Genomic DNA, 70,651 nt, shown 5'->3' with positions numbered 1-70,651 from the left:
TGGTGACCATGTGAATGTGTCGAGGTTACCCTATAGGATAGCAAGAAGCTGGGCTTCTTGCTCGAAGGTGAGGTTTGCCCCTATTTGGAAGCCCCAGTCAGATTGGTCTGTATGCATGGGGACACGCTTTGTCTCCCTCTGGTTGTGGCCTCGGAGGGTCATGGTGCTCGGGATATGCTGATAGAGGGTCCTTGGAGCCCTCCTGGGTTACTGCATGGATGTGGCGACTAGGGAGTGGAGCAAGGTGCCCGTACTCAATGCGCCTAGCCAGGTCTTTGTCGCCATGGATGGCTATTAGTCCCTAGGGTCCAGGCATTTTCAAGCAGAGGTAATTGTGATGGGGGTACGCCTCCGAATTTATTCAGGGTTCCTTGTCCCAGAATGGCATTGTAGGCGTAAGGCACGTCGACAACGTCGAAGGTGATTACTTATGTCCATGCTACGGGGCCTTCACCGAAGATGATTGGGAGTTCTATCTGTCCTAGGGTGTCGAGGGAGGGCCATTGAACCCCTGGAGGGGTCTGTGGCTTGGTGAGAGTCGGCTCCGCAGGATTTGGAGCTGGTCAAAGGCATGTATGAATAGGAGGTTCGCCGAGCTGCCTTTGTTGACCAGTATTCTCCGGATATCGACTTCGGTGATGTTGGCTGAGATGACCAGGGCATCGGAGTGGGGAAATATCACCCCCTCAGAATCGTCGATGGTGAATGTCACGGGGGTGTCGATCCATTCGGGGGCCTATCAATGGATGTTGGTTGCTCCGATGTGGTGCACCCTGCGTGCGTAGTCTCGCCACTGCCGTTTCGAAGCGCAGCCGAAGCTCCCTCTGCCGGTTATAGCGAGGATGATCTGTTTGGCCGGTGCCCCCTTGTCGTTGTATGGCTTTGCGGATGACTGGGGTGGAGAAGGTAGAGACAGATGCGGAGGGTTCTGTAATGCCAAATGATCAACCCATCGGCTAGCCTATAGCCTGCGATCTTCGGACCACTCCTTAGTGGCCCCCTCAGTTGAGGCGAAGGCTGCCTGCCTCCTGAGGTATTCTTCTCAGAAGGTAGTGAGGGTCCGGTAGTTGTCGGTGTTGTGTCCTCGTCCCGCACTGTGTAGAGTGCACCAGGATTCCTCCTCGGAACACCGGTTCGGAGCGCGGCCTCGCTTCGAGATGCCTCCGAGGAGTCCTTAGCCGCATCCCCTGGGGTGGTTTTGGTTTGGAGCCCCGCGCCTGGGGCTGATGTTGTTGATGTTTCGGCATTGTCGCTGCCCCCCCTGCTTTGGGACCCGGAGGTATGAGCCTTCTCGAAGCCCCTCTTCGCTGGGGGAGAGGGGGCGTGTGACAGTCCCGCGTGCGAGTGTGACTTCTCAGAGTTGACACGGGAAGTCTCGGTAGCTCACGAGCGCCTACGACAGAGTTTTTCCTTCTCTGCGTGCGCATATTCCTCGAATTTGCTCATGAGGACTTCCACCGTGCGTATGGGATGTCGGTTCAGCTGATCATATAGGGCGCCTTCGGCCAGGCCTTGGGTCACGGCATCGATGACCGAAGAGTCCGATATGCCTCTAATCTGGGCCTTGGTTTGGGAGAACCTTCGGAAGTAATCCTGGAGGGTTTCATCCGACTTCTGTCTTATAGTGAACAGGCTTCCGGAGGTTACTGGCTCAACGAAGGTGCCCTGAAAGTTGTTGTGGAATAGGTCTCGGAGTTGGGACCAGGTGTGAATAGCGCTAGGGTCCAGTGCCTAGAACCAGCGTATGACCCCCTTCCAAGGTGAGAGGAAATCATTTAGCCATGGCAGTCAGTCCGCCCCCGATAGCTTCTATGGTGTGGGTGTAAGACCGGACGAACTCATCAGGGTCTGAATCGCCCTTGAACTTAGGTAGCTTTGGGGTCCAAAAGCCCTCCGAGAAGGGCGTCCTCTGCAGGTTGGCTAGAAGGGGAGAGTCGTAGTCTTGCAGGGGATCCTCGCAGCGTCATCTCCGGGGCTCCAGAGGCTGAACATGCGGTGCCCTAGCATCGAAGAGTTCATCGGCCCGTAGAGCTTGGATCGGAACAGCACTGGTGTCACAGGGGCAGCGGTGGTCATGTGGGTAGCCTGCTACTCAACCTGTAGGGCCGTTTGTAGTTCCTCCATACGGGTCAAGAGTGCCGCCAAGTGTGATTGACACTCGGGTGGAATGGTGTTTTCTGCAGTGGCGTCGGTCGCGGCCCTAAGGGGTGCAGCGGGGACCCCGCCCTGCTGCTGCTGTTGCTACTGGGTCTCTAGGGTAGGGAGCCCCTCGGTGCCGGCCGTAGCTATGGTCATGGCTGGTTCGGTGGTGGTCATAAGGCCCTCATTCCCCCCAGTTGGGGGTCATCGTCGACCGGCCTGCGCCTGGTCACCTGGACAGGTCACACAGGCGTGACTGGGGGGTCGGTTGCCGTCACCGCGGCCTTGGTGGTCTTTTTCTTGGGTGGCATCCTACCTCTCTTAGAACTTATGTGTTTGAGTCCCCATGGACAACGCGCTGTTGGAGCAAGAGATCGTCTTGCCCCAACAAGTATGGCGAGAGTTTCTTCTAAGGAGGAGACTCAAGCTTGGAGACAAAGCTTGAGAGGAAGGAACATCACAAATGTGTTGATAGTAAAAAAATGGACCGGGCTAAGGGGAATTTCACATGAAGACTTTGTGATTATGCTCCTCCGTGCTGTGTTGAGCATACTCTCTTTCTTAGATGACCACAGCCCCTTATTTATAGGATTGTGCGTAGCTTAACGTAGAAGTTACCGCTATGTGCAAAATATCCAGGATCTGGCCGAGTTACATGGTCTTATCCTGGATAACTACTACATAGAATATAAGTATCTACTATGGTAAATATTGTGGTGCCTATGCCCAATTGCGGCCTAGCGCCGCGCTGTCAGGGGTGTCAGGATAACCTCCATTGTACTGGGGTGTCAGGATAGCGCCACTAGCCTAGGTACTTAATATCGGTCACTTCCTTTCAGGCAAAGGATGGCCGGCGTTACTCTTCTGGCAGATCTTTCTTGAGGCTTGATGGCTTACCCCGTAGCCTTTGGGAAGCCTGCCCGAGCCCTGAAGACAGGGGCTCCGGGGGGAGGCATGGCTTTGAGAGATGGAGGTTTTGGGAGGCATAGCTCCGGGAGATGAAGCCTTCGGGAGTCATAGCTCTGGGAGATGGAGGCTTCGAGAGGCATGGCTCTGTGAGATGGAGGCTTCGGGAGGCATGGCTTCATAAGATGGAGGCTTCGGGAGGCATGGCTCCGGGAGATGGAGGCTTCGGGAGGTATGGCTTCGGGAGATGGAGGCTTCGGGAGTCATGGCTCTGGGAGGTGGTTACTCCAAAGCCTAGAAGTTAGAAAGCGGCCTTCGAGAGGCGTGGGCCCATGGGCATAGGCTAGCTGAGCCAAGGGGGTTGTTGGGGTCCTTAACAACGACCCCCAACAATGTTCTTCTCTAACTTTGAGAAGAGCTTGGTCACCTTAGTATCAATTTCTTCATCACTTGATGTTCTTTGATCATCCTCTTTATAGCTCTCTTCATCTTGATCACCATCATTTTTGCTTGAGCTTGACTCTTGTTCTTGTCTCCTCATCCTTGCCTTTATGTATTAGTATTGATCTTGCTTGCTTATGAGAGCAAGATTTTTATGTCGGATGAGGAAGAAGCTTTCACCCCCATATTCATTGTCATCTCATGGATGGTGATTTTACCGAGTAGTTGACTTGGAGTCATCTTCTTGATATCATTATTTTTGTAGATGATTGAGACTATCAACTTGTACTTCAGAAGAAGAGTTTGAAGTATTCTTCTCACCACTTGATTATCTTCAATTGGCGTCAAACCTAACCCATTGATCTCATTGACAAGAATATTCAAATGTAAGTATATGTCATTAGCACTGACATGGGGTAATTGCTTGATGTCATTGAGCTTAGTAACAAGCACATGATATTTCTCATTGCGCACATATTTTGTGCCATCATGTATTTCAATGAGACTAGTCCAAACATCATGTGCAATGGTGAGAGAATAAATATGATTAAATTCATCAATACATATAGATGATAAAAGAATACTCTTGGCCAATGCATCTAATTGCCTCTCCTTGTTGGTGATGCGAGATCTCATCCTATCCTCGGTGACTCTCCAAACGTCCAACCCTCGGGCTTGTAAATAATAAGTCATTAGAATTTTTCACCGGGGGAAGTTTGTGCCATCGAAAAGTGGAGCACTATAGGAATCCATCCCAATCTCGAACGTCACAACTCACTAAGCGGTGAAGCCTAACCGATCACAATGAGACTAAGGCTCAAATACTAATTGAATTGGTGAAACCTTGTGAAAGGTGTGAAGCTCTAACACAAATTATAGAGCTAGATGTAAGCCCTAGCTGTGATACCAATTGAAGGGATCAGTGACATCCTAAAAGAGGGGTGAATTAGGATACTTAGAACTATTTCGACTCCAGAAACAACACAAAATAAATCTATATTAATTTTTATCTAAATATGCTCTAGGTTTATCTAGTGTGTCTACTCTACCGATCAAAACACTTGCAACCTATCTAAGAAGGTAAATTGCAAAAATGTAAATACGGAAACGTAAATAAGGTCAAGAGAGCAAACTCGACATAATGATTTTTTTCCCGTGGTATCAATGGCATAAATGCCACCTCTAGTCCACGTTAGATCTCCACAAAAGATATACTCCCGATCGGCATCTAGTCACGGCTCTTGAGCCACCAAGTCACAAAGACAAGGGCTCCACCTGGTTGAGCTATCAAGCCACCAAGGTAAGGTCTCACCACTAGCTCTTTTTCCGGTTCCTTGCTGTCGTTATCACTTCAGAGCTTGAGCCATCAAGGCAAGGGTCTCCGCATCCCCGCACAATCTCCTTGCCGTCGCTCCACACCTAGTCGGAGGGTCAACAAGCTTGCCGGCGACTCACCAAGACTCCAAGATACCGGCGTACCACTTGGTACAAGGTTGGATTACTCCTTGATCCACTCTCTATGTAGCAATCACCTAGCAACACTCTCTCTAGGTCTATAAGCATTAAACACTCTCTAATCTTATGCTTAATTGTATTGGATGATCACTTAAGCACTTTGGTGGCTTGGATGTCTTCTCAGATGTATATGAACTTCTCTAGACTCTAGCAGCACGTCGTACCTTCAAATGGTTGAGTGGAGGGGTATTTATAGCCTCAAATCTACGCACTAGCCGTTAACCTAACAGCTCTAAAAATTTGTTAACACCGGATGATCCGATGAGAACAGTAGTATTAACACCAGATCATCCGATGAGTACACTCTAACAAACTAGCCGTTGGAACCTCACTCAAGCCTTTGTGAACATCAGACATTCTGGTGTATACTTCATGTCCATCACTGGATTATCTGGTAAGTTATCATGAGCCATCCGAGCATTTCCTTCTTCTCTGTGTAAATTGCTCTAGTGTATTCATCCGGTGCACATCACTCCATCACCAGACTATCCGGTGAGTTGACTTCAGCCAACCGAGTCAATGCAACCCTCTCTAAAACTAATGCTCCGGTGTGCACAACCTTCATCACCGGACCATCAATTGCATTGAACTTCGTTCTACCTCTTTGTATTGTTCATTATCTGGTGTATTGTCCGGTGTTCATTCCATTCACACCAGACAATCTGATGGGTTGAACCTTCAATCTTTAGCGGTTGCATCCTTCTTTGGTAATAATGCTCTAGTGCATTCATACTTCTGATCACCGGACTATCCGGTGAGGCATATTCTTCAGCACAACACCTTCTCTGGAAAAATTACTCTGGTGAGCACTCTACTCAAACACCAGACCTTTCGGTGATGTCCTCAGGCCTCTCTCCTATTTGACAAATATACTCTGGTGAGTTGAAACACTCAGAACACTAGACCATTCGGTGAGGCAAATCTTCCTAGGACTTCTTCAATTAAGTTCAACTTTATCCCGGTTATGGTAACTTCTTCATATTTTGTATCCATAAGAGCTACTAACATATATTCTTGACAAACATATTAGTCTAATTAAGTATGTTTTTATTAATCACTATCATAATTATGGTTTAATGGGACTATTTTCGCTACAATATACCCTAATTAAGCTAAAGCTCTAGATGAATATGGTTATGATTCATTAATCTGCATAGCCAAGATTTACCGTTGTCTATGCTAACGGTCTGGTAACTTGTGTAAAGGAATAATACTCTTGGAGGTAAACTAAAGGGATTAGATATGCTTTTTTTTCAATTTTACGCTGAAGTGGTAATCGAGCGAAATTGTGTTCAAACTGTAGCAGGCGCATCGATACATTTAATTCTGTGGTGTGAATTGCCAACTATGTACTTGATAGACTGCAAAGATTGTAACATCAAGAGCACGGTTCACCCACAAACTATGGAGTTCATTATCATGCAGTTCATTATCGTTCACCCAAGTTAAGGAGCAAGGATGCGACCACTACTCTTAAACCTTAGCAAGTTCTCTCTTTAGTAGTTCATCATTCTTGTATTGGTGGGAGGCACTCAAGTGTTCATGCTTTCAACTATTTTGAACTTCTTCAACACTCAATACAGTGTAAGTAATAGACATCCACATGTATATCCAGGTGGCGCAATCATCTCTTGATCTGGGCTATATATACACGCATCATGTTCATTTGAAACCACTGTCCAGCCCAGAGCCAGGACACCGTGTGCACCACCACCAGCAGAAGGAGCACGTAGACCGACCCGCATTCCACGACCACCCTCAGACAACGTGCTCTGTCAACCATGGCAGCCGCGTTAGCGACAATTCTGTAATTATATTTTCCGCTAAACCCACTCCCCTCACTCACTTAACCAAATCCGTAGCCGTCACTCTCTGCCTGTTTAGCGCTGTAATCCCCCAGCATTTTTTTTTTTACTCTCGAAGGTTGCGTCTCCTAGATGACTTGGAGGATTACATCGTTGATGACCTCCCCAAGAAGGTTTGAGCGGGAACAAGATAGTGAGCAACTGAGGTTGACACCGTTTGAATTTGAATTTGCACATATTGAAGGCCTCAAAAGAGTAAAATCTCATATATGACAATTGTGTTGCCTAGTTCTTTGAAAGATTCTAATTTATGATGTCACTCATTGTTCCCTAGAAAACTAGAGTCACGAATTTTTTTTATCAGTAGAGAAAAGAATTCTTAGATATTATTCACTCAGGTCATAAATACTTATCGTTTTTGACTTTTTACTGTCTTTGATTTACAACTTTGGCCATTATTTTTTATTAAAATATATTTATAATATATAACAAAAATATAATATTATGAAAAGTATTTTTAAGATAAATCTACACATGTGATTTTTATGTTTCCGAACTAAATATTTGGAAGCTATTGACGATCAAAATATTAAAAATTTGACCGAATCTTAATTAAAACGATAAGTATTTATGACCGAATGAAGTAATACTTATCGAAAATGAAACGGAAGCTTTAGACAAGTTTAGCATGGACGGCCTTCGACTCCACCACTATCAGTGAAATGCTTTTACTAGATTTAATTAGTCACCCCGCTCAGCAAATTAAATTCAGAGCAAGGGCCACGAGCACCAAACCAATAGAACGACACACAAGGCTGAACACTCATTGTTCCCCTATCCCTGTGTACCCTCCCTGGTACTATCTAGCAGCGCGCGCCCCTGCAACCACAAAGAATTCAAAGCCTATCATTAAACACTTGTCACATCTTCATGGATTCAGATCTTAAACTGCATCTAAGATCATTTTCAACAGACCCTAAACTGCATTTAAGATCATCTTCAATAGATTCTCTACGCGAGTTATATTCTCTTCACGAAGAGATTTTTGTTTTTCTCAGTGCTTCAATAATTTCTCTTTACAATTCTCTTCACGAAGAGATCTCTAAGGTCATTCCTTCGTCTCAAGATTCTCTTATTTCCCTTTATAAATCTTTTTTTAAAAAGAAACAATTAAAAATAAGAAAAAATGAGAATGAAGATAGAAATAAAAATGAAATAAAGGAAAAATGGTTAATGTCCCGGACTTGCGGGGACTTCGGGTAACGCCTTCCAAAACTAGCGCCACCCGCTCCGCTCTCCCGAATTATTTCTCACTCCTTCCCCCTATCTGTGCTTGCTCTCTCTAATCTCTCTCCACAGCACCAAGCCGGAGAATTCAAACGGTACAAGTAGAGGGAGAGCAGCGCGGCGCACCACCTGACCCAACCGACCCACCATAGCAAACGGCTGCTCCTCCGCCTCCGCCTCCTCCTCACGCGTGCGCACCGGCGGCGGCCGCGGCGGCGCGGCCTGCAGCTCTCGACCTCCACGCCGCCGGATCCCTCCCCTCCTCTTCCGGCGCTGGTGAGTGGCGTCTCCGCTCCGTCCTCCCCTCCCCTCTCGTCGAATCTCGCGTTCTCGCGTGCAGGTGGTTCCAGAGCTGCGCCTACTCCCCGCGTCGCGAGGCGGAGTCGCCGCGTCCGGCAGGGTGAGACCTAGCGGTGGCCGACAGCCGATCTGTTCCGGTGGCCACCGCGGCGGGTAGCGCCCTACCGGACGGAGAAGTTCCCGCCGGATTTCTGAGTGGCGGGTGCAGCGTATTAGGAAATTGGTTTGGTTCGTTTGGGTGGCTGTTCTGGAAAGGAAGGTAGTTTACCTGCGGCTGCTCGCTTGTGGGGTTTCTTATTTTTGATAATACTGGTTTTCCGATTCGGGTTTCTATATGCTAATCCACTTACTAGCATGCATACATCTCCCAGGGATTACTTGTTGACTAGTTTTCCCCCTTTTGAGGAGATTTCAGACATGATCTGGAATTTGAAATGCAGTTTCCTTGGGGGGGGGGGGGGGGATACCAGGTTTTGAAATGATAGAATGAGCGGCACTAAATGCTGCTTGTGACATGAGCAATTCAAACCGCTACTGATTTCTTATAAGGAAATTAGTTTGTTCGTTGTGGCAGCTCTGTAATTCCATTTCTCTTTGTTATTCTAAGGATAAGTGTTGCATATGCGCTTGCATTGATCAGCCTAAATCAGAGCTGCATTTTATTTTGTATAGTACTGCGTCTTCCAGAATTTTGCACCATTTGAAATTTTGAATGTTTTTTGGTGGCTAGATCGCTGTGTAATACTATAAGCTCTGAACTAACGTCTATACTTTATTTCCTCTGCAATATATATTTATTTATTTGAATAGCACATAACGGGCACATAAACGGGCTATCCTGCATTTGGATACAATATTTTTGCAGAGGACTTTGTTTAACAGCATTTGTGTTCATGATCGGTGATGTAACTCATTTTATATTCATATGATTGTATAATAATTTATACTTGACCATTGTTGCATTTTGGCAGATCCAGTGTCCATTTTCTGCAAGAATTTGTGAGAAGACTTGGTTCTTGCTGCATTCCCCAGCCTTCTGGTTGCAGTTCCTTTCCAATTCTAGGAATTTGTGGTTTAGATTAGACTGTGAAAAAATGGGTGCGTCAAGACCACCAACCACCCCTGCATCGAAGGCTGAGCGCACACCGATGTCGACCCCAACCCCTGGTGGCAGTTCAAGGGCCAAGGAGGAAAAGATCTTTGTTACAGTGCGGTTGCGGCCATTAAGCAAGAAGGAGCTGGCTGTGAAGGATGAAGTAGCATGGGAGTGCGCTGACAGCCAGACAATCTTGTACAAGGGCCCGCCACAAGACCGGGCTGCACCGACCTCTTACACTTTTGGTACAATGTTGAATGATCAATTCATGATTAATGTGGCTCAAGAAAATTTGTTTGTAACTAATTGATGTCTTTGTATCCCTTCCAGATAAGGTGTTTGGGCCAGCTTGCCAAGCAGATGTGGTTTATGAAGATGGAGCCAAGGATGTTGCAATGTCTGCATTGACAGGCATTAATGGTACATTAATGCTCACTTTGTATATTGGTGGTAGTCAAATGATGATCTGCAAGTGATCCCTTACCTTGTGTTTGTTTTGCAGCCACCATTTTTGCATATGGGCAAACAAGCAGTGGTAAAACATTCACGATGAGAGGCGTTACAGAGAGTGCTGTTAATGATCTTTATAGGCACATAGCTAACGTGAGTTTGATACATCTGAGGAAGTCACTGCTTTTCACTGTTATGGAACATTGCTTTCTAACATGTTAGTTATGGAACATTGCTTTCTAACATGTTACGTTGACACATAATTGTTTCTTGTTTAGACTCCTGAGAGGGAATTTGTTATCAAGATATCTGCTATGGAAATTTACAATGAGATTGTGAAGGATCTTCTACGACCTGACTCTGCCCCCCTTCGATTGTTAGATGATCCCGAGGTATGCTTACGGTCTCAGTTTGTACAATGCCACAACAATTTTTTTGAAGTGATAATGATCTAACTAAAAAAGATTATGATTTGATAGAAAGGAACCATTGTGGAGAAGTTGCAAGAAGAAATTGCTAAGGACAGCCAACATCTAAGGCATCTAATCAGCATCTGCGAAGGTAACTACTAAGTACTATAAACAAAAAAGAAATGAATAGTGCTAATTGCTTAATAATGTTTAAGGAGATTCCAATAATTGCAGAACAAAGACAGGTCGGGGAGACTGCGCTAAATGACACCAGTTCACGTTCCCACCAAATCATTAGGCTGGTATGTATCCTGTTAGCACTGAGTCATTCCAAGAAAAAACATGGTGAGGAAAGCATTAACCTTTTGTGGTCATATATTTCTATCCAGACACTCGATAGCAGGCTCCGTGAAGTGTCAGGATGTGTCAAATCTTTTGTTGCTAGCCTGGTAAGCATACTGTCCTACTTTTGGAATTGGTATGCTGAATTCCGTTATCTGAATAATTGCTTGCTTTGTTCACAGAATTTTGTTGACCTTGCTGGAAGTGAACGAGCTGCACAAACACATGCAATTGGTGCAAGGCTGAAAGAGGGCTGCCATATAAATCGCAGCTTGTTGACTTTGACTACTGTCATCAGAAAGCTAAGGTCTGAGCTATTCAAAACTCAAGTTCCATTTGTGCTAAGAAATCTGGATCAGAAGTATTTAGTGGGTCAACCATGTCTCTGCATTCATCTTGAAAGCCTAACGGTGAAGATATTTGCTCATGAAATGCATAAGATGAACTTTGCATTCACTGTGTTTGAGTTTATTGCTGCTTTAGTTGCCAAGACTCGACTCAAAACCTCTGACCCTGATACCATATTGAGCTACATGCACCAATCAGTTCACCCAAAAGCCTAAGCTGATGGGGAAAGTCGGCAATTCACTTATACTTCAATACTTAGTTCTAGTTATCATCTCTGTTGGATACTTGGATACGTAACTTCCTCAGAAAGTTAATGGGGTAACTTAGCTCCTAACAAATTCATAGAAAAGTACACATGGACAAAGTGCTAATGAAATGTATCAGATGAACTGCATTCTGCCAATTGCCATTTTTTGGCATGTGAAGGGACACAAAGTTTTGCCATGACTAATAAGTACTTGTGTATTGCTGGTCCATGAATTCATCTTGCTAAACAAAAAAAAAAATGCTTGATGACTATTGCATAATTAACTGATATGCTGCTACATTCATTTTTTGTTCTAGTTTGACCTTCAACAATCTATACATTTAGGTTTAGGGAAAGATAAACAACACACAAATATATTTCCATATTAGGATATCTCACACGTTAACAACATGTGCCATGCATTGCTAAAAAAGGATACGCTGTTCCATTTACTTCAGTTTGTTCCTTCATTGAACGTATCTGGTATCATTGAACCTGTCAACAATGCAGAAATAAGTTCGGACTTCTTTCGCAATGCATACATATGAGCTACAATGACATGTGTTGTTTATTGGTTTGAACAGGAAATTCTAGTGACAAAAACCCATCTTTATTCGGAACTGAAAATACTGATTATAAATTTCCATTGCAGCTCGGAGAAAAGAAGTGGACACATACCCTACCGAGATTCAAAGCTGACGCGCATTTTGCAGCTTTCTTTGGGTGGAAATGCAAGGACAGCAATCATCTGTACCATGAGCCCAGCCCTAACACATGTAGAACAATCTAGAAATACTCTATTCTTTGCAACCTGTGCAAAGGAGGTCACAAATACTGCAAAAGTTAACATGGTAATTGCTGTGACTGTGAGACAGCATTTTCTTTGTATCTTACCTTCAATTGTGCAACTCAACAATGCATGTTCCATACAGGTTGTATCAGATAAGCATTTGGTGAAGCACCTTCAGACGGAAGTTGCTAGACTAGAAGCAGAACTAAGGACCCCCGACCGCACCTCCTCTTCTGATGTCCTCATAATGGAAAAGGACAGGAAAATTAGGCAGGTAATTCTCTGATCAAGGTTGAATTGTTTACTTTTAACTTTCAAGAGTTCACTAAATACTCAAAATCATTATCATCTTTTACTTGATCTAATCAAGTAAATCTTGTAGCTGGAGTTTGAAATTGAGGAACTCAAGAAGCAACGAGATAATGCGCAGTCACAGGTTGAAGAACTACGAAAGAATACGGGCGATAACCAGCTGGTATAAATTTGCCCTCGTTCGTCCAGAACTTCTCTTTTTCACCGTTAACTAACGAGAAATTTCAATATTTACCACCCAATTCGCGTGCCTCTCTAGAATTGCCATCCAATTCGCGTGCCTTTCAGAATATAACACCAGGCACACGAATTTCTTCAGAATACGACATCCGCGCCAACACCTTTGGCGCGGAGGTGCTCTCTCCACCGGGCCGGACCATTATGTCCCTGTGTACTGTGCATTACCCGCGCCAATGGAGTTGGCGCAGACCCTCCCGCGCCAAACTGCTTGGCGCGGAACATTCTTTGTACGAACACATTCTTCACAGCATTCTCTAACACATAGAGGTTCCGTGCCAAACTGCTTAGCGCGGGAGGGTCCGCGCCAACTCCATTGGCACAGGTACTGAACCATACACAGGGGCATAATGGTCCGGTCCGGTGGAGAGAGCACCTCCGCGCGAAAAGTGTTGGCGCGGATGTCGCATTCTAAAGGAATTCGCGTGCCCGATGTTATATTCTGAAAGGCACGCGAATTGGGTGGCAATTCCAGAGAGGCACACGAATTGGATGGCAAATACTGAAATTTCTCGTTAACTAACACTTTTCCAATTCCGTGCTATTCTTTCAGGGGTGGAATCCCTTTGACTCACCACAAAAAGCCCGAAAGTGCCTCACATTTTCTGTATCACTAGAGCCAAGTAACAAAATTAAGCTGAGTAGCTCGATTAGGCAATCATCTACTGCTCCGTTCATGTTAAAGCATGAAATCCGCAAGCTGGAGCAGCTACAACAACAGCTTGAGGTTGAAGCGAACCGTGCCATTGAAGTACTTCACAAAGAAGTTGAGTGCCACAAGCATGGCAACCAGGATGCTGCAGAAACTATCGCGAAACTTCAGGCAGAAATCAGAGAGATGAAAGCTGTTAGATCTGAGAACAGAGACGTAGAAATGATCACGGATGAAGGGAATGGGTCTGATTTGAAAGATGAAATTTCTAGACTTTATATGCAAGACAATGATATTGCTAAACTTGAGGCAAAGCTAGAAAAAGTGCAAAGGTCTATTGACAGATTGGTGATGTCACTTCCAAATGTTAGCATGCCGTGTAATGAGACTACCCCGAAGTCCAACAGATCAAAAAAGAAGAGGATGCTTCTTCCGCTGGGTGTGAGCAACAACATAAACAGAGCAGATCTTCTTAGAGCACCTTGCTCTCCCCACTCTTCTAGTAGGCCTTCAGAATCAGAATTTGAGAATAGGGCTCCAGAGGGTGACACAGTGTCTCATGAGGGTTCAGAAAAGGCTATTCCCACCAAGAATGAAAACGGAGATATATCATCGCGTGATGAAACACCACGCTACAGGCGCTCCAGCTCAGTCAATATGAAAAAGATGCAGAGGATGTTTCAAAATGCTGCAGAGGAAAACGTGAGGAGCATCAGGGCTTACGTAACTGAACTGAAGGAGCGAGTTGCGAAACTTCAGTACCAAAAGCAGCTGCTAGTCTGCCAGGTTCTGACCTCACTTGATATCGAACACATATACAATTGTTATTATTCTTGAAAAATAGTTCTATTTTCCTGCTAAAGCATGTTCTCTTACAATATTTTACAGGTCTTGGAGTTGGAATCTAATGAAGGCAAACCGAATGATGGCTTGGAAGAGGAAAATGCTGGGCCTCTACAGGACAGCCCCGATTCATGGGACAGATTATTCAAGGAGCAGATGCAGCACATTATTCAACTGTGGGATCTCTGCCATGTATCGATCATACACAGGACCCAGTTCTACCTGTTATTCAGGGGTGATAGAGCTGATCGGATTTATATCGAAGTTGAAGTAAGAAGACTTGCATGGTTGCAACAACACTTTGCTGAGGTCGGTGATGCAAGTCCTGCAGCTGGTGATGACCCTGCAATTTCGCTCACCTCAAGGTAAATGTGATAATTAATTCCAGCAGTAAGAAAAAGTGTTGCAGAGTCTAAAACGAAAGAAAAAGAAAATAGTGCTGGAGTTTACTTCAATGACCTTTTAGCCATAGTGCAGAGTTGCTGTATTCATTAGTCATGAGTGAATGTGCAATCATCACATAGATACTTGTTATTTACTTTTCACGTGGGTCTAAGGCAGCTTTCATTCTTTTGTACGTTGCTCAGTATTAAGGTGTTGAGGAATGAGCGAGAATTTCTTGCAAGAAGGATGGGCTCAAGGCTGACGGACGAAGAGCGAGAGTGTCTCTTCATCAAATGGCAAGTCCCCCTCGACGCGAAGCAGCGCAAGCTGCAGCTCGCGAACAAGCTCTGGACAGACCCCAACGATCAAGTGCACGTTGAGGAGAGCGCAGATCTAGTGGCCCGGCTGGTTGGTTTCTGCGAGGGTGGTAACATCAGCAAGGAGATGTTCGAGCTCAACTTTGCCGTCCCTACAAGCAGGAAGCCATGGCTAGTGGGTTGGCAACCCATTTCAACCATGATCAGGGAGAAAACTCTACTTTGGTAAGCAGATGGTGTCTCTGCCCCCTCAATGTTCAAAGTCTGAACTGGTTGAACTTCTAGATTGGCCAAGGTCAGAAGTGATCTCTCATCCTTCCTTCCGATGGTGAATTCATGTAGTGGTGCCTACATTCTTCTGATCAGTGTAGAAAGAATTGGAATGTCAAGAGAAGCATACATATTCTTTTTTTTTAAGTTCTCCCCACCCCCCCAAAAGTTTTATTCATCCGTTTGTTTTATGACTTACACACGCAATCATGGACTCGTCAAAGGCGGTCTGTTGCAGCCGAAAATATAATAAAAATCGTTCCATGTTTTCATATACCAAAACTAGTTTAGAGAAGTTACAGAATAATTTTCTGTTCATTATTAGAGAGAATAATCTCAAATTTTGATAGAGACAACGCTGCTGTCAGCCTCCCACCTTCACGGCTCATTGTTCCATGGCTGCTGCGTGTGAGCGCTAAAGAATCAGGGAAATGTGTGAAGTCAGAATCCCATATAAAAACTTTCTATAAGATCATCTCCAACTATATTCTTTTTATTTTATTTCTTTTCTCGATTCCTTTCTTTGTTCTTATTTTCTTTATTTTCTCTTATCTCTAACAACTTTTCTTTGAGAGAATCACGAAAGGAAAAGAGAGAATCCCGTCTTGAAGAGAATGACACTAAGAATCCCGTTATGAAAGAACCCATAAAAGAAATAAAAATCACTTCACGATAAGATTTTCGTCCCCTAAGAGAAACCGTTAGATGTAGCCTAACAATATCCTTCAACTCCACTTTAGGTATATGAAAAACTTGCTATACTCCCACAAAAATATTCTTAAACATCTTTCATCGGCTACATGATAGCAAAACAACCTCATGAGACAAAATAGCTGCATAAACATACAAGCAACACAGTGCCATCCGACTACTCTTCCATAATATTATCTTTTGTCTGCTGCTTGATAACTTTGACCTTGATCTTTGTTTTCTCAGTTGAAGCCTCCTTAAGTAGTTTATTCGGAAGAATGCCAATATCCTGCTCCAACTCCTTAGCATCTGTCTTCAGCTCCTGGGTTTTACCAGGTTTTTGTCTGCCAAAATTTTTTATTGCGCATTAGACGAGAAAACCATTTCAATGTTGAATTGGAATAAAAGGACAAACCTGTCTGTAATATGCTTCCTCAGACGATCATGCCTAATCTTTGTAATAAGTGGGATGGCCTTCAGAGTTTGTTCCGTTATATTCCGGTCATAGCGCTCAGGCCTGTTCCTCTTCCTCTCAAACTCAAAGGTTGTATCCTGGTCAATTTCAAAGACTGATCAGTGGAACGTATGGCCAAAAACTATGCCCTTCACGGCTTTCCCTAATACAACATATTATAAAGAATAAACTTGCTGCTAACCTGGGTCATGTCCTTGCCATGCAAGCGCCTATACGCTTTTGTCCACTTAACCTTACGAGGATTCCTCTTCATTTTGAAATTTTTATGACACTTTGATCGGCAAAAGCGAAAGATCTGCCAAGGGGATAAAAGATCAAGTTACAGCACTACAGGGCACCAAGAAAATTCGAATACGTACAAAATTGAAGCTAAAATAAAATTATTTTCAAGGCAAGAAAAACATAAGCATTGCCCCATTTAGTACTAGTTATTCATTCTAGTGGTACAATTTTCACCAACCTTTTCATAAACACCAAAATGTTAACAGTTTAGAAGTGTAGAGATAAAGGATAAACTTGAACATTAGAAATAATAATTCATGGGGAATGTATCACATCAATCACAGAAAATTCCAAACAGCACAGCTGCTTTCATAATTCATTTTCAATACACAACAAAAATAAAATTCCTGAAGTTCTTAATAAGGATAATTAATCAAAACAAAAAATTAACACTGATGTAACATTGTTTTATAGGTCATATTTAAATACAGCTAATGAAGAATCTTTAAAATTTAAACAAAGCAGTACAGCCAAAAGATAAACAAATCCAACTTGGCATAATAATTAAATATTACATTTTGACCATTTTCTACAAAAAGGCAGTTTGTATGTAATTCCCAAAGGTGGCACTTATGAAACAAATAGATGTTTAGTAACTGAAGCATATTTCACCACTTGTCAGCCTTTTTGGTTGTTGTTTCATGTCAGTTATGTTGTGGACTGTGTTTAACAAAGGCATGTCTATGCACTAAGCAGTGCCTAGCCACCACAATTATAGTGTGGTTAGTTAGAATAATATAAACTAGTTTCAGTAATATTTTGCTACTAAAGCTCCACAAAAGATAGTTTCAACTGTTACATCAAAAATTAGAAACAAATAGATGACTTTTAAAATCCAGGCTGATGGCAAACAGATCCTAATTTATATTTGCATCTAATTTCCCCCATACAAATTTTTTCTTGCAATTAGAAATCAGAAGGGGAAACTTCAAGTATCATAAAAGTAAGACAGTATAAAATCTCAACGGGGTGCATGGCACCATTTGCCTTAACTTTTTGTTTGACTCATGCACGAAATTTTTCTTTTCAATAGAATGTTCCATCAGCTCAAGATAGACTAGTTTTATATCAAAGAAAATGCAAAAAGAAAAAGAGTAAAAGGTTGTCTGGTTTGCTTAGTTTATGAGCGGGGGACACACAACCGTCTATTCTTTTTTACACTGATACTGTCAAACTTCTAAATTCTCAATCCATTCTATGGGTCCACAATATGTGATTCGGCACCAGAAACTACCAACGCTCCCCAACTACAACACGGAAGAGAAATTGATTGAAAGTAAACATAAACAGCTATCATTTTTATCGTAATTATTTCTTGTTCACTTATATGATGTCCATGCCACCACGAAGCCAATTATATTCCAAGAAATTACTGAAACCTTTGGCACCGTTCCATACACCAAACAAACAAAAAAAGTGCTAGAAAACAAGAGAAGTGAATGAGGAGCGGGAGCGAACCTTGGCATCGTTGCGGACGAACTGGATGCCGTGGCCGGGGTAGATGGTGGAAGAGCAGAACCAGCACTTCTCCAACCTCATCGCGCCGCCTCCTTCTTTGGCACCGCTCCACCGGCCCCAACTCGGCAGCAACCGGGATCTGACGCACACGAAACCCCTGATCAGGAGCGAACTTGCGGGCCTAATCTGATCGGAATTGCAAGCGAAGAGGATGAGGAGGAGGTTGGTGCCAAACCCTAGTTGTGGTGGAGGCGCCGCAACGGGGTGCGGGCTGCTGCGGCTGGGAGAGGAAGGCAACACAGGGCCGCAGGGGTAGGGTTTTGCCTATGAAGGCTCCTCGGCTTTCGTCAGCCGCCTGTTTCCTCGAACTTAGATCCAACGGCTGAGGTAGCTAACCGAACGGGCGGTTTTTGTAATAACGATATTTATTAAATATTTGACTAGTTAAATGCTGTTGGAATGAGAATCGAAATTTTTTATGAGATGATATAGATGACTGAAATATATTCTAAAATAATATGACGATGTCCTTATTCTTTTTGTCTGAATTCATATGAATAAAAAAATAAGTTTAATAGTTAAATGCTCGTACATATGACTAAAACATATTCTAAAATAACATAACGATGTCCTTATTCTTTTTGCATGAATTCACATTAGTACAAAATGCACCATGAAATTTGACAAGAGCCTAGTCAAGGAAGCTGGAGGAAGGCAGTGAGGTCAACATCATGGCAACAGGGTTTTAAAGAGAAACACAGTGTCTAAATTGTAAGCAATCAGAAAATACTTTCTGCATGATGCATACCTATCAATTTTCATGAATAAAAGCAGTGCACTTGCATGACAAATTGTCAATGAAATCAAATGTTAAAACGTGAATGAATTGTACTAAACAAAGTGAACCAAACCAAACTCTTGCAATACCTAGTCACTTCAGTTGGAAATATTTCACAAGTGCTAACACCAGTTTCCCAGCAAACCTTTCACACCAAACATGTGGTAGCAGCTATACAACAAATATTTCATGCCAAACATGCATTCATTTCACAACATATTAGTGCTAACAATAGCCATGCAATATCAAACTCATAGCCTGCGTTCATGGACTTACAAAATTGTTCACTGGCTTACAAAATCAAACTGATGACCTGCATTCATGCTTAACATTGGCCTCTATTGCCCCAGGCTGAAGTTATTAGGGTACTTATGAGATGACAATTAGTAGTGTCAATTACCTATTTCCGATGCATTTCATAAGGTAGAGCAAACCTTCTTCGCAACATCAAAACTCAACTTGTCAACAATAGCCAACAGACAAAGATCAATTAAAATGCCAAATTATGACTTGAGTAACATACCACGCTTTAAATGTTCTTTTTAATACTACCAAATCAACTTCATTAAATCATCGCAATTCCATATGGCATATATCTCCCAATTCAACATGTATCTAGTCATAACAAGAGAAGGCCAAATTGCAACTTTTAGTCAACCGAGAATATGAAGTGGTGCTTAAGAATGTTCTCAGAGATGAAAAAAGGATTTCAATAATTAACCATCAGATCATCATATCACAACACCCAAAAAAAAAAATCAACAGCATCAGTAATCATGCATCTTCTGAATCATCACATCAACATCCTATGATTTACTATCAGATTTTATTTTTAGAAAGTCGACAGGAGGTCTGCCGTTTTATCAGACTAGGAGTAAAAAGGATTAAAAAAATGATAAGAGAATAGGAACATGGCCGGCGAAGAAAACAAAACACAACGATCTAAAAAAACCAGAACTGGAGCTCACCTAAGCTCCAGTTAAGCTACGACAACCGAAGGAAAGAGAAGAAGAAACGATTACAACCAAAATGGAAAGACTAAGAAACTACAGGCAACGCTACAAGGAGGTCGTCGATGTGCTCTTTGAGTAACAGTGCGACCTTGAGCGCCTCTTCTTTTTTGTTTTGAAACATTCTTTGATTTTGTTCCTTCCAAATATTCCACCAAAAAGTAATCACAATTCCATTGATGTCTCGCCAAAGTTCTTGATCAATCACTCTTGAAGAGGCTTTCCACCAACCAGAAATGGTTCGGAATTGGCTGAAAAGCGGCAAGTTTTCAAAATGCAACCAATGCGAAATATGCATCCAAACCTCCCTAGTGTAAATACAATCCTTGCACAAATGCCCAACAGTTTCATTTGCTTGATCATATAATTGGTAAAATTGGTTGTGTGCCTACTATCAGATTTTAGCACTCGCTTTAACCCCTAATAATGGGTTGAATTCAGTGTTTGGACCATGCTTATTCCTGTACAAAGTGATTATGCTAGTTACCTCGATCTTGAGGCTGTCAGCACAAGATGAGACAGTGGCTAGGATCGCAGGCGTAGTCAAGGAAGTTGTGGCAGGGAGTGGCGGCGACATCTAGTTCGTTGTTCGCCCACACAGCTCTGCATGTACATGGCATAGCTCCCTCATATGCACCCTATCATTACAAGAAATTTGTTAAACTATAATAAAATATTTATGATAATATAGTAAATTGTCATTAGTTATCTATCATTTGTGACGTTTTTTAATAAGAAATGTTCGTAAGAAGTAACTCATGGATTTTAGCCCTACATTTAGTGACATAAAATACTAAAATCGTCATAAACTATAGAAATAAAATCATAATAAACTACAAAGTTAAATCTTTGTGACAGTCTGATCTTGTCCCTAATAAAGAGTAACAATTATGCATTTTTAATACCACATATAAGGTATGACATAGCAGACATATTAACTATTTAGCCTATGTGGCATGATAGAAATATCCCACGTGTCAACATGTCCAAACTGTTGATGTCACCTTGCAGTGAATCTCACATGTAAGAACATTATTATTTTTCATTATTTTTTACCATAGGACCCATATGTAAGAGCTTTTTAACTTTTAGTTGAATCCATAAGGTTGTATTGTGAGACCTACATGTCTACACCTAAGCTAAACAAACCAAAATAAAACACTACCTAAAGCTAGATTGGTGGATTTGACCCTAAGAGCAACTCCAACAGCACATCCATATTTTACTATCCATATTCCTATATGGATTGCCATCTATAAAGATTCCTTCTCCATAATACTCCACCACTCCAACAGCACATCCATATTTCACCCTCTATATTCTCTCTCCTATTTTTTAATAGTATTCTATACTAACTAACAATATATTCGTAACGACTATGTTTTGTAACGGCTATATTTCTAACGGTTATTTCTCCAACAGCTATTTTTTCAACGGCTATTTTTTCAACGGTTATTTTTCCAACGGCTATTTTTTCAGATCTATATATGCAAGTCCATTTGCCATTCTTGAGCTGTGTCTCATCTCATAGTTCTCTCTGTGTCCTCTCCCACATATCTTTGTCTCCTCTCCAACATCGCAATGAGGCGTCGCAATATCGTCAAGCAAATTTTCATAGATTCGTCGTCGACCTCATCCGACGACGACGAACTCATTGTTGCTACAGCATTCCAAGTGCACAATGAAGATCAGCGTTTGAATGTTCGACACCATGGCGGTTCCATGCCAGGACATCGAGTAATTCATCGTGGTAGAGAAGCCGGACATGCGAGACTATACCAAGACTACTTTTCAGAGGATCCCACCTACGGCCCGGCTATCTTTCGGCACAGGTTTGTAATTAGTGAATATGTTTTTGTTCGCCCTTATTTTTTATCCTCTCGTCTCATTTTATTATTATTATTGCGCAGATTTAGAATGTCTCACAATGATACCGTTCCCCTCTATTTGCAAAGCTAGCCGAAGGACAAGTTCCAGAAGTGAATTACACCATCAATGATCACAACTATACAATGGGCTATTACTTGGCAGATGGCATATATCCACCATGGGTAACTTTCGTGAAGACAATAACATTTCCGCAAGGGAATAAGAAAAAAACTTTTCTCGCAAGCTCAAGAAGGTGCTAGGAAGGATGTTGAACGAGCATTTGGAGTTCTACAGGCTCGTTTTGCCATTGTTCGTGGACCAGCAAGGTTTTGGGATCAAGAGACACTCAGACAAATCATGACAGCTTGCGTCATCATGCATAATATGATAATTGAAGATGAGTGGGAAGACTTCGATTACGATCATGAGCCAGAAAACTTCCATTACAATCATGAGGGAGAAAGAGTGATAATTGAAGATGAGCACACCCCTAAGCTATCTCAATTTATGGAGTTTATTAAGAACAATCATGATATCAGGGACCGATAAGCTCACTCTCAGCTTCAAGATGATCTAGTCGAGCACCTATGGCAACTATATGCAGAGTCGTAGTTCTTATAGTGTAAGCATTTGCAATAATGTAGTCCAAACCTATCAAGTAGTATTTTCAGATTATATATGATGATTTATGTTGTTCTTTCTGAATTAATGTATCTTGTTCTTTTAACACAATTTATAGTTTGTACAATAAATAGTTTATACAACAAATAGTTCACACAATATTGCAATGTCCTGAGCACAGAGTTCACGAGCCGCAGGTCCCGAGCACAGAACATTGCAACGTTCTGTTCTATGGCCTAAACTGCAAGCTAAAAAAGTATCTCTGTTCTACACCCAGCAAGCACGAGAGCACAATGTCATCTCTATATGATCAGGCCAATCACTGCAACTGAATTTCTTCTGTACAGGATATGATTCCAGATTTTTGACCATCATCTGCAGATGAAAATAGCTACCATGAACATAACTGCATCCATGATGCCATGATCCGCACGAAGCTGGTTATATATCTGGACGTATGTCAGTGTATACTTGCATAAGGTCAGCAAGGTAACTGCTAAATCAATTACATATTAAAATATACAGCCACATCGGGATCTGAAAATTCAATTAGATAGAATCCTTCACAAATAGTTCACACAACTTATAGTTTGCATAACAAATAGTTCATACCACAATACAAATAGCGCAACTAAAAAACATAATAATCTCAATCTGATGTGTTGTATTGTCGAGCGATGATCTCACCCTGCAAGCTCATGTAGTATTGTTGTTGTGACCCAGTCATACCACTAATATCCATGCTCATAATCCTCTCTTCATCATGCTTTCTCTGTTGATCTAGCTTTCGTTGTTCTAGTGCTACCTTCTTTCTTTCTATTTACTGCTTACTTTCTTCAAGTGCAATCATCTTTTCTTCCATTGCAAGTGCTCGCTCATAGCGAGCATCTTTCTTGGCCTCTTTCTTGTCTTCCCTCTCAATCTTCTTTGACCACACTTTATCTAATGCTAACATGACAGCACTACCATCTGAAGAGGCATAACTTTTACCTTGTCGTAATCGTTCTTTCTCGGCCTTCTTACCAATTGGCCTTCTCAATGGATCATGTTCAGGAGTACAAGTCTCAACTTCATCATCGTTGGAGGTTGTACCTGGAGATGAAGTACCCGAACTTGAATTGGAGGCCATCTTTTGTTTTTCTGAGATAATCTAGAAGTCCACTTTGGATGGTGCTCTAAGATTCTCCAGCAATGCAATAATCCAAATGATCTCCCTTTAGTATCTTCCGCCTGGTACCAAGTACATGCCTGAACAATCTGCAAGTGAAGATGTCTTATTAAACTTGCACACAACATATGAAGCTATAATATATAAAGCTGCAAGAAAAATAAAAGGATAGGTGCATACCCTGTCTTGCGCTGTCATGCCGCTTTGTCTTCTATTCTGAATCTGGTCATAACATCCACAAAACTTGTTAACCTGTTCTTGAATAGTACCCCAACGGTTGGCAAGAGAATTTTTATTGCGCAAAGATTCAAATTGCTTGTTCTGCTGATAGTAATGATGAATCCTAGCCCAATAAGATTCATGACTTTGTTCATTCCCGATTGATGCATCCAAACTGGTATTTAGCCATGCTTGTACCAACAAGTCGTCTTCTTGCTCGGTGAAATTTTTGGATCTCTTGTTGGTGGGTCTCGAGGAGAGGATAGGTTCTTCAATTTGTGATTGTTGCTCTTCAATTGGACTAAAGTTTTGACTATCCTCCCAACTTGCGCCATCGATTCCACCACTCAACAAGTTACAATAAAATCCATCCGCCATTGAAGCACCCTGCTTTAACATTAGAGAGAAAGTATGCATATTTATTACATCACATTCTTTGCATGTGTGAAGTACTTAAGACAATCTTAGCATGTCAAAGGTGCTGAATAGAAATAGAAGAAGCTGATGCTGAATCGCAGCTGGGTCTGCTAAAAGAATTCAATAGCTAGCACATGCACTGCACCAGGAAATGCATCGCTAATTGCACACATATTAATCTGATTGATATGATTCATTTGGACAAGCTGAACAACAAAATTCAGTACATGAAGAGGCAAGAAAGAATTTGGGTGGCTTCAGTACATCATCCATGCAAAACAGATAGCAACAAAGTGTGGAAATTCCAAGAAAAAGCACATCCAGGAACAAGGAGGCATGAAAATTGGGCCTGTGCGAATTCAGTACTGAAAAATAGCGCAGAACTTGCATGTCTCTGATATCTGAAGTTGGACTTGCACATCCAGGAACAAGCACATGAAGTATAAGAAATCGGACTTTTGACCAAGATGACTAAATTCACTAAAATTGGGGCTTTTTGAGCAATGCATCATCTCAATTAACCTAGTAGCAACGAGAATATAGGTTTCTATAACTTTTGGTCAAATCAATTAATCAAGAAAAGTCCCCACGGCACAAATCAAGAAGCCTCCCACCCCCGAATCACCAACAAAGATCAAATCTTTCTCTTGCAACTATGAACCAGAGCATGTAGATGCCCCATAAGGATACGATTACACCATACGATCTCTACAATTGCTAGTACAATCACAAAAGATGGATCAAATTCGAACCATTCTAGGCCGAATCCTACCAGTTCCCCTAACCCCAATAAAGAATTCGAGAAAGGCACCAAAATATAGCAGGAAAGGGCTGATGGAACTTACCATATCAGAGAATTTCCAAAGGGCAGAGTAACTCTAATCGAAGGATTGAGAAAAGATTCGACCCCAATTTCAGTTGGCTCCCAGTCTCAGGGTTGCGGTGCGATTTGAAGGGGGTAGCATAAGAGTAGATGTGACGGAAGCTCCAATTTCGCACGAATCTAGGACTATGGCAGCCCAAATGAGCTCCAGATCAAGAAACCGAGGCAGGGAATGCAAGCAAGAAGAGAGCGCCGGGATGCATTACCTCCGACGAGTGCGAGGGAATGCAGCATCTGGGGCTCGGGGCGGAGCCGCAGAGGCCGAAGGGGAGCTGGGGTCGGGCGGCGGGGAGGAAGACGGACGAGGGGAGGGTGGCCACACGCTTGAGGATGCCGGATGGTGGTGGGAGCGCACGGGACGACCAGCTGTTGGAGGATGGCGTGGGGGGAGAGACACGCCAGGTTTGGCGTGCGGGAGGAGTCGGATGGCAAGGCTGGCAAAATGACGTGCGTGTTGGCTAGTCTGTTGGAGAGAAAAAATTGATCGTTTTAGTGTTTTAGTGGAATGGAGTGCGTGTTGGCGATGCTTTTGGAGTTGCTCTAAGACCTTAGATTTATTATCTACATTACTTACCAATAACCCACTACGTTACTTACGTGTATAAGAGTTTTGCATCGTGGGCCTCGGGCCGCACCTGACCGCAGCAGAGGGCACGGGCACGGCAAAAAGAAAAAGAACCTAAAACCGCAACGCGAGCGGGACAGCCAGCCCCAAAAATTCTAAAATTGCAGCGCGCGTGGAACGCCCGGCCATCCCACTTCCTGCTGTGACGATGTTACCCTTTCCCTATCTCGTTGCAAGCCTGCTAGATCCCCTTCCCTCTCCCTCTCCTACGCCCCCCATTAGCTGTAGCAGAACCTCTCCTCCCACCTCCCCACTGCCGCCGGCGAGCCCTCGCACCTAACCCGATCAAATCTCCACCGCCACCTCGCACTGCCCCCATCACCTCTCCGTGTCGTGCCTCCCTACCTCCTCAGCCACGCTGCTTCTCCCCTATCTAATCAGCCCTTCGCCCACGCCGTCCTGCGCTCACCCGCACTCTGGCCAGGGACCATCCTGTGCTGTACGAGCCATCCAAGATCTGGATGGTCTCTATCGGTGAATCAGGAACCAGGGGTCCCCGAGTCCTAAGGCCAGGAAAGCAGTTTGCCATGTGGCGCCCTCCCGCGGGGATCATCTCCGCGAGGTACGAGAAGACTAAGTCCCGGGAGAGGGTGCTCGGTGCCATGAACAGTGGTCCCCGAGTACCTGAGTTCCTCGATGATCCGCGAAGACCAAGTGCCGGGAAGAAAATGCTGGGGGCCATGAACAGTGGCCCCCGAGCACCCAAGTCCCCCGACAACCAGAAAAGCCGAGTACCGGGAAGGGAGTGCTCGGGGCTGCGAACAGCGGCCCCCGAGCACCCGAGTACCCCGAGGACCCAAGGGAGTTAGTTCTGGGAGAGAGTGCTCGAGGCCGTGAATAGTGGCCCCCGAGCACTCGGTTCCCCGAGGATCTGAACAGTCAATTCTGGGAGAGAGTGCTCAGGGCCGTGAACAGTGGCCCCCGAGCACTCGGTTCCCCAAGGACCAAGAAAGGGCATATCCGAAAGAGAGTGCTCGGGGATGTGAATAGTGACCCCGAGCACTCGGTTCCTCGACGGCCTAAGAAGTCCTTCGCTGGTGGTCCCCACAGACGTCCAGCGGTGAGGTGTCAACCAGTGAAAGGCCCGATGCTGTATTTAAGAGGGCACGTGGCTTGTCACTTTCTACTGCTCCTGCCACGCTCGGCGTCAGTCCCTGCCACATTCTGGCAGGAGGGTGTAAGGACATTTAATGCACGGGTCCCATCCCGCGTCATCCGGCGCGCTCGGGATAACATCGCGAGGCCCAAGGCACCCCGCCTGTCGCCCTGCTGTGTCAGGCGTACAAGACTGGGCGGGCACGTCGGGCTGCTCAGTGGCTGCCCGGTGGGCCCTCTTCGCGGCGCCTGTTGCAGAACGCCATCATGACGACCGAGATCGGGCGGAGGCACGTTTTCAACCCCCCATCACTTCGCACAGCAGCCCATGATGGTTGCTTTTCTATTTATGGTGCCTTGGAACTCGTGCCCTCCCTTTCGGGGCATGCTACCGCCGGTGAGTATTTAATAGGAGCCGGTGGACATGGAAAGGCTCTCGCCAGATTCGAACACTCAGACACAAGGAACAAGACAGAGGTTCAGTACAAGCACAAAAGCTGAGATCACCGAAGAACAAGGAGCTCGAAGCTCTAGGATAGACAAACATTCTTGTAACCAGCAATGTCCCTGAGAGACATTCTCAGCATATTTATAGCATCCGCACAGGAGTAGGGTATTACGCTCAGTGCGGCCCGAACCTGTCTAAAAACCTCCAGTGCATTTACTGCATTCTGCATCTGATCATTCCATTCCACCTGCCATCGCATTTACGTCCATTTATTTCTCCCGCAAAACAGATTCAGAACCATCCCCCCGGCCGAATCTCAAAGGGGGTCCCTCCGGATCCCTGCTTTAGGAGTTCACCCTCCGATAGCTGGCGCGCCAGGTAGGGGGGTTGCATCCGTGAATTTGTTTTGTTTTCCTGCAGAAAAAATGGCAGGTGGCCATCGTCTCCGACGCACCGGCTCCAGCTCCAATGAGGAAATGGAGCCCCTCACGCAGGAGGCCCCAGTCGCTGCTGCTCCTCAGCAGCAGCCACGGTCCGCCCGCACGGCTCTCCCCTCTCACGGGGGCCATGGCACCGGGCCCAGCAGGGCCGCCGCCGCCGTTTCGAGCGCATCGCCTAACCCTCAGCAAGCGGCAGAAACTCCTGCCGCGAGGTCCACGTGTGGACAGCGCCGGGCGTCGTTGCGGCGCAGGCTCGCCTTCGGCGATGCCAGTCCTGGGAGCGCGCTGCTTGCGGCGCAAGCTCTCCTCAGGCACCCGCCAGTCCAGGCGGCGGGGGAAACCCTAGAAGGTCGCTGGCTCCAAGAGGTGGCCGCTCTGGTGGGCACGGCTCACCGTCAGGTGCTGGTCGAGAGCTCCCGGGCTACCTCCCACCGCGGCACAACCAAGACCGGCCCATCATTAGGTGGCGGTCAAACCGGCCAGGGGGCCTCCAAGCGGAGTGCCGCCCCCTGGCCACTACCGGAGCTCAGGACCTCCGCTTGCACCTCAACTAGAGGAGGGCCGTCGAAGACGCGCGTGTTACCCTTGAGCGCCAACGGGAGTCTCGGCATGAGGCCAAAGCTGAGGACTAGGCCTCCTCCATGCCGACCCATGACTGCCGGGGCTCGCCGGCTCGTCGGCGTTCACCGCCCAAGGGCGCTGCCCGCGTAGCAGGGTACGGTACAGGCTACTGCACCTTCACCAGTGAGCTCCGCCGGGTCAAATGGCCCACCAAGTTCCGGCCAGAACTGCCGGAGAAGTACGACGGGTACATCGACCCCATCGAGTTCCTCCAAATCTACACCACCGCTATCCAAGCGGCTGGTGGCAGTGAAAAGGTGATGGCCAATTATTTCCATGTAGCCTTGAGGGGCTCTGCCCGTTCTTGTCTTATGAACTTATCCCCAGGATCCTTCCGCTTCTGGGATGACCTCTGCCACCAGTTTATGGCAAACTTTCAGGGCATGTTCACGCGCCCCGGCCTAGAGTGCGACCTCCACACCATCAAACAGCAGGAGGGGGAGACGTTGCGCGCTTCATACAGCACTTCAGCCATGCCCGCAACACCATCCCGCGGATAACCCCCCACGCCATCATTATCGCGTTCTGCAGGGTGTCCGCGACGAGCGGATGCTCGAGAAGTTGGGCACACACGAAGTCGAAACCACCGTGGAACTCTTCGTGTTGGCCGACATGTGTGCCAAGGCAGCGGAGGCTTGGGCGTGGCATGTTCCGCGCCCTGAGCATCCCGCCGCCGATCAACTAGGTCCTTCCCGCTCCGACAGGCGGGAAAAGAAAAAGAGAAGGAGGCGCGAGGCTGTCCCTGTTGTGCCAGCCTAGGGCCCTGCCCCTGGGCCAGCCCAGGAGCCTGACCGCCAGTCAGCTCATCGGGCGGCCGCCGACAGAAGGCCCGCGCCCGCAAGGGCTCCGGCCCGAGCCCCTCCAAGGGCTCCAGCTCCCGCGAGTGCTCCTGCTCCGCAAGGGCCCCTGCTCCTGCGAGGCCCGAGCCGGCGAAGTGGTGCCAGATCCACCAGACCGAGTGGCATGACCTCACGGAGTGCCGCACGGTCAAAGGTCTCATCGAGCGGCGCCAGAGGGACCGCGAGAAGCCCCGCAGGGGCGGCGATGATAGAGCCACCCCCCGACAACCAAGAGCTCAGCTTCCAGGAGCCTGAGCACATCGTCGCTTTCATCGATGGAGGCATGTACACGCCCTCCTCCCGCCGCAGTGTTAAGACCATGCGGCGCGAGGTGTGCTCGGCGACCCCGAGCACGGAGGCCGCGAGGCCCCTGAAGTGGTCGGACTCCCCGATCACGTTCAGCCTGGCCGACCACCCCGCAAGTACTGCACGCGTGGGGCGACTACCCCTGGTAGTGTCCCCCACCGTCTGCAATGTAAAGGTCAGCAGAGTGCTAATCGACGGGGGTGCAGGCCTGAACCTCCTTTCCCAGGAGGCCTTCGAGAAGCTACAGGTGCCTTCCAGGCGCCTAAAGCCGTCGCTCCCCTTCTACGGGGTGACGCCCGGGCACTCCCTGCCCCTCGGGCAGGTCGAGCTGCCCGTGACATTTGGGAGCCGGGATAACTTCCGGACGGAGAACGTCATCTTCGATGTCGTGGAACTTCCCCTCCCCTACAACGCCATCCTCGGGCACCTGGCGCTCGCTCGGTTCATGGTGGTCACCCACTACTCGTACCTCACGGTCAAGATGCCGGGCCCTGCAGGCCCCATCTCTGTGTCCACCGAGACCGGCAACGCCGTCTCCTGCGCCGAGCAGCTATACTCGGCCTTGGTCTCAGCTCGGGCCGAGGTCGAGGGTTACCCAGGGGGCCCGGGACCCTCTTCATCCAAACCCCGACTCGCTACCGATGCCTCCATTCCTACGAAGGAGGTTGTGGTGGGTGAAGACGCTTCCCAGGTCGTCCGAATCGGCAGTGACCTGGGCGGCAAATAGGAAAGCGCGCTCGTCGCCTTCCTCCGGGCTAACGTCGATGTGTTTGCATGGCAGCCGTCCGATATGCCCAGGATCCCTAGGGAGGTGATCGAGCACCACCTTGTTGTGCGCTCGGACGCACGGTCGGTGAGGCAAAAAGTCCGGCGGCAAGCGCCCGAGCGCTAGGAGTTCATCCGGGAGCAAGTAAGTAAGCTCCTTGATGCTGACTTCATCTGAGAAGTCCTCCACCCCGAGTGGCTGGCAAACCCAGTCATCGTCTCGAAGGCCAACGGCAAGCTCTGCATGTGCGTCGACTACACCGACTTAAACAAGACTTGCCCAAAAGATCCTTTTCCTTTACCCCGCATAGATCAGATTGTAGATGCAATTGCGGGGTGCAATATTTTATATTGTTTAGATGCAAACTCTGGTTATCACCAAATTCGCATGGCCATAGAGGATGAAGAAAAAACTTCTTTTACCACTTTGGTGGGGACTTATTTTTATGTATTGATGCCATTTGGTTTGCGCAACGCTGGGTCGTCCTTCCAGTGCGTTGTGCACATTACCCTTGATTCGTAGGTTGGCCGCAACGTCGAGGCTTACATCGACGATCTCGTGGTCAAATCCCGAGACCGCGCCACCTTGCTTGAAGATCTGGCCGAGACCTTCAACAGTCTCTGCACTACCCGCTTGAAGCTCAACCCCGAGAAGTGTGTTTTCAGGGTACCTACGGGCAAGCTCCTCGGTTTTTTGGTCTCTAGCCGAGGAATCGAGGCCAACCCAGAGAAGATCTAGGCCATCGAGCAGATGCGACCCCTGGCTCGACTCAAGAAAGTTCAGTGCCTTGCCGGCTGCATGGCGGCCCTCGGGTGCTTCATCTCCAAGCTCGGGGAGCGATGACTCCCCCTCTTCAAACTCCTGAAGAAGACCGGTCATTTTGATTGGACACCGGAGGCCGAGCAGGCCTTCCGTGACTTGAAGAAATATCTCACCTCGTCGCCCGTACTGGTGGCCCCCTCCGAGGGCGAACCTCTACTGCTCTATATCTCGGCCACTCCTCTGGTCGTGATCATGGTACTGGTGGTGGAGCGTGATGAGTGCTCGGGGCAAGGTGCTGGGTCCCAGCTCCCGGCTGCCCCTAGGCAGTCTCCAGTTCTCGTGGCTCCTCCCGAGCAGGGAGTCGAGCCCGAGCACTTGGCTCCTCCCGAGCAGGGAGTCGAGCCTGAGCACTTGGCTCCTCCCGCCCAGGGACTCGAGCCCGAGCACTCGGCCAGCCCCGACCACACTGCTGAGTTTGCGGGTTGTTATAAGCCCTCGGGTGAAACCATAGTCCGGGCCCGCCGTGTATAGTGACTGGTGTACTTCGTCAGTGAAGTCCCCGGGATGCCAAGACAAGATATCCCAAGCCCAGAAGCTGCTCTATACCATGCTTGTCGCTTCCCGGAAGCTGCGCCACTACTTCCAGGCGCACAAGGTCTCAGTGGTTACTACGTATCTGCTGGGGCCGATCCTCCGGAACCGAGAAGGCACTAGGCGCATCGTCAAGTGGGCGGTGGAGCTGGCGGAGTTTGATCTGCACTTTGTCAGCTGCCAGGCGATCAAAAGCCAGGCGCTTTCTAACTTTGTGGCAGAATGGACACCCGTCCCCGAGATCGACCAAGAAGAGATTTCCGCATATCCCGGGCACGATATGCCCAGGTACTGGGTTATGCACTTTGACGGTTCCCTCACGCTGAAAGGCGCGGGGGTCGGAGTGGTTCTCACCTCCCCAACGGGTGAAGAACTCCGGTACGTCGTGCAGCTGCAGTTCCGAGCAACCAATAACATGGCGGAATATGAGGGCCTCATCACCGGCCTCCGGGCCGCGGTGGGCCTCGGGATTCGTCGCCTCCTGGTCAAGGGAGACTCCCAGCTAGTGGTCAACCAGGTGTCGAAAGAGTACTAGTGCACGAATCCTCAAATGGCGGCATACGTGGCGGAAGTCAGGAGGCTGGAGAGGCACTTTGATGGCCTGGAGCTGCGGTATATATCTCGCCGCGACAACGCTCTGACCGATGACCTTTCTTGCCTGGCTTCTTCCCATGCGCGCGTCCCTGCCGGAGTCTTTGAAGAAAGGCTCACACGACGTTCCGTCCTGCCTGCCGACTAGGATGAAAGGGAACCCTCAAGCCTAGTTGAGGGGACCCAGGCGGCACCCTCAGTGGGGAGCCCTGTCAGGGTGCCGCCGCCCGGTGAGTGCGCTGCGCTTGCTGACGGTTCTCAAGATGCCTTGTGGATGGACGAGATCCGAGGGTACTTGAAAGAAAAGTTCCTTCCCGGGGATGATGCCTCTGCCGAGAGGATTGCACGGCAGTCCAAACACTATGCCATAGTAGACGGGGGTCTCTACCGGTGCGGCACGGATGGTGTCCTCCTGAAATGCATCACCTGGGCAGAAGGCGGTGAGCTTCTCACTGAGATCCACGAGGGCGAGTACGGTGGCCATGCATCGTTCCGCACGCTGGTCGGGAAGGCCTTCCGGTAAGGTTTCTACTGGCCTACAACTCTCCAGGATGCTTCCGAGTTGGTTCGGCGCTGCAGGGCGTGCCAGTTCCACGCAAAGCAAATTCACCAGCCAGCTCAGGCTCTTCACACCATCCCCCTGTCATGGCCCTTTGCGGTCTGGGGGCTGGACATCCTGGGTCCATTCCCTCGAGCAATCGGGGGCTATGAGTACCTCTACGTCGCCATCGACAAGTTCACCAAGTGGCCGGAGGCGGTTCCAGTCATCAAGGTTACCAAGAACACGGCGCTTCAGTTCATCCGCGGTATCACAAGTTGCTTCGGCGCCCCGAACAGGATCATCACCCGACAATGGCACTCAGTTCACAAGTGCCATGTTCAGGGACTACTGTGAGGACCTCGGCATCAAGCTCTACTTTACCTCCGTCGCTCATCCTCGGAGCAATGGGCAGGTCGAGCATGCCAATGCTGAGATACTAAAGGGGCTCAAAACCCGGACCTACGACATGCTCGCAAAGCACGGGAAAGGGTGGATCGACGAGCTACCTGCTGTGCTATGGGCCAATCGGACCATGCCAAGCCGCACCACCAGGGAGACGCCATTCTTCCTCGTATACGGTGTTGAGGCGGTCCTCCCCTCCAAGCTCACTCTTGGCTCCCCTCGGGTGCATGCCTATTCCGAAGGCGAACAGGAACAGCGAAGGCGCGACGTCGTCGACTACTTGGAAGAGTGCCAGTGGCGTGCCGTCGTCCGAGCAGCTCGATACCAGCAAAGCCTGTGGCGCTATCATCAGCGCCACATCCGGGCCCAGTCACTCGAGGTTGGGGATCTAGTTCTCCGATGCGTCCAATCGTGCGAAGGAAGGAATAAACTGTCCCCTATGTGGGAAGGCCCCTTTACCGTGATTGGTGTCCCGCGAGAAGGCTCTTTTTGGCTGGCTATGGAGGATGGGCAGCCACTCCAAAACGCATGGAATATCGAGCATCTGCGCAAGTTCTATCCATAGGTGGCATGTTTGTGCTCGGGCCAACCAGGCCGGGGGCTACCACTATCCATGTAAGTTACCCAATCTTGTACAAAATTGTTAATATATATTATCATTGTCCAGTTCTTATTTCAAATTTTATTTTCTCTCTGGAATTCATATGTTTAATTTGTCTGGTGAGATGCTCGACTGTGCGAGAAAAACATGCTCTCTCATTTTTCCCGTTGATAAAAGAATCCCGATCGGTATGCGCGCAGGCAGTTGCCGCTGACCTAAGTCTGTTGTGGTAGGCTGTGGTGTTCGGTGTCATGGCAGTACCCCAAGCATCACCGAGCTTCTGGGGTTCTCGGGTAATCCTACCGCTTGAGCAAAGAGTGGTCAGGAGTCTAGACCCCAGGGGCGGGCTGTCGGTGCTCGGTCTGGTCAGTCCTTCCCGGGCGCCATCGAACCATAGGACCTCTGCGTTATGCCTCTGTCTGTATACTTCGCCGGTCCGGGTATTCGAGAGGTCTCGGGTAAAAAATGAGAGCAGTCTATAATGAGTACCGCACTAACAGAGCGCACCAAACAAAGAATCTTTTCCTATTTCTCAAAGCTTACAGATCGACAACCGAGAATAAAAGCAGCTCGACTGCGAGGGCCTCAGTGCCCAGGCCGCTGCTCAAGCCTAGGGGGTCCTCGGGTAGTCCTACCGCTCGGGCACGAGTGGTCGGGACCACCTGGCCCCTGGCTCTCCCTCATGCTTTCCAGTGCTCGGGCGCTCCGACCGAAGGAACCAAGTTCCTAGGCACCCCGAGCTTGGAGCGCATACCCCTCCCGGATCGGTCGGCCGAAAGGCTGACAACTGTCCGATGAGTGGCTAAAGACATATGAATTTACATTCTTACATCCTCAGCAATCTATTGTTCCCGAGCTATCCTCGGGACCCTCGCATTATAATTTGTTCGGCGAGATTGTCTCCTCGCGCACAAAACCCTGCCCATGTGTTCATTTTTTTCGGAACAATAGAACAGACAGTGAAAGGTGTACCGTACAAACGGCAATGTCTGACCGAAATCCTTCATGGTGGTTGTGGTGTTCGGCCCGCTTGGCAGTACCCCGGGCACTACCGAGCCTCTTGGGTTCTCGGGTAATCCTACCGCTTGAGCAAAGAGCGGTCGGGAGCCTAGACCCTGGGGGCGGGCTGTTGGTGCTCGGTCCCGTCCGTCCTAGCCCGGGCACCACCAAACCGTGGGGACTCTTGGTCGCATTTGTGCCCGCACGTGTCTCCGGTCTGCTTGTTTGAGTGGTCGCAAAGTGGAAAAGCGTTCACTGGTCATGGCGTGCTCCGTGCTGGATCGACCTATCTCCCGAGCAAGGAAGTTCGTGCCTTTATCTCTTGACTTAGCCGCTGCGGACTCGCGAGGGCTCGGGGGCTGAACGCGCGGAGAGGCCTCACTACTCGGATGATGAGTGGTCGGGGTGACTTCGTTCTCGGGGGAGGAAAGGTCGGGCTCGGTCCGGCTAAGTACTCCTCGGGACATCAAGTGAAAAGAGAAAAGACTTCATCAAGCATCAAGACAACATTGAAGTTGCGATCCCAAGGAAAGGCTTCCATTATATTCAAAAAAGGAGAGCTATTCAGAGGGATCACTCCCATATTTACAACAAGTCAAAAGAAAACAAAAGACAAAAGCCTAATCTAGGTCGGCGGGCTCTGGAGGCGGCGAGGAGTCTTCGCTGCTGCTGCCACTGCTCGGTACTGGCGGCGGCTCTCGTGTGAAGCAAGCTGCCACCTCGGCGGTGACGCCCTGGACTGCCTCCCGGGCGACCCCTTCCTCAGCCTCGACCACCCCCTGCCGGGCTGGCTCCAGCGAGAAGTTGGGGTCCCGGCTCCGGTAACAGGCCAGGACGTGCTCGGTCACCGCTTGGGCCAGAGCACGCCCTTCCCGGGAGGCTAACTCCTGCACGGCCCGGGGAAGAGCCTTCAATCACCGGCTGATCTCCTCGAAGCCAAGGGCGATGTGGTCGATGGTCTCTTGATCTACCCCCTTCTCGCCCACGTTGACTTGCCCGAGCCTGGCCACCCTCACGGACCTTCGTGCTTGCCGAAGGATGTCTCGCATCATCAGCTTGACGTTGGCCCGCTCGGCGATGATGATCTCGAACTCGTCCTTCGTGATCTGCAGCCGCTCCTCGAGGCTAATCTCCTCGGCCGCGCTGGTTGGGACGCCGCTGGTCACTGGGGCTTTGCCCCGCTTCACCTGCTCAGCGAGGGCACTAAGGGCCTGCTCCCGGGAAGCCAACTTGGCTTCCCACTTGGCGGCCTGCTCCTCACGAGCAGTTACGGCCGCCGACGCCATGGCAGCCTCCTCCTCGCGCAGGGTAAGCTACTCCTTCGGGGCATCCTGAGCTGTCGCCGTGATCTCGAGGTCAGTCTCGCAGACCGCCACCTCCTCCTCCCGATGGAGGACTTCGGCGCAACTCCGCTCGAGCTCGTCGTTCCGGCGGGCTAAGTCCGCCCGGGAGGCCTCCACAGCCTTCTCGTGCGGCACGATGGCCTCCTCCCGAGCGCGCACTAGCCGCTCCCTGGCGAGCAGCTCCGCGGCCCGCCGCCGCGATATCTCCCCCAAGCGGGTGGCTTCCTCCTGCGCGGCGATAGCCTCCTCGCGCACCTCCTCCAGGGCCTCTTGCTCCTCGGCCACCACACGCCTCTCCCTCTCATGGGCGGTGCGAGCCGAGGCAACGCGGGCCTCCAAAAGTCGACCGACCTCCTCCAAACGCCCCCTCTCCTCTATGAGGGCAGCGCGGTCTGCCTCGAGCTGTGCCCACTCCCCTGCCACGGCCGCATCCAGCTGCTCGATCACCTCCCGGGCGCTTCCTAGCACGTCCAGGAGGGGTTCTGCAGCCTGGTCAGACGGCGGTCGGGCGCTGGGTCCCCTGCGAGCCCTCTCTGCAGAGGCGCTCGGGGTCCCCGATTGCTGCCACGTCGGCGCCGCCCTCGAAGTGCTCAGGGCACGACGGCGCCTGCAGCTACGGCTTGGCAGGCACGTTTGGCTCAGGCGCGCTCGGCTCAGGGGCGGGAGCCGGCCTTGGCGCTTCCGGTCGCCTTTGGTCTCCGGCGGTGTCTTTGGGCGGCCTGAAAGCAAACGCAGGTTAGTCCCCTAACTTACCCCAGGCGAAACACGCTCGTGAAAAAGAAAACTTACACTGACTTTGGTCCGCGGTATTGCCATCGCGACTCTGAGATCTTGAACTCCGGGCCCTGCGGCCTCTGCCCAAAGTTTGCCCGTCTCCGGCAGCGGGCCGGCTTGGGCACTCGCTGTAACTCGCTCCCGCGCCGGCCTTGGTCTCCTGGCTCCTGCGCCCTGGACCTCGCCTCCGCCATGGAGCCTATCTCCGGTGGCGGGCCGGCTTGGGCACTCGCTGTATACGCGCTCCCGCGCCAGCCTTGGTCTCTGGGCTCCCGCACCCCAGCCTCCCTCCTTCGCACCGCCCATCGACGGCCGCTGTCGTGGAGGTGACTGTGATGACGAGGACAACAGCTGAGGCACGAACGTCCGGGGGCGCTTTCCCTTGTCCCCTGGGCCGCCGCTCCGCTACCAGTGGCGCCTCTTCCGCCGGCCTGATGGCTGCTGCCTGCGGCAGCCCCACGGCTGGCCTGCAGCCTGCCGCCTGCGGCACCCCTGCCGCCAGTCTACGTCCGGCTGCCCGCGGCCTCCCTGCCGCTCGCCTGCGGCCTGCCACTTGCGACGTGCCCACCGCCGGTCCTCGGCGCGCCGCCGGTTTCCTCGTCTACCCCGGGGATCTAGATAGTCCCGGGGTTCCGGCGCCCCGGCCGGTCGACCAAACCCTAGGCGTCAAACTCGGGTAGCGTCACTTGCAGCGCCACCTGGCCCGGGTCGGCGCAGAGCGCCAGCTGCTCCCGGGGAAGCACCGCCCGGGTCAGGTCTTCCACGCCAGTCACCACCCACAGCAGGCCCGCCAACACCGCCTCATCCAGGTCCCCGTCCTCGCCGATCCGGGTCCTGGTGATGTCCTGGGAGCCCGTGTACATCCAGCTGGGGCGAACCCGCTCCCGCAGGGGCGCCAGGTGGCGGCGCAGGTAGTCCGCCACCACCATCACCAACGTCAGACCCGCCTGGCGTAGGTAATCGATGCGGTCCAGGACTGGCCGCATCCGCTCGTCCTCCGCCGGCGCTGCCTCCCAGCTTGACCTCTAGGGCTCCGCCACCACCTCCGGCAACGTGAGGCGGTCATGGGGGCTGACGTCGATGTAGACCCAGTTGCGCCGCCAGTCATCCCACTTGCTCCGCAGCACCTGGGGGATGTACAGCTCCGCCAAGCCGTCCCACAGCCGAAAGTTGCAGCAGCCGGTGACGTCCGCGGTGGAGGAGCCCCTCTTCTTCCCGGTAGGCCGCAACACGAAGAAGTGGCAGAATAGTGCCACCGACGGCGGCACTCTGACGAACATCTCGCAGTTCGGGCTGAGGTGCGCCAGTTGGATGCTGAACGTGTCCAAGACTTGGAGGAAGAACGTCAAGAATGGCGGCACCAGCCCGGCCGCCACGAAGGAGAGGAAGACGACGATGCGCTCTGGCAGGTCCGTGACGGGCGGGAAGCTCACCGGCCTCACCACCGAGGCCTCCTGCTGGCCTTCGGGCACCATCAACTTGCGGACCTTGTCCACCCCCTCTTTGTTGATAATCCCCGACTCTGGCAGTATGCTGTCGGATCCCTTGTCACGGCGGCTGCCTCCTGCCCTCGGCATTGTGTTAGGGTGGGGAGTGTGCTGGAATGGTGGGGGGGAAGAGAGTGCGCTGTTGGCCTAAGGGAGGGCGAAAGCTCTGGAGCGCAAGGAAGAAGAAGGCAAGAAGGCTTGATCGCGAAAATGGTGTAAAGGGGCAACGGTTTGCTCCCCTCCTCCTTTTATACCCTAGGGATTTCAAACGACACCTGCTGCGGCGTGCTCGGCGAGACGAACTTCCTCCGCCGGCGTGAGCACCAGGCGAATCTCCCTCAGTCTGCACTGTTGTCAGTAGTCTTCAGGCGCATTACCCTCGATCTGCGCGGTTGCCACGCGCACCGCCTGCCTTGTTATCACGCGTCGCCTGCCTCGTTATCACGCGCCTCGGGAGTCAGCTGGATGCGCGTCCGTTCGGCTCCCCGCAGGGCCGTACCAGAAGCCTAGGCCAGAGAGGCCATCGCCTAAAAACATGCCATGTGGCATCGGTGCTGGGATTGGCCTCGATGAAGACGAGGGCCCCATCCACAGTCTCTGGGCCGTTGCCTACCAATGGGCCGGGGGCCTGCTGTCGGTGAATCAGGAACCAGGGGTTCCCGAGTCCCGAGGCCAGGCCAGCAATTTGCCACGTGGCGTCCTCCCGCGGGGATCATCTCTGCGAGGTACGCGAAGACTAAGTCCCGGGAGGGGGTGCTCGGCGCCATGAACAGTGGTCCCCGAGTACCCGAGTTCCCCGATGATCTGTGAAGACCAAGTGCCGGGAAGAAAGTGCTTGGGGCCATGAACAATGGCCCCCGAGCACACAAGTTCCCCGACGACCAGAAAAGCTGAGTACCGGGAAGAGCGTGCTCGGGGCTGCGAACAGCGGCCTCCCGAGCACCCGAGTACCCTGAGGACCCAAGGGAGTTAGTTCCGGGAGAGAGTGCTCGGGGCCGTGAACAGCGGCCCTCGAGCACTCGGTTCCCCGAGGATCTGAACAGTCAATTCCGAGAGAGAGTGCTCGGGGCCGTGAACAGTGGCCCCCGAGCACTCGGTTCTCCGAGGACCAAGAAAGGGCATATCCGGGAGAGAGTGCTCGGGGATGTGAACAGTGATCCCCGAGCACTCGGTTCCCCGACGGCCTAAGAAGTCCTTCGTCGGTGGCCCCCACAGAGGTCCAGCGGTGAGGTGTCAACCAGTGAAAGGCCCGATGCCGCATTTAAGAGGGCGTGTGGCCTGTCGCTTCCAACTGCTCCTGCCACGCTCGGCGTCAGTCCCTGCCACATTCTGGCAGGAGGGCGTAAGGACATTTAATGCACGGGTCCCATCCCACGTCATCCGGCGCGCCTCGGGATAACATTGCGAGGCCCAAGGCGCCCCGCCTGCCGCCCTGCTGTGTCAGGCGTACAAGACCGGACGGGCACGCCGGGCTGCTCGGTGGCTGCCCGGTAGGCCCTCTTTGTGGTGCCCGTTGCAGAACGCCATCATGACGATCGGACCGAGCGGAGGCGCGTTTTCAACCCCCGTCACTTCGCGTAGCAGCCCATGATGGTTGCTTTTCCATTTATGGTGCTTTGGAACTCGTGCCCTCCCTTTCGGGGCACGCTACCACCGGCGAGTATTTAAGAGGAGCCGGTGGACTCGGAAAGGCTCTCCCCAGATTCGAACACTCAGAGCCAAGGAACAAGACAGAGGTTCAGTACAAGCACAGCAGCTGAGATCACCGAAGAACAAGGAGCTCGAAGCTCTAGGATAGACAAACATTCTCGTAACCAGCAATATCCCTGAGAGACATTCTCAGCGCATTTATAGCATCCACACAGGAGTAGAGTATTACGCTCAGTACGGTCCGAACCTATCTAAAAACCTCCAGTGTATTTACTATATTCTGCATCCGATCATTCCATTCCACCTGCCATCGCATTTACGTCCATTTATTTCTCCCGCAAAATAGATTCAGAATCATCTCCAGCCGAATCTCAAAGGAGGTCCCTCCGGATCTCTGCTTTAGTAGTTTACCCTCCGACAGTCTCCATCCTCAGGCCATCCAAGACCGTGAGCATCCCCTTCCCTTTGCTTCTTCTGCCTGTTTTCTTAGGTTTAATGTCGATTTGCTTGTGTGTGATCGATTTGGTTGTCTGGCTTGCTCAGATTTGGTTGGCGCAGGGGACACTAGAGTTGCTGCTCGTCAGAGCCAAGGGCCTCGAGAACACCGATTACCTGAGTAAGCTTTGGTTCTCTCTTTTTTCCCTTCAAAATCTGATGTCCTTTTCCATAATGGATTGACTCGGTCGCAAATAACCTGTGGATCCTCCAAGTTGGGAAATTCTGGAATGTTTTTGAATATGGGGGCATCAATTCTGACTGACGAATTTCGTGGCTGCTAACCATGCATGCAGGCCTCGATGCTGGCCGTATGGCGCAGGTTGTGGCGTTGATGCAGATTTCTTCCTATTTATTCTCTATCCACCTGCAAGTTAACTAGCTAACCGTGTTGCGCCTTGGGAAAGTTCAGTTTCTTACTCTGTTCCTTATTGTTTTGGTAGAACTTATGAGAAAAATTGATTATTATTTTGTCATGTAGATAGAAAAGACCAATGTCTTCTTTCATCTCTTCTTTCATTTTTCTCACATTAACAAGATTTCCATGACAGACTATGACTGCAAGTTTTTGCAAACAAGCTAAGATTGTTACCCTCCTCTGTTTGTATTCCTGTTTGCTTATGAGAATTATTTTTGCTTTCAACCTCATCATATTCAAAGAAGTGTGCCTAACACCTAACAAGTCTGTTTTTGAAACATATACAGTTCTTTTGAATATTTTTCCTTTCATTTTTACTACTCGTTTGGATATTAGCCAGTTCTGTATCGTAGTATTTAATTGACTGATGTGTGCTAATATGATATGGCTTCTTTTTCTTGTGGTGGATCCATCAAATCTTAGAGCTTAGTGATCTGTATCTTCTAAAATTTGTACTTACCAATCCATCTTATATTTTCACACAGGAAAATACATAATACAATGCAAACTCAGTTGATCAAACAATGAATTTCAAGATGCTCTGAGGAACAAAACTTTGATGTTTCAGATGCCATGGATGGCGAGGACACTCAGTGCATGTTGGCTGGTGTTGGCTTTGTGCATAAGTGATTTTGTTCTAATTTTTTTAGCTCTTCATTCTATAAATGCTAATATATTATGTAAATGTAGCTTACTAAGTATATTCGTTATATTTGATGTGTATGCTGGTTTACTATGGGGTAACAATAATAAAATGTATGACGAAAAAACAAGTTATTGATTGGGCTTGTGTACTTAGATGGGCCATGGAAATGTGGGCTTTGGATTGGGTTGGATTAAAAGTGTATTGTGAAAATTCAATGTTCGGCTTGCAAAATGGGCTAGGCCCAACTAAAATTGGGCCTACAAAATAGGTTAGCCCATTTATAATTGGGTTGCTACTTGGGTCTTCATATAATGGATTGGCTAATAAAATGGGCTTCGCATAGATTATGACAAAAAAAAAATTATGGGTCTCATATACATTATGATGAAAGAATTCGTCACAGATACAACCATGTTAGATTCCATGTCACTTCTTACATCGGCTGATTAGGTTTCTTATGACGATCGTAGGTTGATTTGGCGACGTCACAAAAATTATGACAAAGATTTTGTCACTAATTCTGTGACAATTTTGTTTCGTTTCATCACAGAAGACTATCAGTGATGTATTATCAATGACAATTGGGTTTTCGTCACGCGAGTGTCATAGATTTTATGGTATGACAATATTTTTCCTTAATCGTGATGAAATTTGATTGTCACAATTTAACAGATTTCTTGTAGTGTGCACGCCGCTGCATCTGACGGCAAGAGTGCAGTCGTGTTGAATCGAATCCCCGCTTAAGTCCATTATCGTCTTCGTCTTCTCCTCCTATTGCTCCACTGTTCCAATCCAAGCCCACACAACCCATTGTAGATGCGAATTTGAGCTCAGTCTTCATCTACAACGCTACTATGCTCTGCTACCTACGACCGCCTATGCAGTCCACACCACCAGGGAACCCTTCGAATGGATTCCCCTCCACCGAGGGCACCCTCCTCCCTCGTTGGTTCCCCGCCGTTGAGTCATCCTCAACGGAATCCCCTTCCACCACCGCCATTGTGCGTTGTTGTGCATGCAAGCAGGTGTTGCCTGGTCAAGAGAGGCCACTAGCAGCAATGATTGCGGTGAGCCGACGAGGATGTTAGGGATGGAGGTGAGGAGGTTGCATCGGCGGAGGCGTGATGAAGCAACATTAGCGAGGACATTGGGATTTGAAACAATAGGAGAACGAAGAGTAGCATATCGACATGACCTCCAGTGTGAGGATGAAGACCGACTTCGCCTGCCCCTCCATACACTGCAAGGGAGGCATCAACGTCGCTATCCCTCCACCAAACCTCCCCATCTGCCTTAGGCATTGGCAGATGAAGGTCCCTACCGGGAGGGTGACGTAGGCGCATTGTGTGAACGACGGCGGGAAGGCATGACGTGGGCTACCGTGTGAAAGCGAGTGTGGATCTGGAAGTAATTAGGGCGGTTCGACGATGGTAGAAAGGGCTCGTGACGACACCTTGCTGCTATAGAGGGATTAGAACGAATCGAGAAGAGATTGGGATGGGAGGGGGAAGGGAGGGGAGGTGAGTTGGGGAAATGATGCGCGCACGAATCGTGGCCTACGAGTTAGTGTGGGCGGACGGATGGGGCACCATTTATGCGGCGGTTTTGCGGATGACAATTTTGCGGTAGCGGAGAGGGGCTTGAGTGGGGATTGAGAGCAGAACACATGTAGGCGGACAAAGACGTGGGCGGGCAGATGAAGATGCTGACGATACATGGATTAGAGATTTTTTAAGTAGGAGAGAAATTATATTGTATTCATGATTGGGAGGAAAATTTCAAAACAGATGCACAATTGTCCAAAAAAATTGCATACAAAAATTTGAATTTTGTGAAGAACAAGCATTGAAGTAGTACTAGTGAAGCCAATCGGGGAACTATTTCTCAAGGGAATGTCCCTCCGAAGCTCAGATGCTTTATTATACAAGATCTTTTTTCTACAAGCTGGTCATCAATCTGAATACTTATGTTAATTTTCTTTTATTAATTATTTTATATTTTCTCCAAATTATATGAAATGATAATGGTTATTGTCGACAATTTGTGAACTGCCGATCTCATGAATTTGTTGAAGAGGTTGGGGATGCTTCGAGTAGACGAATCACAGAAAAACACATGAGGTTTTTTTTACAGGTTTAGGCTTCCTTGAGGATAATAATCATGCGTCATGTTTATCTTATATTGATCCGAGCTTGTTATAAGGGGTATGCGGTTAGTCTAGATAGATCTAAATCTAGTCAATGACTTTCTTGCTCGACTTTAGGTGTCTTTTGGCTTGTCAAAAGGTTTAAGCAGACTTCTTTAACTTTTAATGGCCCTCGTCTTCTGCAAGGGCCCTAGGCTCCATATATATATAGGTGTGTTGTACGTCCTCTGAAGTCTTTCTTCTCGTTCTTAGGGATAAACTTCCCTATTTACGGGATACTCTGGAGACCTACAGATAGTTTTCTTTCATCCAGGGATCTCTTTCCTAGAGATAGAGATATACTCTGAGAATTACGGGAAACCCTGAGGTGCCCAGATATGGTAATTATCCAGTAATCATCATCAAGTCTCCTATCAGTACATGAAATGAGACTTCGACGGATCAAGTATATGGTCAGCAAAGATAAGCTTTTTATTTGATTGTGTCATCAAGTAAGACTCGGGTTCACAATTAGGGTCAAGCATCTAACCAAATTTTTTGATCTTCTACTCGAGATTCTGAACGCCTCTGAGTCCTCAAGAGAGTCATTGAGAAGGTGTTTCATCTGAGTAGGTTTTTCTTTTTGCCTCGTCCCCGGTAGGAAAAAAATACTTGTCACTGGTTGAGTTCAAAAGTTGGATCGTCGTAGTGGAGATTTCAAGTAGTGATAAGAATCTTTTCCCTGCCAGAGTATCATGATTACGTCAACAGCACAGGGAGCTGAGTTCCACAGGGTACTGTGCCAACTGCCCTACATGCACCAGACATTAAATGCGGCATGATGATAAAGCTGGAGACCGTGGCCTCGAGTCGTGTCATGGCACTAGTAGAAGCACCATTTTTGGGAGCCTTCGCTCTATTTTAAGGCAACAGGAGAGCCCACTTCAATGTTCATCCTATCATCATCATTTGCTTTCTGTCACACTCTTCGTTCTCCTTATATACTTTTATAAGTTACACATTATATTGTTTTCGGTTTCCAATGCTTAATACTTATTAACCCCCAACTGTCTACTCGGAAAGGATTTCGGGTAAGGTAGTTTTGTCACACTCTAATGCACATTCATACTCACATGCATTTCATAAGCATTGATGAGCATTTGGATGAATGTTGTGTATATTAGAATTGGTTTGAATTCAAATTGAATTAAAAAGAGGAAATCGTGTGAAATGATAAAAATATAATGAAACAGAGCTTTACATAGAGACTCAATTTTTCATCATATAAACTAGGCTTAGAAATGATTTTAGAGGAATATTAGTGAACATTCCCAAATTTTGAAAATTTATTCGTGGCCTTAAAACTTGCTAGAAGTCTTAAATATAGCCTTTCTTTGAAGAATTTTCGTTTGAAACCTACCTAAGCTATTGATGTGAATCCTTTTAAAATAGACTCACCATGAGTTGTAGGACATACGGAAAAAAGTTTCATGAATTTTGAAGTACGGCAACTCTAGCGTCAAAAAGAGAAAGAAGAGAGGGAAAAAAATAGAATCTGACAGGTACTGTTCATCAGTGATCGCGTAGCTCATTTTCCCCAGGATTTGGTTCTCTGATATGTGGGCCTGTGCCTTGCCTGGACCCACTTGGCAGCCACCACTGCCTTGTACCCTCCTCCATCCCCTGTATCAAACCCTCTCCCTCCCTTTATCCACTTAAGGCCTCGTTTGGAAGCCCGTGTATTGAAGTGGATCGAGCCCACATCCCAGCCTGCTTGGAGATTTTATACACATGTGGCTTAAACCCAGGGGGTGTAAAAAAATGTATTTGGTTGAGCTGTGGATCGGGACAGCCCACGCCGATCCACGCCGAACCGAGGGAAAAAGAAAAATCCCCATCGGCGTGTGGAACGGGACGGCTCGCGTCTGGCGCTGGCGGCTATGGCACCGGCTGCTCTCCTCCTCGATCTGGCGACTACGGCGCCCGCTACTCTCCTCCTCAATCCGGCGGCTGCATCTACTCGACTCCGGACTCTGGCAGCACCATTCCCTCCACCCCCCCCCCCCCGCGAACTTAGCCGGTGAGATCCTCTCTCCTCCCCAACTCTTCTCCTCCTCCCACATCTAGGTCTTTGCCTTCCAGGCTGCAGCTGTAGGGTTCTGGGACCTCAAGTCTCTCTCCTCCCCCACCCACACGGTGCTGCGCTCTGTAGGATGATAGCGCACGCCTTGAGGATTCCTTTAGCTTCATTTTCTTCGGGAGTGGCTCCAATTTGTTTTCAAGAATAATTACCTATTTACCTGACTTGGAGTGGTTCATACATGGATGTTAGCGTTCAGTTAGATGCTGGGAGTGGACACCATCTCAGTGTTGCCTCTAGTATTGAGTATTGACAGCAGGAAGTAGTGAAATCCTAGGTCCTGTAAGGTTGGTTGTAACCATCTGGTAACTCGAGAGTGCTGAAGAATATTTAACCATAGATTCAGGCATCCATTCTACCTCTTTTGATTAGCAACTACATTGCTTTTCCCATCGACACCATATGTATGTGTTACAGGGTTATCTGTGAATGCTAGTGTAAGAAAAGATACCAAAAATTAGCTTGTTTTGATGGTTCTCACTTAGCTTGTTTTGATTCCTCTACAGGATGATTGATTAATCACGCCCGCGATTTCAAGGGATTACTGATCGTGTTAATTTGATTTTGTTCTTCTTTTTTCAGGACTTGACGAGGAGGCTGTTGTGAGGAAACAACCTTGTGAGGCAAGAACAGTTGGTGAAGCAAAGGTGAGAATGAGATGATTGATTTTTGCCATTGAATTATCGCTTCCTGTTTTATTTGAATGGTTCAATATCACTTGCATAGTTTTTTGTTTTTACCATGACCAGTATCATTGTGTTAAGGCTTAGGAGTGCACTTTTTCCATGAGCAACCTTGATTTGGGTTAAATTGTAATTGATATTTATTTTGTAGAAAAATGGGTTCGAGAATAGATTGTCTAACTAGGAACAGGGAGGAGGACGATGATGAGATAATATTCTTTATTTTGCCTGCTTTGCATCTGTTGGGTACTAGTGGAGGGGGAGAGAAAAGACGAAGGCATACATCTAGGTTGCCTGGTAAGGAGCGTCTAAAGGAAATACTTGAGGGACATAAGAAGAATTGCCTTGTTGCATTCCGTATGGAACCCAATATCTTTAGAGCGATTGCAAACTTCCTTAGAACAAAGAATCTCTTACATGACACAAGAGGAGTTCGAGTGGAGGAGAAAGTAGGTTTCTTCCTGTTCATGTTGTCCCATAATGCAAGTTATGAGGACCTGCAATATGAATTTCAGCACAGCGAAGAAACCATCCACCGGCATATTAAGGCACTATTCAATATAATCCCAGCTCTTACCTATAGATTTTTGAAGCCTAATGCTCCAATCGAAACTCACTGGAAGATTAGCAGTGATCCACGATTCTTCCCTTACTTTGAGGTGAACATTTTCACACTCTTGTGTTAGATATTTTTCTATTTCTCCTAAATAATTCAGCTTAGTCATATGCATGTTTTGTTCTTTCAGAATTGCATTGGAGCTATTGATGGCACACACATTCCTATTACCATTTCTCAAGAAAAGGCTGCTCCTTATAGGAATAGAAAGGGTACATTGAGCCAAAATGTCATGCTAGCATGCGATTTTGACCTGAAATTCACTTTCATATCATGTGGTTGGGAAGGATCTGCCACAGATGCTAGGGTTCTTAGGTCTGCACTACTTGGAGGTTTTCATGTTCCTCAGGGAAAATTCTTTCTTGTTGATGGTGGCTATGCTAATACACCATCCTTCCTTGCACCCTATCGTGGTGTCCGATACCACTTGAAAGAGTTTGGTCGTGGTCACCAACGACCAAGAAACTACAAGGAGTTGTTCAATCATCGTCATGCCATATTGCGGAATCACATAGAGAGGGCAATTGGAGTTATGAAGAAACGCTTCCCTATCTTAAAAGTAGGAACACTGCATCCTATTAAGAACCAAGTGAAGATACCAGCGGCAGCAGCGGTGTTCCACAATCTTGTCCGAATGCACAATGGGGATGATGGGTGGCTCAATGACCAACCAAACAACATATCACCTGAAGAATTTGTTGATCTTCCCGGAGGAGACAATGAGTACAACAATGATGTCGTGTCACTTAGCAGTCAAATAAATAATAGAAATTCTGTTAGAGATATGATTGCCATGCAAATGTGGGGCGATTATAGTCATAACTAGTCATGATAGATGGATGTATTTCTATATTTGCACTTTTTTCATTTGTTTGGATGTTTAAATTTAAGTTTCAGATGCTATTTATAATTGTAATAAACAATCAGATATAATTTTGTTTTCAATGCATTCAATGAAATAGTACAACCATGTCATTTGGATGTTTAAATTTAAGTTTCAGATGCTATTTATAATTGTAATAAACAATCAGATATAATTTTATTTTCAATGCATTCAATGAAATAGTACAACCATGTCATTTGGAAGAGGTTCTCCAAGATTCAACATGATGCAAGCTGCAGTTATGCAAAAGAAGCTATCACCACGTAGTGGTAGCCAATATAAGAAGGGAGCATCACCAAAAGTGGCAACCATACAGAAGAAGGTGTCATCACCAAAAGGTATTTGCTTTTGTTGTTGCCTTTTGCTTGAAAGTCCTTTCATGTTTTTCATAAGTATTATTTGAATCATTCTGAATTTAGTGCAATATTATGTCCCGTAGACCGTTCTAGAGCATCTTGGAACATTGGACTCGAAAAAGGTTTGGTTGAGTTGCTTCATCAGCACAACAATGACTGCTACAGGGGTCAAAATGGATGGTCATCAGAAGCATGGAACATAATTGTTAGAATTTTCCATGAAAAGTTCCCTTATGTCTCATTTTCAAAGTCCCAAATTCAAGATAAAGAGAAGGAGCTCAAGAGAGAGTATAAGATGCTTAAGGAGGTCAGGAAACAAAGTGGGACACATTGGAATGAGCACAAGTGCATGATAGAAGCAGAACAACCCATTTGGGATAACATCATCATGGTAAAAATTTGATGTTTGCTGTTGATTTTTGCTTATTTAACTCATGGTATTAGAGCTTTTGACCTCTTTTGCTAATGAGCCATTGCATTTCTTATATGGAACAGTCCTTCCCTAAAGCTAAGAAGTTTCAGACTAAGCCTTTTCCTCTCTTTGATGCTTTGGGAGAGTTGTATGATGGTAACATAATAATGTTGAATCTTTAAATATTCTTACCCATAATGATGAAGCAAAGACATCGAGAATGACCCTTCTCTATTGTTAATTTTTTTGTGCAGGCCATACTGCTGAGGGAACCATGAATTTTACCTCTGTTGAGCCAACCCAACCTAGTATCACACAAGTCAATGATGATGAGGCACAAGACATGGAGAATGACCCGTCTCATGGTGTACATGATGAGGAGGAGGAGGAAGAGTTGATGCTACTGCATCAATCAGAATTCAGAAGTGCCTCTTCTTCCTCAAGAAGTCTACTCCAAGAGAGAGAGGATGCTGCCCCAAGAGAGAAAGGGGGAAAGGTTGGGCAAAAACGCAAGCAAACTGTAGATATGGTTGATATGATGGGGAAGTACCTGAAAGCTAAAACAAAGCAAGTAGAGGAGGAGGCTGCAGAACAAGCTAGGGCTAAAACTAAGGCACAAGAGGATGATTTTTCCATCAAAGCTTGCATTGCCATTGTGAACACAATGCAAGAACTATTACCCGATGAGAAGGCTGATGCTTTTGATGTTTTCAAGGATGCCCAAAATAGAGAGATATTCATGAATGTAGAAGCTACCTCACGCTTAATTTGGCTAAGAAAAAAAAAGTAAGTGGAAGGATTATTCCATGCTTTATGTCTTCTTCTAGTTACCTTCTTATCATTGATTACATTTCTTCCATAATAGGCTGCGCTTGCTTTTGCTTGAAATGGTTTGTGTTTATGGACTTCTGGAATTAAATAGGTAAAATTCTGTTATGCTACTATCATGTAGTAAATGCCATGCAATTCGGTTTGATGATTATGGTAGAAACTTTTGGCATCAAATTGTTTTGCTTCAGTTCTTCCATTTCTTGGTTGGCTTGGTTGATGTCAGGGTATATGAGAATATAACATATTATACAGTTATTTTGGTGCTAATGTATTATACAGTTATTTTGGTGGATTACCATACCAGAAAACATTCAAGTTTTTCATCCATGTCTAGACATTGTCCTGTGCAAAATGTTCTACTACAGAGATTTCCATGTGGGGGGGGGGGGGGAAACAAGTACTGGATATTTTATTTTTTCTCTTCCGTCATGTTTCATGATGAAAACTATTGTCTCCTAGTGGCTAGGCTATATGTGCACACAAACATTTTTGTTGCTCTGTCAAGTTCTTATTTTCTTAAATCTTATTGCATACCTAGTGGTGTCTAGCAGATTACTATTTTCTTAAATCTTATTGCATTTTTTCCATGAATCTTAGTGCATACATCAGAAAGTTATTTTATTGGTTTGCCACTTCTATGTTTCCACTACTGAACTCTCTACCTTTCAATTTCATATTGAAGTGTCCAACTGATTCTTTTCTGCAAGATGGTGAGGGAAGAAATTTTGGGTTCTCTTTCTCTACAAATGTTCTTCTACAAGAAGTGAGATTGGGAAGCATGGATTTGGATAATTTTCTTTAAATTGTACATGTGGATTTAGTTGTACTTAATGATGAATTTTTGTACGATCAAAAGCTACTTGCTTCAATTAATTTATGTCTCAGTGCACACTTTAATATTTTGGACTAATTTATTTCTTGGTTTTGATATTGTTTGTTTAATTTTTGTATTGTTTGTTTTGTAATATTTGTTCTGTTTATTAATGATATTGAAGACATGTAACAATATACAGATATTAATCCATGATATATGCTCTGTGTGAAATTTGATAAGTCAGTACATGTCATCAATGGTGTTGCATAGACTCGATTCCAAACCAATCCAAACTTATCCAATCACTGTCCAAATGATGCATAGGAACGTGAGAATTACAACCACCACCTAAGACAGGGATTGGGTGGGGGGAAGGGGATCACCCAATCGGATCTATTCTCACGTGGGTTCCATCCCTTTGGAGCCAAACGAAGCCTAAGTGGGAAACCGATCCCTCTCACTTCCCTTTCCAGCTCTCTGTTCTTGCTCTGCCCTCTTGCCATGGCAGGCATGGGTGCTAGATCCTTGACCCCAGCAGCCGCCCCACCCTTTGCATGCTACACGATGGCACTCCCCAGCCTCCAAGCTCTCCATCCATCCAAGTAGTTTGCACATATACGGTGGATCGCTTGAGATGGAAGCAAAATAAGACGCCTTCCGTGGCCATTCTCTCTGCTCTGTAGGTGCTGCAGCTAGCTGTTGCTTGGCAGCAGCAGCAGTTTCCCATCTCTACTCCTCTCTCATCAGACATGCTGAGCAGAAGGGCTGCTCCTCCTCTGTTACTCAAGTAGCAGCTACACGCCACAGCTCCTACGCTCAAGCCAGTGCGCAACCCGGGCTAGAGCCCTCCTTTCCCGGAACCGGCGCTGTAGCAGGGCTCCGCCGCCAAGGAAGCTCTCCGCCATTACTGCAAATCCGAGAAACCCGGTGAGCCCCTCGTCGATTCTGCCCACCTAAAGCTTCTACACGCTCAGGCACAGCTCCCTAACCCAGCCCATGCTCGTTTCCTCAGCGAACAAGGCTGCCATAGCCATTCTCCTCTGCGAACAGCACCGCCAGATGCCGCCGCCGCGTTCCTTCACCGTCGACGTTCCTTCACCGTCGACCATGCTCTGGTAGTCGCCATTGACTGCATGTGCCACAAATTGATTCCTTACATCGAGATGCAGCTCATGGTGTAGTTCTTGACCACAGGAGCGCCGCCGCTCGCCACCAGCAGACCGGTCAATGGTGAGGTCTCCTCCCTGTGCCGATTTTGGCCCGGGCCAAAGTGTTGACCAAGGTCCACATGGGACCAGGCCTATTGCCATTCCCTGTGGGCAGATCCAGCTGAGTAGCAAAGAGGTATTTGGAGTTTAGGATTTTCTGGGTGATTAGAAAAGCAAAAAAATATTTATTGCTCAACTGTTAATCAGCTGAAAGCTTAAATAATTCATAGTAAATTTAATATAGATCCAAAAATTGCGAAACAAGTTTTTCCAGCCTTGTGTAGTCATACTCTCTACTGCATGAAAATGTTGGTGCTCATGAGAATTGTAATTTAATTTCTGTATCAGTTTAGTTGTGTTCAATTTATCTTAATCATTATTAATTCATGATTAGTTAAAAATAGTGAATCCAGTTCTAATAATCTTGTAAAATAGAGTATTTTATAGGAAAAATAGTGGCCAGAATGTTAGAGGAGTTTGGCCCATTGTTTTGGCATATGTTTGATCTCATATTGATGACTTCTAAAAATTGTACATAAAGTAATAAAAATAATTTAGGGTTGAGACCATTTCTAAAAATCCTTATTTATATAACCTTAGGAAAAATAATAGTTGGCATGTTAGGTCATTCCTAAATATAAGTCGTTTGGTGTACCCATTTCTTTTTATTGAATTGATAATTAGAACTGCGCCTTGCTTATTTGTTTATACCATGAGCATACGATCTTTTCCTTGCATAAATCATGTTCTATCATGTTATTTACTTAGTGCACTCCATTCATGTGTATTTTCATGGCATTCGGATCATATTGCATTGCATTTCACTCATGCTTATTGTATTGCACGCGCTCTTTCTTTAGAGAACGAAGAGCCAGAGAGCAAAGTGAGCATGAACTAGAGTGATCAGGAGGGTGTTGCTATTGATTGTGAAGTTGAAGCTCAAGGCATACATCTAAGCATGTTGCACCCCTACTTGGGATCATATGTTGTTTTAATTTGATAAGTTATGTTATATGTATGTCATGCATGATAGCTAGTCAATATTGGGTTTTAGGTATAGATTATATTTGTTGCATTACCCTTCCTTAGCATTATTCTATCTTGATCCACTGTAACTCGGGGTGATACCACATAATGGTATAATTTAAAATGAACATGTTATGCTTAGTAAGACATATGTCACCGGTACAAGTCGAGCGGTGGTTCAATTGTTGTTTGCGAGCTTTCGGGCTTAATCATGTCTCAAAAATTTAATTTTGAAGGGTTATTGAGTTTGTAATAGTGAGATGGGATTTGGGCGGGTAGTAGGGATGACACAGGAAAGGAGTCTTGGATGTCATAAGACCCGCATAGATCCATTAAGGATAGTTTGTTGTTTGCCATTGGTTTAAGCACTTTTCGTACTATCACATATTCGCATAGGGAAACGTTGAGTCGATTATCTCATTTCATACCGTCGTTTGGCACATGACTCCATGGTGTGTGTATGTGTGTGTGTGTGTGGGGGGGGGGGGGGGAGTGTGTTTATGTGATGAGATGGATGGACGTGGTACTCGATATCATGGAGATGGGCCAATCGAGTGGGGATGGGTGAGAGAAAGGTTGTCATGGGTGCTAGGAGGTTGGACTAATGTTGTGTGAGTAAAGTTGTACCCCTGTAGGGTGTAAGATTAATTCGAATGACCGCGCTCTCAGATACGAGCATGTTTAATATCCATCCGCATCAATCGTAGAGTTTTTGATGTGTTGGATATATGTGGTTATAAATGTTATATTGGGAGATGGTTTGTATGTCTATGTTGAGTACATGTTCTCTTTTTGGCTATGTTTATGTATATGTTGTCACATGAGAATAGGCTATATTGTTGATTATATTAGATGCTCACACCATGTGTCTTATGAAATGCTTTTCGCTTAAATTCAACTTAACTTGTGGCTTACTCCTTGCTACCCATTCCCAATTGCATAATCCTTATAGTCGGATTATTATATCTCTACTAATATAAAACATGAGTTTCGTCATGCTTCCTCCCTCCTCCCGACCTATCTAATAAAAAACCTAACAAAATCATGCCAAAAAACCCAGAGAGTACCGGACACCAACTGCCCACCCATAGATCCCGCATGTCCCCCGCTTCTTCGAAACCAACCGATCGAGACGCACCCCACACAGTCTTCACCGCTACCCGGCGGTGAGCCAAACCATCACGGGATGACACGCCACATGAGCATGGCACCTAGAGCCTGGGGCGATGGACTCAACATCACCCGCCTCTCCGTCGTCGAGGGCCTCTACTTACCCTTCTCCTTCCTTAGCCCTATCGCCTCCCCCGCTAGCAACACCCCCTACCATAGCGCTGCAGGGGCGAAGCTCCTTGCGCTCCTCGCTCGTGATGCTCCGACCTTCCTGGAGCGCTATGGGGCTGCACTGTCGCCCGATGAGCTCATTGCCTTTGATGCGACAGGAGAAGCGTGGAGGGAGCTGACGAGGGAGGTGCGGGCGGTGCCGTGCTGCTGCATTGGGAGGTGGTCAGCGAGCGCACCACAGCGGAGCGTTCGGAGCTGCAGACGGGGGCTCTTTAGCCAGGTAAGGAAGGATGAGGACTTCACTTCCCTCAAACCCGAATGCTAGCGCATCCCCAGCATCCCATCCGATCTGGCATCATGTGGATTGGAGGCTTGGCTGGTCTTTAGGTGGGGTGGCTTGGATGTGCGAAATGTGCTAGGGCCGCGTGCAAATTTTTTTTAGGTGACTCATAATTCGGATTCGTTTGGGAAAAAAAATGAAAGGTCTGATTTTGTGGGCGTATTCCCCTGTTCACTTGGGAGATCGCATGGTAATCCTCTACGATTTATGACAACATGTTTGATCCAAGAACGCGACGTTTCGTCTGGAACTGTGCGGTGCTACTTGGCAGAAGTGACCGAACTTGTTCCATGTGGCCACTTAAAAAGTGATTACGATGGACAATGCATGCTTCAGCTTGCAGCAGTAATCGTCCCGAATTTCTTACGAGTATAATTTTGTTTCAGTAGTTTGATGGGCATAATGGGAACGGAGGCGCAATTTATACAAAGGAGAATCTCTTGAACAAAGTCTTGAGCGCAGTCCCTACTGATCTCAACAGGGAAGACTGGCTTGCTGCGCTTCCAAGAGCGTTGGTTGCAGAATTCGTCAAAACTGATAAAGATTTTCAGACAAAAGGTGCGTGATGTTACAAATGAAGCCACGCTAGCTTATCTTCCTGTATTGTATGAATGAACTTGTCAAGGTGCTTTAGCTTGTCTTATCTGCAGCATATCCCTTGGCACTTCAACAATTAATTTTAATATAGAGGGGAGCAAATACACAGTAAGTGTGACATTCCTTAAGAATGATTTTTTTTTCAGTTGTTACAATGAAGTAGTAGATATCATTTGTAGTTTTATCTACATCGTGTCGTAGATTGAAATAGTAAGGATTGGGCATAGTAGTAACAGATTGCGAATGAATAATTAAGTGATTGAAGGGAATCACTACGCTAGAATATCATATTAGTGACGAGTGATAACCATAATTAGTGATGGTTAATACATTCGTCACTCTTATTGCATCATTAATGATAAAACATGGTATGTGTCTCTTATGGCCTGACGAGGCCTGTTGTCTGTCACTGTAACCGTTATTAGTGAAGGGTGTATGTACCACCCGTCACTAATTATCAATCTCCAGTGACGAGTAGCTTTTCAACCCGTTTTTGGGATTCGGTCATTAGTGATGGATATATTTCCAACCAGTCTATGAGACTCTATTATTAGTGACGGGTGCTAACAACATTCTATCACTGGTGTGTACACTTTTTATCACCGGATCATCCAGTGAGGCATTCTTCCTCTGGACATAATGCTCCGGTGAGTGCAATTCTTCCAGCACCGGACCTTCTGGTGAGAACAATTTCTCTGGGACTTTTCAATTCAATCAAAATTTGTTCTAGCTGCGGTTGACTTCGTTATGTATATGCATCGATGAGACCTATTAACATATATTCTTGACAAACATGTTAGTCCTATTAACTATGTTGTCATTAATCACTAAAATCAAAATCATGGCCTAATAGGACTATTTTCCCTACAATCTCCCCCTTTTTGGTGATTGATGACAACACAACTAAAGCAAGAGGCAGATGATACCAATTTAGACCAATTAAGAGAATACATGATTTCAAGAGTTCATAAGGCCATACCTCTTTGCTACAATCTCCCCTCTTTTTATATCTCCCTCAATCAACCTCTTTATCTCCTTTGTTAACTCAAGATGCATCCCCTTTGTCAACAACCTACTCGATATAGTTCTTACATCTTGCTTTCTCTTGCTTTGGTCTCAAAATCTTCCCCTTTGTCAACAATCTCAAAAGGCTACAAACACATGTTGAACTCAAGGGAAAGTTTTAGAGCATTTGGGAGAGAGTTTCATAAAATATGATCCATATGAATGATACTACATAAGATATGAGGTTGTGATACCAATTAAAAACATATACCAATTGAAAGAATAGGAGGCATTGATACCAATTACAAAAGACAAACAAGGATCACAAATCATGAAACTCACATGATATAATCTAAACTCCCCCTATGTGTGAATTCATATGATGAGAGTAAAACATATGCACAACTAGACAATATGACAAGATAAGAAGTTTAAGACATATCATGCATGGAGGTAGCTTAAATGTAGAAAATAAATTGATAATGATACCAATTAAATCTTTTAAGCATTGCATACCTTCGGGGACTTGTTGATCACTTCAAGAGACTACAAAAGGTATCACTTGAAAGTCTCAAAATCGCAACCCATAAGATATACTCTCCCTAAAAGTGTGCGTACAAGTGTTGAATACTTGTAAGAGGTATGCACTTATTATTGATAACAATGGGGAATTTATCCTATGGATTGGTTCATGGGACATAAGGAATACTAGTTGAAGAGCTAGTGATTACCAATTGAAGGACTAGTGCTATGAAAGAAACCTACAAGTAATAAACTATGTAGGTTTGCTCATAGGAGAGAGAGAAATACAAGGAACCTACCATATTAAAAACCTTTCACCTTTGGATGGGGATTTAGATATATAATGATCATGATCTTCATCAATATGCCCAATCTTGTACACTTGACTTTTTGCTTGAATTTTCACTTAATCTTGTGTGCCAATTCTCCAAATCCTCGAAGACCTGTGGACTTTAAGTCTTCTTTGTAACCCAAACCGACTAGGGATCTTTCATGTTGATGATGACTTCCTTGGGCACTCAAATAGGTTGGTTCCAGCCCCGATCCTTTCTTCCAACTATGTGTGCAACTATTTTGCCATTGTTCTTATTTTTGAGCTTGTAGTGGTTGCTCTTGATCTTGTTCTTGTAGTTAGGTTTGGTGTAGATATTGGAGATCTTTTTAGAGAGGTTTATCATCTTCTTTTTCTCCTTGGTATCTTTCTTAACTTGCTTATATTGGAAGGACTTGTGGTCTTCTTGATGTCACTTGAAGCATATCACGGTGGAACCCTCCGCAAGTTTCTTCACCATGGTGGCATTGTTATCTTGAGGAGGTTGGACATGGTTCTTGCACTTTAGTCTTGCCAAGTTTTTCTTGAGCTTCTCCACTTCTTGCTTGAGCTCACAATTTTCTTGTGCAATGAGTTCATTAGATGATTCTACAACAACATTCTCAATGCATTTCTCATTGCAGAAAGGTGAGCTAGATAAATCAATTAAATCATCACAAGAAGTGGAAGCATCTACCTTAAGTTTGAAATTAAAGAGAGAGGTAGATTGCTTCAAAGGGACCTTAGGTTGAGATTCAATGCACTCAAATTTAACCTTAAACTCTTCATGCTCCTTGTTTAGCAAAATGAATTTGCACAATAATTGTTCATAATTAGAAACAAAGGTAGGATGAATGTCATTAAGGGCATTGAATTTCTTAAGCTCTTTAGATTGTTTTTCTTAAGGGCCCTTTATTGCTCATTGATCAAATGAAGGAATTCATCATAAGAGGGAGAATCCTCATCGGATTTATCATCACTTACATCGCTTTCTGTACCTTTGGCCATAAGGCACTTGTGAGATGACTTGCGCGATGATGACTTGCGTGATGATGACTTTGAGGAAGGGCTTCTTTTGGAGAAGTGGATGGTGAAGCTTTCATCACTTGAGCTTGAATCTTCATCTTCACTCACCCATCTTCTCATGCTTGCAAAACCTTTGTTTCTTCCTCTTGTCTCCCTCTTGATCTTGTTCTTGTTCTTTTTCTCTTTCTTGATATGATCAATTATTTTGACCAAGTCTTTCAAGGAGATTGGATGATCAATCTTTACATTGATCCTCTTGATGTTCTTCTCCACTTGTAGAATGAGCTTTGGCATCTTGGGATCAATCTCTTCATTACTTGAGGTGTTTTAATCATCCTCTTCATTGCTCTCTTCATCTTGATCTCCATCATCTTCACTTGAGCTTGACTCTTGCTCTTGTCTCCTCATTCTTTCCTTCATGTATTGATATTGAGCTTTCTTGCTTGTGAGAGCAAGGTTCTTGGTGTCGGATGAGGTATGAGCTTCCACCTCTATGTTCATGGTCATCTCATAGGTGGTGATCTTTCCTAAAACTTGGCTTGGAGTCATCTTGCTCATGTCGTGGTTGTCGTAGATGATGGAGACAATTAGTTTGTACTTTAGAAGAAGAGCTTGGAGTATTCTTCTCACCACTTTGGGATCTTCAATCTTTCTCAAACCTAGCCCATTGATCCCATTGACAAGAATATTCATACGTGAGTACATGCCATTAGCATTTTCTTGAGCAAGTTGTTTGATGCTATTAAGTTTAGTCACAAGAACATGATATTTCTCATTGCGCACATCCTTTGTGCCTTCATATATTTCAACGAGACTAGTCCAAATATCATGTGCATTAGTGAGAGAATATACTCTATTGAATGCATCAACACATAAAGATGATAGAAGGATACTCTTCGCTAAAGTATCAAATTGTTCCTCCGCTTTGGTGATGCGTTCTTTCATCCCCTCTTTGGTGACCCTTTAAACATCTAGACCTTTTGCTTCCAAATAATATATCATAAGAATTTTTCAACAGGGGAAATTAGTGCCGTCAAAGTGTGGAGCACTACCAATATCCATCCCTAACCTCGGATGTCACACCTCTAGGCGGTTAAGCCCAATTGAAGAGAACGAAGCTCTGATACCAATTGAAGGAAATCAAGGACGTCCTAAGAGGGGGTGAATCAGGACACTTAAAAACTATTGGCTCCAAAACTTCTACAAGATAAAACTATATCAATTTCTATCTAAATGTGCTCTAGGCTTATCTAGTGTGTCTACTTCTACTATTCATAAGGATTGTAAGGTAAATTGTAAGTATGTAAATGCGAAAACGTAAATAATGTAGAGAGACAAACTCGGTACAAGAGATTTTTATCCCGTGGTATGGGTGGCACACAAGCCACCCCTAGTCCACGGTAGAGCTCCACAAAAGATATGCTCATGGTCACCAAGTCTCTTCCTGTCAGGGCTCTTGAGATACCAAGTCACCAAGACAAGGCCTCAAGCACGATGAGCCACCAAGCCACCAAGGCGAGGTCTCACCACTAACCTCTCTTCCGATCACTTGTACGCCATCTTCACTTCGGAGCTTTAGTCACAAAAACAAGTGCATCCACATCCCTGTACAATCTTCTTGCCACCACTCCACACTAAGTCGGAGGGTCAATAAGTTACCAGCAAGTCACAAAGACTCCAAGGCACCGGCGTACCTCTCGGTACACTTTTGGATCACTCCTTGATCCACACTCTACGTTGCAGCACCTAGCAACTCTTCTCTCTAGGCCTATAATCACTAATCATTCACTAATGGTGTGCTCAATCACATTGGATGAACACTTTATACTATTGGATATCTTAGATGTATTCTTAGGTGTACAAGGGTTTCTCTGGACTTCAGCAACTTCAAATGAATGAGTGGAGTGGTATTTATAGCCTTAACCCCGTGGACTAGCTGTTATCCCAACGGCTCATATATTTTGTGAACACTGGATGATCCGGCATTAACATAGGTACAAGCACCAGACTATCCGGTGTGTACATTCTCAGAAACTAGATGTTCGAACTCCACTCAGAGCTCTTCTAAACACCGGATTGTCTGATGTAATCTTCAATCCATCACCGGACTATCCGATGAGTACACTTGAGCCTTCTCATCTTTGACAGTCTCTTGGTGTAAATTGCTCCGACGTTCATTGTCTTCATCGCTGGATCTTCTGGTGTGTTGAACTTCTCCTTTTCTGGATTTTCCACATCTTCTCTTAAATGCTCCGGTGAAGCCTTTGGTGTGCATCACTTCATCACCGGACTATCCGGTGAGTTATAGTGTTCTGCACCATGACACAAGTCACAAAATGCTCCGGTGTGATATACATCTCATCACCAGATCATCCGGTGCCTTATAATCCATTTCCTCCGAAAATACCAAGCTTCTGTTAAATAGTCTGGTGTACATCTCTTCTGATCGCCGGACCTTCCGGTGAGTGCAATCCACTCTGACTCGTTCTGACAGAATTGCTCATGTGTGTACACTCTTTATCACCAGATCATCCGGCGAGGCAAACTTCCTATGGACATAATGCTCCGGTGAGTGCAATTCTTCCAGCGCCGGACCTTCCGGTGAGAACAATTTCTCTGAGACTTTTTCAATTCAATTAAACTTTATCCCGACTGCGATGACTTCTTGATGTATTGCATCCATGAGACCTATTAACATGTATTCTTGACAAATATGTTAGTCCCATTGACTATATTGTCATTAATCACCAAAATCACAATTATGGCCTAATAGGGCCATTTTCGCTACACTTCTGAATGAAAGTAGTTATGGAAAAAGAATACAATTAGCGTGAGCAAAATCATTTTATCATCGGATATTTATAATGAATAAAAGCAGCTATGAAAAGAGTATGCAACTATCTTACATCTGGGGATTTCATATCCTTTGTAGCCATGAATAGCAACATGTGACGTATAACGTAGAATTCATAGGAGTTGTCTGGTGGTTGTTGGTGGCATTGGAGAGGGGAAAACTGTCAGTTCAAAAGGAAAAATGTAGTAGTAGAGTATTTGTAAATATGTCTGCTGGAACTTACCGTGAAGATGGTCTTGTGTGTCAGTTTGTGGGGCTCCTTCTGATCGTACTTTGGATCACAACATATATACATGTCAAAAGCCCTACATGCGAAGAGGGATCCAATAGTCAATATTTGGTGTAAGTTTGAAAAGTTCAATATGTAACCTAAGTCATGAAGAACTTACTCGTCGAGGATTTGTTTGACGAAAGTGTAGTCACGTTATCCCCGTTCGCCGTTAGGTCCCACCACTGGTCTTGATGAGTCGAGGTACCACACCAAGTTCCACTTAGGGGCAATGACCAGTAAGATCCAATAATCACCCGTGTTGTGGGCGGCCATCAGGTAGTCCCTTTTTGAAAAATGACTCATTGCCCTAGCCATATATTCCATAACGAATTCCCTTTGTTATTCCATCAAAGAAATCGTCATATGGGGTCAAGGAATCCGAAGGGCTCCTTCTTTCTTGTTTCTTGTATCAAATGTCTATAGATAAGAAATTAGTTAGATTATAGAATTTAGTGGTAATAATTAATAAACATCTAGTTTGAAAGGGTTTACAATGTAAAGCATCACAATAACCCCACATCCAGGCCATCAAGGTTGAAGAGGTCATATAAGTCATTGAAGCCCATGAGGAAGTAGCCGTCCCTAGTTAAGAAGTGACAATTTTGGTAATATAAGATAATGGAAACCTTCTTCTCTCTATAACCTTACATGTAGTAATTATGCAACTCAACCCAAGATTGTCCTGCCCGTCGAAGTGGATCTACAAGCAGTAAGGGCTTCCCAAGCTTGAATTTTGGGATTGCCTTAGTCCAAGCTTCCCCTATCCAATGCTTCTCGATGATTGAGTCCTTACGAGAGGACTTAGATTTCTTCGACAACTGCTTCTTGGACCCTGGCGTGGACTTCTTCTTTTCTGGGCTACCCTCAGGTTGCTTACTTGTAGATGGCGGAGTGGGCAAAGGCTTCTTCTTCTTTGGACTACCCTTAGGTTGCTTAACTATAGATGGCGGAGTGGGAAAAGATGACACAACTAGCGCATCTCAAGGCTGAGGTTGAGGTAGGAAACTTGAACTTCCAAGCGGATCGCTCCTAGATACCATGTGCACCATGATGTCCCCCCTCTTCCATTGGATCCTTTGAAGACGAGCTTGACTCAATTTTTTGGATCTCATCATTTGGGGTGACGTGAAAATCTGTGTCCATGGCATTGGCATGTATAGAATCCACGAAGACCACGGCATAGCCAGGACTTATCGAGACCGTATGGAACACCTGGACATTTGGATGCACCTGGCCCTTTGCAACCTCAATATAGTAGCCTCCAGCTCTTATGACCAGCAAGCACGGTGTGGGCCCATCAAGAAGGTCTATGGTATCGAGCTCCACAGATGGAGAGAAGACATGTTGTTCAACCTCCCTAGAGGCTTGACTACTCTTGTGTCCAGCAATTGGGCAATCACCCGCTAGTACACTAGGATTTCTGATTCCCTATGCTGCAAACCTTTGCAGGACATCTTGATAAACAATCTCTCTGATTGACTGGGTCAATACTTCCACATCTATTGGGATCGACATCTTCCTCTTCTTATACATCCCGACGTGTTCAGGGAAGCCTAACTTCCAGCCCTGGGAACTGGACATGCCTGGAATGCGACCTGGGTGCTCAGGGTTTCTCAGCGTAGTGGAGAGCATGTCATGTTCCCTAACCTCGGTGAATGAACCTTTGGAGGAGTGGGTTGCTATTTCTTTCACCTTTTGAGCGACTGTCTCAGTTTCGCTGGATTTGAAGGTGATTTCTCCACTATCTGACAACGTACCCCTCGCATACAAATACGATTGCGATCATCCTGGGAATTGCAACTAAGGATTTTCACGGCCTTCATTGGCTAAATTTTCATCCTCGTCCTATTGAAACAAAGAAATATAGGCCTACTAACTACCATTTATCCCCTTTCCCCACGTACCCACCTGTGCACAGGTTGTGATTCTGCTGTTTCTTTGCCCAAAGCTGCTTCTTTGCTGAACTCTCTGTTTGAAACATCTCAGAGCTCTTCAACACCACAAAAGCTTCCCAATCCTCTCTTTTAATATACGGGTACTTGTTGAAGGGCTCCAACTCTTTTGCCATATACTCATTCACAAGCTTACTCTTGTGGCTTCTCCAAAGTTTGGTGATCATTTTCATAGTAGCTCTGCAAGCTTTCGCGTTCGTGTTCTCCAGGAACTCCAGAAACGTATTGACACCATCATTGAACAAGGCGTTCTTTTGATCCACAGTGAGGTCATTGAACTTCGGAAGGGTCAATGGCACCCTCTCTCGAGCATTAAGGCCCACGAGCTTCCGTAACATCTGCATGGCCTTCTTCTCCGTAGGCACGCCGTCATCATCGATTTCCATGACGGTAACCTTTTTAGTTAGCCACTTTCCTTGTGCCCTTGCCTTTCATACCGTTGCTCCACTAGGACCTGGTTGTACAGACGTTTGACTGGGAGTTTGTGCTTCGCCAGAGGATCTCGATGACTCGTTGGCAAACATCTAGTAGATACGAATATATAGATACAATTGTATAAGTCTTAGTAACTATAATCACTTTTATACGAATTTATGAAAATATGATGTATTTCTTATCTAAAGTGAAGGATCCTAGATAATTTCTAATAGGCAAAGATAGGTCCTAATCCCATTCGGGGATATGTGGCCCGAGTAGGTTTCCATGCTCTTTTTCGTTTCTAGAGAAAATTTCGGTAGCACCTCCCCGTTGTTCTCTAAATACATGTTTCGACAACGAGCCGAGAGGGTGTGTATCCGGAGAACAACAGGGAGACGCCATCGAAATTCTCTCTAGAACCATACAAGAGCATATAGACCTACTACTCAGGCCACATATCCTCGAACTGTCCAAAGCACGTAGAAAATTTCCACACCGTGCAAGAACTCACAAAATTGTTTTTTCTCCTTCTTGGATAGGGTGATGCAAGATTGGGGTAGGGATTTCCCTTTATCCGTATCCTTGACATGAAGCTTCAGCCTTAAGCCCATTTCTTCAAGGTCAGCTCATGCATTTTCGTGATCTTTTGTTTTCCCCTTCATGTTGAGCTTTGTACTGAGGAGACTATCGGTGATATTCTTCTCTACGTCCATGAGGTCAATACAGTAATGAACATCTAAGTATTTCCAATAATCAAGCTCTGAGAGAATTTGTTTCTTGTTCTACATGTCATTTTCATCACTCGTGGAGGATCGGTTTCGCTTACCAAGGATAACATTGATATCCTTATCCTTATCATAGACATCTTGCCTGCTGAAATGCCTTGGAGGTGACGCTTTCTCCTGTCACACCCTGATTTTTAGATTTCTCAAATTTCTAAAATTTTGCAAGATTAGATTGTATGTTGAATATTTAGAATAGGAAAGAGCCTATTTTCTAAATTCAAATTTAAATTTGAATTAAGGTTTATTGTTTTGTTTGTATGCATTCATGCTGAAAATAGGCATATAGGTTTTCTTTGGTTTTTATTGGATTTTATTTGAGCTCTTTTGGAGTTTATTAGAATTTATTTGGGTTAAAAATGATTTCTAAAATATCAAAATGTTTCCATAAACTTAAAATATTTTTATTTGGCTTAAAAAAGTTTGATTTCATAGGCTTGCTAGAATTTTCTTAAAGTTTTAAGCTTCATTAGGTGTTTTATTTGAATTTGGTTTGCTCTCATTTGAATTTCAAAAGAATTAGAAAACAAAAGAAAAAGAAAAACCTTAATCTCACCCAGTCACCAGCCCGCTTCCCCCGGCCCTGTTTTCCCTCTCTCACTTTCTTCCAGCCTGTTCTAGCTCTCTCCCTGGGTCCAGCCTGCCAGCCGAGCCGGCCCGCTGCACTCTCCCTCCTCCTGCCCGCATGGGCCTCAGTCCGGCTCAGTGTCACGCCCCGTCCACCCGCCACCCGCTGCCGAACGGCCCCTGTCCTTGCTGCCTTCACCACGTACTACCGCCATGTGGGCCCTGCGTTCACGTCGTCTTCCTCTCAGACTCTCCTGCCGCCATGCCCATTTTGGAATCCGCTGCTGCCCTTGAGTGTCCTGGCCTGTCCTGATCTCCTCTTGCCACCTATATATCCCCAGCCGTCCCCCTCAGATCTCTCGTCACCAAAACCCACCGAGCTCTAAGCTTTCTTGTCGAGACCCATAATCGCTGTCGCCGCCATTGTTGCTGCTCAGTGAATCTCCCACACCGTTCCAGTGTCGCGCTGTGCCGGCCGAGCCGACCAGCGGACTAGCAGGCACCCACCGAAGCTTGTGCCGCCGTCACCGTTGCATTTTGACCACCGAAGTCACCGTCCCGATGAAGTCCCGAGCCCCTTCGCTGCCTCCATCGTCATCAACCTCCTTCCGGTGCCACGTCGCCTCGGTAAGGCCTCAAACGGGATCCCCGTGTTCTCCAGTTTCTGCTCCGCCGCTCGCCGTCGCAATCCGCATACCGGAGCGCCGTTTCGGCTAACTCCGGCGAACCTCTATCGTGCCCAAGCTCGATCGTCGCCATCCTTCTTTTACTGCCACCGCTGATTGCCTCCTCAATCTCCTCAGCCGTCCGATATGATTCCAAGGGCTCTGATTATATCTAACCTACCCCTTCGCAGACCAATCATCTTTTGCCACGTGTCTCACTTGATCCAGTCTGCATCTTAGCCACCTCACACGCCACATCACCTTCCACATCAACAAAATTGCTAATGTGTCATCCCCGTCACTGTGCCACATCAGCCATGTCAGCCCAGTCAACAATTCAAGCTTTTCTAGTACAAAAATAATTCCAAAATTCCAGAAAATAGCACTTTTGCAGAAAAGCCCCTAGATCTTCACAGTCTCGTAACTTCTCCTTTTTTACTCTGATTTGAGTGATTCTTGCGCTCAAATTTTTCTAAAATCATGATCTATCCAACCATGCCAATTTCAAATAAAAATTATCATATCTTTATAGTGGTTTTCCCTCATTAACATTTAAGTCTCTGCAACATGAAGATGTTATTTTGATTTGTAAATTCATGTTTGTCACAATGACATATAGGTTCTGATAAAATCTACATGTCATTGTATCACAAACATAAGTTTATGATATTAATTATTAATTTGTAGGTCACACATGTTAATGAATCAGACAATCTTTTCTATCATTTCATGTGAAGCCCTAGTTCCTAACTCTTCATCTTTCTTTGAAAGAAATCCAGTCAATTATGTTCTTCTTGTCCAACCCAATCAAATCCCAATCCTCATTCTATTTCTTTTATTTGCAATTTGGAGTTTATTTTGTGTTTATTCGATGTTGCTTTTGTTTGTCGATAGAATTTGTGATTAGTCGACAACGCTTCGGATCAGTTCGAGGGACTTTAAGACCAAGATTTCGACAACACTGAGCAGCATTGGGTAAAAGGCAAGTGTCCTTGATCATCTTGAACCTATGTTTTTAAACTGTTTTGTTTTACAAAATTGCACGCAGTGTCTATCAATGTGATGGGTAGTCTCCTATGTTAGGGTTTTCCCTAGACTTTTCCTTATCATCCCTTGGAACCTAGATGGTTAATGGTTAGGAATTTTTGTCGGGTACATTGCTTAGCCATGCTTTTGGGATACTGGGAAGTGTCATAACATGATTAATGGATATATGCAATGGTGATGAAGAACTTGTTAGTAACATGGAACCCTGGAACTTGGGCAAGGAGTTGGTTTGATTATGGTGGTTTATGTGGTGGGCTTGTGGATACGTTCTAAGAAATTTGTTGGTTATTTTCCCTGTTGGTTTGATAATGGTGGTGGGCTTGTGGATACGTTCCAAGTAGAGGTGTTAGGTTTTGTTGGTTATTTTCCTGTTGGATAGTCTTTGCCCAAGTGTCACATATAAGGACCGGTTCGTGGAGCGACAACCCAAGAACTACCATACCAAATACGAGGCCGATATGGGTAAGGCTTAGCATATCAATTAGACACCTGGCTGGTATTAGTTGGAGTAATAGGACCTAATTGATGGACCATGCTTCGTAGTGATCTCCTGGCGGCACACCATTGGCGTGTGTTAAGTGTTTCGCGAACACGGCAACATGGAAATCACGACTCATGGCTAAAAGTTGGAAAACCTCTGTAGAGTGTAAAACTGTTATAACAGCCGTGCTTACGGTTATGAGAGACTTGGATCCTCACATGATTAGATGGATATGGTTATAGTCGTGGTCTTGTTGGTACAGGAGGTACTGGATGGTGATGGATTAAGGATGGTTACCTTTGGATGGGTAGTTGTTGGGTGGTTTGGGAATTACATTCACTTAATAATTGTTTAATGCTTTTTGAGTCCAAATATGTTTTTGTTACTCGCATTTACATAAATATATTATGTGTTAGCCTATTCTTGATATAAGCCTGCATATCATTACTTTCCCACACTTGCTGAGCGCGTCATGTGCTCACACTTGCTATTTTTCCTATACCATGCGACTTATGTGTTGCTGCTCACGTTCTAGGCGTGTGTCTCCCGGCCGGTTGCCTCCGGTGTTGTTGGGCACCAGTGCTTCTGTTCCGCTGTAGATATCTTCTTAGAAGATAATATATGTCAATTGCTGTAAGAGTTTAACGTTTATTTAATAAAAGTATTGCTTTTGTTACTTCACCTGTGACATCCTTATGTGTGTCGAACATCTTGGGCACACATAAGTCGCATCTGATTTTGTCCGTTAAAACCTGGTGTGACATCTCCCTTGTGTCTTCAAACTGAGACTTCATTTTTCGGACCGATGGTTCCTTAGAAGGAAATGTCGATGCCTCATGTACATTGTTTTCTTTGACTTGTTCATCCGTTTGCATTGTGGGCAAGCTTCACCTTTTCTCTTACTCTGTCCTGACAAGTTATGAAGTGCTGCCAGATCATTGATGGTGACGAACAAGGCATGTAGGGTGAAGTATTCTTGCTTGTACTGATCCCAAACCTCAATGCCTTCAGACCAGAGTGCTTTAAGATCATCCACCAAAGGCCTGAGGTACACATCGATGTCGTTGCCAGGTTGCCTTGGGCTAGAAATTAAGGTCGACAACATAATGTATTTTCACTTTTTACAAAGTCAAGGTGGAAGGTTTTAGATAGACAGTATAATAGGCCAGTTGCTATATGAGATACTCATGTTACCGAATAGATTAATGTCATCTGTGCTCATAGCAATCCTAATATTTCTTAATTCTTTAGCGATCCACCCAAATGTGGAATCAATGGTTCGCCAATGAGCTGAATCTGTGGGGTACCATATCATTGCGTCGTTCTTAAGACCCTCTGTGCCATCACAACAATTGGGACTCCTTTTTGTTCCGGAACAAATGCTTGAAACAGAGAATTACAGGGAAATACCGCATCACCTTTCTAGGTGGCCCTTTCCTCTTGCTGCCTTCCTTCATGTTTCCACCATCATTTCTATGCTTGTATCGATGGGTTTCACAAATAGGACATTGATCTAGGTCTGCATACTCTCCACGAAACAGGAGACAATTCTCCTTACATGCATGTATTTTTTTCTACCTCCAATCCCAAAGGACAAACTATATTCTTCGTGTCGTAGATTGTCTTGGGCACCTTGTTCCCCTCTGGTAGCATGTCCTTTAGTAGATGCAACAATGCTTTGAAACTCTTATCAGACCAATGATGGGTTGCCTTCAATTGCATAAGCGCAAGCACCACAAACAACCACGTGTATTTCTCCTTACAACCATGATAAAATAGTGTCTTAAAGTCTCGCACCAGTTCTTGGAATTTGGCAAACTCACCATCACTATTTGGTCCACATTCTCCATGAAATACACAGAGTCATCATTGAATCCTAATATGTCTACATCCCTGAGATAATCATCCATATCACCGGCTAGCAGGAGTCTTGATCTATACTGCCCTCCGGGAGGACCTAATCTATTTCCCCTTCGTTAAGGCATTCCTCGTTGTGTTTGTTCGAAATGTGATATCCCTTTTTAAATCCACTCCTTAACAAGTGATTGTACACATTGTCATGTTTTGGGAACTTCTTCTCATTCTTGCAATCACAACATGGACACCAAATTGCCATTTTACCCCGACCTTCCTGTTGGGGATCATCTCCCGCCACCCCTAACTCGAAGGGAACCGTGAAGTCTACTGGAGATGCTGCGTGATAGCTATCGTGCTTCTGTTGCAGGAGTTCATCTGTCAGCTGTGGAAATCATGGAGCGAAGTTGGTCGAAGGGTGCAGGCGCCCTCGCATCTTCAAGTTCCCAAACCGGCGAAGACGAAGGCTCACGACCTTCGACTGGTGGGCGAAGCCCTGGTTCGCATCCTGCATCTTTTGGAGCAGGCGAAGGCGTGAGCTGACCTTCGCCGGGAGGTGAGGGCTGCTCGGCATGTGCCCTTTTTTGCGAAGAAGGCTTCGGCGCCCTTCGAAGGGATGACCCAGCTCGACACAGTGGGCCCGACTACGGTCGTCTTGGGTACTGCTGTAATCATGCGATCATGCTCATTTGTACCATAATGCCCCCGAATATTCCGGGAATGTAACTGGTTAGGGGGTAAGATATGTAAACGGAATCTGTGGTCGCCGGGTAAGGGCTTTGAATAGAGCCATAGTGTAACCGGAAGGGGTAATCGAAACTGTTTCTCCTCCGGCACGTGTCACTTTGAGGGACCTTCGATATCTCTGGATCCGAAGGCCCACCTTGTCTGGGACTTTGATCCCAACAGTTGGCGCCGTCCGCGGGATCGAACCCACGAAGGCATGCCACCCAAGAAGAAATCGAAGCCACCCGGAACAACGGAGGTGTTACTAGAACCCCCAGCCGTGGCCGGGCCTTTGGCCGATAGACCCACTCCGGCCGTACCAGGATCAAGTAATGCTTCAGCCGGGGGGGGGGGGGGCTTCGGCCGGACGAGAGCGGCATTTCAAAGTTGACATAGGACCATAACAACCTGGTGATGGCCGATAGGACAAAGCACGGAGCAAATGCCGGTCATGGAACCAATAGATCACACTCGCTCCGATCTTCCAGAAAAAGAAGGTGAAAGGGGGCGAAATGAAGAATGGGAGGAACTCGATGACTTCGCAGAGTTTGAACATGAGGAAGAAACAAACGAAGAAAGAAACACAAGGTTAGAAGCCGAGGAGTTGGAAAGGCAGCTAGTGCAGAAGAAGCGCATGTTGGATGGCCTAGCAGTGAGTCGGAAAGCCGCAGAGTACCGCAGCTGGGCAGACGAAGCAAGAAAAACATTGGAAAAGATCCAAGAAGAAATCGATATACTCCACCAAGCGGAGGGCATGTCTCGCCGACCAACGCCGCCGAGAGACTTGATACGAGCTTCGCAGGAAGTTCGGCGAAGATCTTCCATGGGAGATCCGGAGTCACCCCTGGCCATGGACCTGCAAAATCAGCCATGGCTGCCAGGATTCAAGATGCCCAGAGTGGTTATGTTTGTTGGAGAATCAGACCCGAGAGAATTTGTCATGAGTTTCGAAGCAGCTGTGGAGTCTGCCGGGGGGGACGATGTAACCTTAGCGAAGGCCTTTGTATTGGCCATAAAGGGAATAGCAAGGTCATGGTATTCCGCGTTACCCCCGGGATCCATATATTCATGGGAACAGCTGCGCACTGCACTATACAGCAACTTCCAGGGGAACCAGGCAGACAACATCACCGCAACCGACCTCTTCGCGCTGAAGCAGCAACCAACAGAAACTTTGCAGAGCTATATGCGCCGATTCGTACACATACGTTGTTAGGCGAAGGGGTTGAGCGAAGATACAATTATCGATGCCGCAATACAGGGCATCAGAGGGGGGCTATTGGCAGGAAAGCTCAACAGAAAAAGACCCACAAGTGTCCAAGAGTTGCTCAACAAGATGGAAGAATACTCAAGATCTGAGCTCGATCATCTCCGAAGGAAAAATGAATTAACAGCCTCC

General features: G+C 46.4%; 4 protein-coding genes and 1 long non-coding RNA gene across 9 annotated transcripts; 4 read left to right on the top strand and 1 right to left on the bottom strand.

The window, feature by feature from the left end:
• The first annotated feature begins 8,081 nt into the window (after positions 1-8,081).
• On the top strand, positions 8,082-15,234 carry LOC133903189 (kinesin-like protein KIN-7A). Of its 2 annotated transcripts, XM_062344520.1 has the most exons (15): positions 8,082-8,369; positions 9,365-9,734; positions 9,820-9,909; positions 9,992-10,092; positions 10,218-10,331; positions 10,419-10,500; positions 10,584-10,651; positions 10,739-10,798; positions 10,874-10,998; positions 11,939-12,137; positions 12,219-12,350; positions 12,459-12,551; positions 13,179-14,063; positions 14,166-14,485; positions 14,708-15,234. In XM_062344520.1, exons 2-15 carry the CDS (start codon positions 9,488-9,490, stop codon positions 15,048-15,050), a joined length of 2,859 nt encoding a protein of 952 aa, XP_062200504.1. In that variant the 5' UTR covers positions 8,082-8,369; positions 9,365-9,487; the 3' UTR covers positions 15,051-15,234. The 2 variants fall into 2 exon arrangements, with proteins under 2 accessions (XP_062200504.1, XP_062200500.1); XM_062344516.1 differs by having other exon boundaries at positions 10,739-10,998.
• Positions 15,235-15,832: 598 nt separating this feature from the next.
• On the bottom strand, positions 15,833-18,364 carry LOC133903201 (probable ribosome biogenesis protein RLP24). 4 transcript variants are annotated; one of them, XM_062344529.1, is made up of 5 exons: positions 18,227-18,364; positions 17,997-18,135; positions 16,438-16,551; positions 16,197-16,333; positions 15,833-16,125 (listed from the first exon to the last, which is right to left on the bottom strand). In XM_062344529.1, the coding sequence occupies exons 2-5, from the start codon at positions 18,075-18,077 to the stop codon at positions 15,960-15,962; spliced, it is 498 nt and encodes a 165-aa protein (XP_062200513.1). In that variant the 5' UTR covers positions 18,078-18,135; positions 18,227-18,364; the 3' UTR covers positions 15,833-15,959. The 4 variants fall into 4 exon arrangements, with proteins under 4 accessions (XP_062200513.1, XP_062200517.1, XP_062200521.1 ...); XM_062344533.1 differs by having other exon boundaries at positions 18,232-18,346; XM_062344537.1 differs by having other exon boundaries at positions 17,997-18,153; positions 18,232-18,300.
• Positions 18,365-35,932: 17,568 nt separating this feature from the next.
• Positions 35,933-47,851, top strand: LOC133903634 (uncharacterized). The gene is made up of 5 exons (XM_062345067.1): positions 35,933-35,956; positions 40,446-40,518; positions 46,309-46,373; positions 47,156-47,237; positions 47,313-47,851. Exons 1-5 carry the CDS (start codon positions 35,933-35,935, stop codon positions 47,849-47,851), a joined length of 783 nt encoding a protein of 260 aa, XP_062201051.1.
• Positions 47,852-48,098: 247 nt separating this feature from the next.
• LOC133903625 (uncharacterized) lies at positions 48,099-49,562 on the top strand. The gene is made up of 5 exons (XM_062345055.1): positions 48,099-48,246; positions 48,348-48,655; positions 48,760-48,832; positions 48,931-49,421; positions 49,542-49,562. Exons 1-5 carry the CDS (start codon positions 48,099-48,101, stop codon positions 49,560-49,562), a joined length of 1,041 nt encoding a protein of 346 aa, XP_062201039.1.
• Positions 49,563-50,830: 1,268 nt separating this feature from the next.
• On the top strand, positions 50,831-51,697 carry LOC133909932 (uncharacterized). The gene is made up of 3 exons (XR_009908464.1): positions 50,831-51,248; positions 51,334-51,436; positions 51,516-51,697. It is a non-coding gene; the product is annotated as an uncharacterized LOC133909932 (long non-coding RNA).
• Positions 51,698-70,651: the final 18,954 nt, after the last annotated feature.

This window comes from Phragmites australis, chromosome 2, assembly GCF_958298935.1.
Source record: "Phragmites australis chromosome 2, lpPhrAust1.1, whole genome shotgun sequence".
Lineage (NCBI taxonomy): Eukaryota > Viridiplantae > Streptophyta > Magnoliopsida > Poales > Poaceae > Phragmites > Phragmites australis.
Note: the sequence above shows the minus strand (reverse complement) of the source record. Positions and strands in the feature narration are given on the sequence as shown.

Coding starts and splice junctions, on each gene's coding strand:
- LOC133903634 (XM_062345067.1), top strand. CDS start 35,933: ATGGCAGCCTCCTCCTCGCGCAGG. Junction 35,957..40,445: donor CAGCCTCCTCCTCGCGCAGG/GTAAGCTACTCC, acceptor TGGCTTGCTCAG/ATTTGGTTGGCGCAGGGGAC. Junction 47,238..47,312: donor TCCTTATAGGAATAGAAAGG/GTACATTGAGCC, acceptor GTGGTTGGGAAG/GATCTGCCACAGATGCTAGG.
- LOC133903189 (XM_062344516.1), top strand. CDS start 9,488: ATGGGTGCGTCAAGACCACCAACCACCCCTGCATCGAAGGCTGAGCGC. Junction 10,501..10,583: donor TCTAATCAGCATCTGCGAAG/GTAACTACTAAG, acceptor CAATAATTGCAG/AACAAAGACAGGTCGGGGAG. Junction 10,652..10,738: donor CCCACCAAATCATTAGGCTG/GTATGTATCCTG, acceptor ATTTCTATCCAG/ACACTCGATAGCAGGCTCCG.
- LOC133903201 (XM_062344529.1), bottom strand. CDS start 18,077: ATGAGGTTGGAGAAGTGCTGGTTCTGCTCTTCCACCATCTACCCCGGC. Junction 16,552..17,996: donor TCGTCCGCAACGATGCCAAG/GTTCGCTCCCGC, acceptor TCCCCTTGGCAG/ATCTTTCGCTTTTGCCGATC. Junction 16,126..16,196: donor AGGAAGCATATTACAGACAG/GTTTGTCCTTTT, acceptor AAATTTTGGCAG/ACAAAAACCTGGTAAAACCC.
- LOC133903625 (XM_062345055.1), top strand. CDS start 48,099: ATGTCATTTGGAAGAGGTTCTCCAAGATTCAACATGATGCAAGCTGCA. Junction 48,247..48,347: donor GAAGGTGTCATCACCAAAAG/GTATTTGCTTTT, acceptor TATGTCCCGTAG/ACCGTTCTAGAGCATCTTGG. Junction 48,656..48,759: donor TTTGGGATAACATCATCATG/GTAAAAATTTGA, acceptor TATATGGAACAG/TCCTTCCCTAAAGCTAAGAA.